General features: G+C 32.0%; 2 protein-coding genes and 1 long non-coding RNA gene across 28 annotated transcripts; 2 read left to right on the top strand and 1 right to left on the bottom strand.

The window, feature by feature from the left end:
- The first annotated feature begins 15,723 nt into the window (after positions 1-15,723).
- Positions 15,724-19,972, top strand: LOC112706300 (receptor protein-tyrosine kinase CEPR1). The gene is made up of 3 exons (XM_025757536.3): positions 15,724-17,214; positions 17,285-18,847; positions 19,283-19,972. The coding sequence occupies exons 1-3, from the start codon at positions 16,317-16,319 to the stop codon at positions 19,651-19,653; spliced, it is 2,832 nt and encodes a 943-aa protein (XP_025613321.1). The 5' UTR covers positions 15,724-16,316; the 3' UTR covers positions 19,654-19,972.
- A 7,606-nt stretch (positions 19,973-27,578) lies between these two features.
- On the bottom strand, positions 27,579-39,768 carry LOC112706301 (nuclear intron maturase 4, mitochondrial). Of its 26 annotated transcripts, none has more exons than XR_011864583.1 (9): positions 39,189-39,768; positions 39,012-39,109; positions 38,812-38,922; positions 33,136-33,255; positions 32,354-32,618; positions 29,550-31,959; positions 28,336-28,639; positions 28,109-28,223; positions 27,579-27,898 (listed from the first exon to the last, which is right to left on the bottom strand). XR_011864583.1 is itself a non-coding variant. In XM_072200775.1 (7 exons), the coding sequence occupies exons 6-7, from the start codon at positions 32,454-32,456 to the stop codon at positions 29,642-29,644; spliced, it is 2,421 nt and encodes an 806-aa protein (XP_072056876.1). In that variant the 5' UTR covers positions 32,457-32,643; positions 33,136-33,255; positions 34,578-34,873; positions 38,812-38,922; positions 39,012-39,109; positions 39,189-39,768; the 3' UTR covers positions 27,579-29,641. The 26 variants fall into 26 exon arrangements, 3 of the variants coding, with proteins under 3 accessions (XP_072056876.1, XP_072056874.1, XP_072056875.1); XR_011864582.1 differs by having other exon boundaries at positions 29,507-31,959; XR_011864577.1 differs by having other exon boundaries at positions 29,502-31,959.
- A 3,898-nt stretch (positions 39,769-43,666) lies between these two features.
- LOC112706302 (uncharacterized) lies at positions 43,667-46,193 on the top strand. The gene is made up of 2 exons (XR_003155722.3): positions 43,667-44,478; positions 45,680-46,193. It is a non-coding gene; the product is annotated as an uncharacterized lncRNA (long non-coding RNA).
- Positions 46,194-72,089: the final 25,896 nt, after the last annotated feature.

The raw sequence follows: 72,089 nt of genomic DNA on the forward strand, positions 1-72,089 counted from the left end.
ATTGGAAAAATATGTAAATTAATATGTATAAATACATACAAATACTTATTTAGTGACTATTTTTAAGAAGATTTTGAGAAAAAAAATTTTGATTTTACCATTTTTTCGATATAAAAGTCTTAAATTCAATCATGTTGAAGGTGTTAACAAATAATCCTACTATTTTTATTATATTACCATTATATATCACAGTTTTAGCATAAATTCTGTTTATATATGCTATAGCTTGATTTATTTTTACAGAGTATCTACCGTTTACAAATAGTATCTAATTCCTTCGTGACTCAAACTTGTAGTTAAGAGTTATATCAACTAGCTACACAAGTTTGTAAAAATGAAAATTCAACTCCTAATATTTGATTAAGGTTTAATTGCTCTGTTGGTTCCTATAGTTTTATAAAATTTTTAATTAGGTTTCTATATTTTTTTTAATTAGGTTCTTGCACCAATTTTTTTTAATTAGGTTCCTTTTAAGACTTAATTGTATAGGGACCCAAATAAAAAAAAATTAGTTTAGGGACTTAAAATAAAAAAAAATGTAAAGACTCAATTAAAAAAAATCAGTACAAAAATTCAATTAAAAAAAATATAAAGACCTAATTAAAATTTTCACAAAATTATAAGAGCCAACAGAGTAATTAAACGTTTGATTAACTGTTTTTGATGAAGCACTTTAATTTCTTTTCAGAATATTTTGGCATAATAATGTGTTGGGACGCGGCCATCCGCAGCATGAAAACATAGCTGTTGATGATGAGAATGTGTGTGGTATATAAACATCGTTAACATTTTTGCACATAAAATCTTTTGAAATTGTCTTAAAAACATTCCGCAGTATTTAATTGAAGGAATATATAGATAGAGAAGAATTATCCATCACCATTGCTTGTCTATTCAAATTCCTCACAAAGAGCATTACCAATTATTTTTTTTCCTTTTAAGAGGGTAAAATATAAAATAAAACTAAAATTAGAACCTCCAAAATAAGTTGTCGGTCCATAGGTGCAATTGCAAAGCAATAAATTAAAAGCAACTTATAAGGAATTGGCAAGTCAGCAATTGAGCAAGTATCTTTTTATTTTCTTTGGGAAATCAAGACACTACTTTTTGGGGAGTGGGCATCTTTGGTTGCTACTAGTACTAGTTGCTTTGCACTCTCCATCATTGAGCAATGAGCACTCATTATATGTATTGTACAGACTACAGAGATTCCCACTCATGGCTACATGGCCTCAACAACCCCTTTTGGGCTTTCAGTCATGGGCCACTAGATTGTTACTAATTATTATGACCCAACAGTCAACACGCTGCAAAACCCATTAAAGATGACTTCGGATTAACTTTTGAAAAAATTATTTATTTTTTTAATTTTTTTTAAAAAGATATTTTCTAATAGGCAAAAGTTATTTTACATCTGGATAAGTTTTTCAAAAAAAATTTTCAAGTATTAAAAATGTCTTTTACTTTTAGTTTTTTAAAAATAAGGTATCATTAATTTTTTTTAAAAAAATATTTTTTTAATTCAAAAAGGCCAATCTAAATCAACACTAAAAATAATTTTTGTTGAGTTTAGATTTCATATGATTAAGGTTTAACTGAGCCTATATCATAATTTTTAAAAATTTTGAATATTTTTTTTAGAGTAATATTAGAAAATCAACATTGTAGTAGTCAATTTCGGCTAATCCTGTGATAAGTTGTCAAACAAACTATTCATATCCTGACCCAATACATAAAAGACAAGCCCAAGAAAATAAAAAGGTCCACTAATAAAGTGGCCCTCCACGATAAGCCCGACCTCTATCTTAAAGAGGTCGGACAAAGATACAAAGTCCAATTTTACTTGACTAAACAAGTAACTGCCTCCTTAAATCTCTTCTACTACTTCTACCTTATCTAGAAGGTAAATTCCAACAAACTCCTAAAATAAAGGGAGCGCTTATCTATCAGAAAAGATAGAACTACTTCAACAAAGATGGTCATCAAACTCTACTATAAATACACTAGCACCCCCCAGGTATAATTCACGTTCTAATTTACTAAAAATCGTCCTAAAGCCCATGCTAACTTAAACATCGGAGTTTCTTGCAAGTACCACCCCCAACCTCCTTACGAAAAAACTCGAACAGGCGGCACCTCGGCATCAAAGAGGTCGGACGCTGCCACTCAAAGGGATTTGGACCTCACATCCAGGCCCAAATCAACGTTTCAGGTAACCCTCGAAACATTGGCGCCGTTGTCAGGGACCTGCAATTCACCCTTTGACCAATGGCGGACCATGAGCTTAGAGACGGATACATGGCATCTGAGTCCGAGCCAGAAGATCAACTAGAAGATCAAGCTCTCTAGCTTCCGCTTTCGCCACCACACCATGGCCCCCACGGGGAAGGGACCTCAGGAAACCCCCAAACAAGGAGGATCCAGTCTGAGGTTCATCATCCTGAGGCTGAGGATCCACCTCATGCGACCGAGATCCTGGATCTCGTCCATGGCCAAGGAGATCAGCTACAATAGCTCGAACACGAAGTTGAACGACAATAGAAAGTTGAACGAGAGTTGCGAAAAGAGGTGAGACGGTGGAAAGAGTTGGAAGATAAACTACGGAAACTAGAAGCTGATGTACAGAGGAGCAATAATCGGACAGAGCGTGAAGAAAGTCCCTTAGAGGGACGAGATCTGTTCACAGAAGAAATCATGAGGGCTAGAGTTCATAGGAACTTCAAATCGCCCAACATGGATCTCTATTATGGAATTTCTAACCCGACCCACCATCTCAACAATTTTAGAAGCATAATGTATTTGGCCGATGCCTCTGACGCCTCTCATTGCAAAGCCTTTCCGACTATTTTAACCAAGGATGCAATGAAATAGTTTGATAACCTGTCTCCCAAGTCGGTTACTAGCTTCAACAACCTGTCCAAAAAGTTTTTGACCAGATTCTCCACCCAAAAAGACAAAACGAAGCACGTCCCGAGCCTGCTAGGAGTAAAGCAAGAGGTAGGGAAAACCCTACGTGACTACATGGAGATGTTCAACAAATCTTGGTTGGAAATTCAAAGTTTACCAACCAAAGCTATAACTATGGGTCTGGTCAATGGCCTCAGAGAAGGACCATTTTCTCAGTCAATATCAAAGACATATCCAATCTCTTTAAATGAAATTCAACAAAGGGTAGAAAAATACATCAACATGGACAAAAACTCCCGACTTAGGGAACCACCTTTGCAATCTAACTTGCCCCAATATCAAGCTCGGGACAAAGAAAGCGAGCCCAGGAAGAAAGAGGAGCCGAACCTAGAAAAGCCTTGAAAGTATCATAACTACACGCCTCTAAAGGTCTCTCTAGTTGATGTTTACAAAGACATATGCCACACGAAGAAGCTCCCACCACCTCATCCGATTAAGCACAAGAAAACTGGAAGCCAGACAGAATATTGTGAGTACCACAAGCTGTACGGGCACTCCACTAATGAATGTTACGACTTGAAGAATGTCATCAAAAAATTGCCCAAAGAAGATCGACTTGATAGATATCTAGCGGATAGGTCAGACGACCCGAGAAAGAGAAGAAGGGATAAAGAAGGAGGACGAATAGAACGCCCTGCTCACACCCCCGAGTGACATATACACATGATTAACGGAGGATTTGCAGGAGGAGGAATATCAAAATTCTCACAAAAAAGGCACCTAAAAGAAGTATATCAAGTCGGGAAGATGGTCAATCATCCAAATTACCCATTATTTCCTTCACTAAGGAAGATGCTCAAGGAATAATGCCAGGGAACAGCGACCCAGTGGTGATAACTATAATCCTAGCAAACGCTAACCTCCCTCGAACCTTGGTAGATCATGGTAGCTTGGCGGATATCCTGTTTAAGCCCGCCTTTGACAAACTCGGGTTAGAGAAAAAGGATCTAAGGGCATACCCAGATAGCCTTTCGAACTGGGAGATACCCCGATCTGACCTCTGGGTTACATCTCGTTGTACATCACCTTCGGAAAAGGAGCCAGGACGAGGACACTAAGTGTCGACTTCATTGTAGTAAACGAAAATTTAGCCTACAATGCCCTAATTGGTCGGACAACTCTGAACTGACTTACAGCCATCGTTTCCACCCCATATCTTTGCATGAAGTTTTCCACAGCTGAAGGTATTGCCACCATTAAAAGAGATCAAAGGCTAGCAAGACAATGCTACAATGAGAGCCTCAGTTTGAAAGGTAGCTCGGAAGGCAAAGAAGTCAACACAATCAAGATAGGGGGAGTCCGAACTCGAGAAGAACTATGACCCCAACCAGAAGGCAAGACAGAACAGATACAAATCGGAGACCATCCCGACAAAACAACGAGTATAGAGGCGAACTTGGAGGAAAGCCTAAAGAAACAACTCGTTGAATTGTTACGAGAAAACTCCAATCTCTTTGCCTAGAAAACCTTTGACATGCCCAGTATAAATCCCGACTTGATGTGCCACAGGCTCGCAGTATATTCAGGTTCCCGATTAGTCCAGCAAAAGTGCAAGCCTTACTGGAGACAGGGTTCATAAGGGAGGTAAAATATCCACTGTGGTTTGCCAACGTTGTGTTGGTGAGAAAACAAAATGGAAAGTGAAGAATGTGTGTCGATTATACCGACCTCAACAAAACCTGTCCCAAGGACCCTTATCCACTCCCTAGCATAGACGCTTTGGTTAATTCAGCGTCAGGCTACATATACTTATCTTTTATGGATTCTTACTCGGGATACAATCAAATCCTAATGTATAAGCTGGACTAGGAAAAAATCTCATTCATAACTCCAAAGGCTAACTACTGCTATGTAGTGATTCCCTTTGGGTTAAAAAATGCAGGCTCTACCTATCAACATTGATGAATAAGGTGTTTTCCTCACATATAGGGAAACTCATGGAGGTATACGTGGATGACATGCTCGTTAAGACTAAAGAAGACGGAACGCTATTGTCCGACCTCTCAGAAGTATTCTCCATTATAAGAAAGCATGAAATGAGGCTAAACCCCTCAAAATGCACCTTTGCAGTAAAAGCTGGAAAATTCTTAGGGTTCATGCTGACTCAGAGGGGTATAGAAGCAAACCCCGAAAAATGCTAAGCTATACTCAATATGAAAAGTCCGACCTATGTTAAAGAGGTCTAACAATTAAATGGAAGGTTGGCCGCTCTATCCAGATTCATTGTGGGATTAGCCCTGAAGTCCCTTCCCCTCTACTCAATTCTAAGAAAAAAGAAAGCAATTTGAGTGGACCCCAGAATGCGAACAAACTTTCCAAGACTTCAAAATTTTTCTGGGGCAACCACCCATACTTGCCAAACCTTCACAGGTCATGATGATGGAGCCACTACCCAATCTTGATTTTACTTTTGCCTTGCTTACACAGCAAGAAAGGCAACTTGGCTTTCATGGAGAAGAATCTCGGATACTTCTCAACATTGCACAATCCAAATCTCAACAAGGAACCACCTCCAACAAAGGATCAGATTCTACTAAGATTGATATTGCTACTGCTAATTGACAAGGTAGAGGAAAGAGCAGAACATATGGAGGCAAATGATCGGATAGAGAAAAAATTGTCTGCACATATTGTGGGAAGCTTGGCCACACAATAGATGTTTACTATAGGAAACATGGTCTGCCACCACATCTGAAGGAGAGATATAATAGTGGTAGTGCTACAACATTCAATTATGCAGCCATTGATGATAATGTTGATGAAGCCAGTGCAGATCAGAAGCAGCAAATGAGTGACGAGCAATGCTTGAAATTCACTCAAGATCAGAAGATCGCTTTACTAGCCCTTCTTCAGCGCAATAAGTTACAACCCATCCACAGCACCAACCAAATAGTTGGCCAAACTCCAGCAATGAGAGGTAACTGAGTGATTTAATTATTACATTTTAAGTCACATGTTTTGGCTGAGAGAAATGGCGATGAAACAGAAAAGTCAAAGTCTTGGATCATTGATACAGGGGCCACTGACCATGTATCATATTATCTTAAAGACTTTGACACTTACCATCATATTCCCACAATTATAGTTAAGCTTCCAAATGGCTCCTACACCATAGGAACAGTTAGATTTTCTAATTCACTCTATCTTACCAACACATTATACATACCTAGCTTTAACTATTTCTGTTTCATCACTTACATCAAATTTAAAATACAAATTGAAAATAACTGACATAATGTGTGAGATACAGGATTCATCAAAGACGAGGATTGGAGTAGCTAGAGCAGCAGATAGACTTTATGCATTGGATATCTCAACACAACATGCATTTTCATCTTCATCTTCAACGAATTATGTTATTAGCTTCAATAGCACAGCTTTTACACACATTTGACATACTAGATTATGTCATATACCAGAGGATAGGCTTCCTGTAATGAAACAGAAATACAATTTTACAGATTGTGGTTTAAATTTTAATAAAATTCCTTGTGATGCTTGTCATTTTGCAAACAAAAGAAGCTTCCATTTCCTTTAAGTTCTAGTAAGGCAGCTAATTGTTTTGATTTGCTTCATATGGATATTTGGGGGCCTTTGGGAACTCCATCTACTAATAGCCATAAATATTTTTTAACGGTTGTTGATGATAAAAGTAGATTCACATGAATTTTTCTAATGAAACATAAGGCTGAAACATCAAATTTGATTAAATATTTTGTTCAACTGGTTAAAACCCAATTTGAAAAATCTATTAAGGCTATCAAATCAGATAATTGACCAGAATTTAAGATGCTTTTTCTTTTACAATTCTAATGGAATTAAACATCAAACCTCTTGTGTTGAGACACTTCAACAAAATAGAATTGTAGAACAAAAACATCAACACATATTACAAATTAGCCGCAACATTATGTTTCATTCAAACATTCTAAAGTGTTTTTAGAGCTATGTTGTTAAGCATGCAGTACACCTCATCAACCGTCTTCCTAGTGTTATTCTCAAAAATGCTTCTCCATATGAAGTTCTTCATTCAAAATTACCTGATATTTCACATCTGAAAACCTTTGGTTGTCTTGTCTATGCAAGTACTCTAACTTCAAAATGAACTAAGCTAGATACTAGAGTTTCGAAATGCTGTTTTTTGGGTTATCAAGCAGGAACTAAGGGCTATCTTTTATTAGAATTGCCATCGAAAAAAATATTTCTTTCAAGAAATGTTATTTTCTATGAAAATCATTTCCCTTTCATTGACAAGAACTCAAATCACACAAACATTTCTCATAGATCTGGAGATTTGTTTAATTACAGCCATCATTCATCACCAAATTATCAACATATCACTCATATATATGCACCTCCTGTTGAGAATTATACACATTTTGAAACTGATAGCATAGATTCACCTGAGAATCCTCCACAATTAGGACTTGAAATAAATTATTCTGACTTTAGCATTTCATCTCATGATGTCAATCATGCATCTCCATCTGCATCTTCCCCAAACAGTTAAATAATAATAATCATCATACATTTTCATCTGCATCTTCCTCAAACACTCAAGATAATGCTAATATCACAGTAAAAATTTCTAACCCAATCCATAGAAGATCTACTTGAACCAGGCATGCACCTGCATATTTAGCAGATTATCATTACATAAACTCAGTTGTTGCTCTAGCTACTCATCTCAAATATCCATTACATGTGCCTCTTTTCAATTTGAGTGATAGTTTCAAACACCTTTCTCTAGCCATCACAATACACCTGATCCAAAACACTATAGGGATGCTATAACTCAACAGTGCTGGAGAAGTGCTATTAAAGCTGAGCTAGATGCTCTTGAGCAGAACTAGACTTAGGAACTCACTTATTTGCCAGCAGAAAAGTTTCCAATTGGTTGCAATGGGTGTTCCACAACAAATTTCATTCTGATGGCACAATTGGAAGGCACAAGGCTAGACTTGTTGCCAAAGGATTCACCCAAGTTATTGGAGTATATTATCTTGACACATTTAGTCCAGTTGTCAAGATGACTACATTAAGGGTAGTTCTATCATTTGCTGTTGCAAAAAACTGATTTCTCAAACAACTTGATGTAAACACAGTCTTCTTGCATAGAGATTTGGGTGAAGAAATGTACATGACATTACCCCACTGTCTTGAGATAAATGATAATGGCTTGGTTTGCAAATTAAAAAAAAAATATTGTATGGCTTAAAAAAACTAGTCAGCAATGGCATACCAAACTGAGTTCAGTTCTTCATGAGGCAGGTTTCACTCAATCAAGACGTGATCATTTTGTAAGAACCCGCGTTTTCACGTAAAACCATTTTAAAAATAATAATTTTAGTGCCCGAAATAGATTCAAAATTTAGAAGTTTTAATTTAAAAATATAAATGAGAAATTTGGTTTCAATGAATTTTTCTGAGTTGGAAAATGTATTTCTTTCGAAGAGTTTTTGGAAAAATGCGTACTGGCGCTTAAGCTGACAGTACCGGCTCTAGTCTGTCCAGTATTGCGTATTTTAGGAAAATAAGATTTTGAAAATTGATTTATTATTTTGAGAAGATAAAAATAATTTAGAATTGAAAACCAGATACTAATCTTAAACGTTTTTGCCCAAAGTGGGCCAAACGGACCTAAAGCGCTAACGGGTTGGACCGGGCCCAATGTGTGTGTGTGTGTGTGTGTGTTTAATGAGTTTTAAACTCATTTTGTTGGGAGAAGAGAGAGAGAGAGCCGCGGTTTTAGAGAAGAGAGGAGAAGGGGTTGGTGTTACTATTCACCTCCACCTTTCAGGAGCCATAACTTTTGATCCGGAGCTCCGATTGACGAGCCGTTTACGGCCACACGAAGTTCTTGTCAATCTCTACATTTCTATCCAAAGAAATCTGGTAAGATCACATGTCTCCATCCCCAGTTTTCTGCCCTAAGTTTCTGCACATTTTTAGGTTGGGGTTTTGAGCAAGTTTTGTAGTTTTGCTTGTTTAGGTGATCTTTAGTAGCGGGTAATTGTTGGATTTTACCCCTACTTACATTGAATAAGGTAAGGTTCCACTAAACCCTTGTATTTAGTTATTTTGTGTATCTTAGGTTTTGATTTAGTATATGTATGTGATGTTAGATTGAGTTGTGGTATTTGTTGGAGTTGGTTGAGGCTTTGGATTGAGCTTGATGGCTTTGTTTTGATGTTTGGGATGTTTTGGAAATCGGCCAAGGTATGATTTTAGTTTTCTTTATGTAATATGTAATGTTCATGGACACTTAGACTAGTTAACCCTAAGATAGGATTGGATATGGTTAGTGTATGAATAATTATATGTGGTTTGATGTTAATTGTTGATGGTTGTTGGTATTAAAAAATGTGATGATAAATAATTAATTTTTGTGGGTGAGAGTGATTGTGGAGAAGTTTTGGTGTTAATAATGAATTATGATGTTGATTGATGTGGGTGGGTGTGTACGTTGATATTGGTAATATGAATGTTGATTCTTGACAACTATTATTTGAAGATGTGGATTTTATGAGATTAATATGAGGAATTGTAGTGGTTGATGTTGTTGATTGATAATGATTATGAAAGTTGATGAGGAATGTGTGATTTATGTGTTGATGAAGGATTGATGATTATTGAGTGTTATGGTTGTTGAGAGTGGTTGGTATAGTTGGTGGTTCATTGATGATAGTGATAGATTGATGATTGTGAATGTATTGGTGGAGGATTAAATTTAATGTTAGATGTATTTGATGATGGTGATTGAGGATAGTGAAATGTGAATTAGGTTGGATTTTGAGTTGTTAAATAGTTTAGAAGGTTGTGTGTTTGAAGAAATGGTTGAAGTAGTATTTGGTATGAATTTTGGGTTGTTTTGGTATGGTTGAGATGTGATTATATTGGTTTTGGATTGAGATTTGGTTAAAAGTTGAGTTTTTGAGAATTTGGGTAAAAGTGGATTTTTGGTGAATTTTGTCTGATCATAACTTTTGCCTCGGTTTTCAAAGTTAGTTGAAACTTATTTAGAATTAAAGATTATTGAAAACCCTTTAAATCGATATAAAGTTTGAAAAATTTAAAATTTTGTAGAGGAAGTTATGATCAATTAAAGTTGGTGTTAAAAATATAAAATTCTGCAAAGTTGCAGAATTTCAAGATTTCTGATATGTGTGCACGCACAAACCTGCAAAAACCTCATTCTGTGCGGATGCACAGACTTGTGCGTACGCACAAGCAGGAAAAGGGCTTACTGCTTGCAGCATTAGCACAACTTGTGCGTGCGCACATCAATGAAGAATTACGACCTGTGCGCACGCACAAGTCGGAAAGGGTCGTCTGTTGGGGGCGCTCGCACAGCTTGTGCGAGTGAACAGACTTTATAATTTTTTGTACCCCTGCGTGCGCACGCATACCCCTGTACGGACGCACACGCCCTGTTTCATAAATTTAAACTTTGTTTTCAACTATTCCACCTTCTCAACAAGGTTGTAAGCTTCTATAACACCATTTTAAGGCTTTTGGGCTTAGATTTGAGTATGGAAATAAGGAAAATAAGTTAAGGGTTTTAGTTGATGTTTGTTTTTGAAAAGTTAGCGGACGAAGGCTTAGGTTTCTGGTGTTTTGGGGATGAGATTGGTAGAGTGTGAAGAAAGGATGATATACGAATTGAGAAGTTGATGAACTGATGAGTTCAGAATGGAAAATTATGAGTTAATGATGGTTGTTATGAGTTGAGAACTTGGAAAGGAATACGAGGAAATGATCAGGTCATGAGAGAGTGTGCGCGACCTATATCTCCGGCGGGGCAGATGTTTCTGTCGCATGACTTGTTGAATGCTGAGAGTATGCGGGACCTATATCCCCGGCGTAGCAGATTTCTCTGCTGCATGATTAGTGTTGTTGAGAGTGCACAGCGCCTATACCTCCAGCGTGGCAGATTGTTCTGCTACATGAGTAGTTGTGGTTATTTCTTCTCTGCTGTAGGAAGTTTGCGGGGTCTATATCCTTGACGTAGTAGACTCTCTACTGCAAGAGTGCGCAGGGCACTATATCTCTGTCGTGGCAAAAAAGGCTACATCCGGGAGGATGTGTCGGGTTGGCATTTACAGACCGACAAGTGATATCACTAACCAATAGGATAGACATTCATCATGTGCATCTTTTATATGCTAGCTTGCTTTGTTTACTTGAATTTGCCTAATTGTATAACATGCCTACTTGCTTCTTGAACTACTTGCTATATATGAATATTACTTGTGTATTACTTGCTTGCATTATTTGTGTTTGTCTGGTGCCGAAGAGGTTAGGTAGGCGGTGGTATTGGGATCGCACGGAGGTTAGGTTGGCGAGGACTGTGGGATATAGCGGTGTGATTAGTATTAGTTAGACCCCTCTATGTTTAGATAACCCTGGTTAATGGTTTAAGTTCTTTATGTATTTATTTATTTTCATTCTAAGCTTGAATTTCAGTATGTGATGTGAAGTTCTAAGATTGCCTTCGGCGTCCCGGGGCCTTACATTTTACATCATTGGGCACTGTTACCATACTGAGAACCTCTGGTTCTCATTCTATACTTTATTGTTGTTTTTCAGATGCAGGTCGTAATCTACTTCGGTGAGGTTGCGGATATAGTGACAGAGCGGAGTATGGTTCTTTCTTTGTATGCTTCTGTTTTACTTTTGTCGTAGCATACTCTCATCTTTTGTATTGGCCTTAGAAGCTTATTTGAGAGATAGGTTGTATAAGCTGTTTTAATTCTAAAACTCTGTATCTGTCTATTTGTAACTAGTCGCCTTAAACTCCGCAAGTTACGGCTAGTTCTTTATGATTATTATATTCTTATATTTGTATATGTATTACTCTCTTATACCTATACCTTGTATCTTGTGCGCTAGCTTCGTGTGAACGCTTCACGCTTGTGTAATTCTGTCTTTGAACTTAATCCTTTATCAGGCTTCTAGAATATATTATTTCCTTCTATATAAATATGTATAAGCCCTAAAACTGTCGTAACCTCTAATTAACATTTGCTTTACGGCTAGAGGAAAAGTTTAGGGTAATTGGGGTGTTACACATTCTCTATTTACAAAGCATGACAATGATGGTATTTCCATAATCTTGGTGTATATAGATGATCTAGTCTTGACAGGGGACAACTTAACAGAAATCAACAAGATCAAGCACATTTTTTACAGCAAATTCAAAATCAAGGATTTAGGGGATTTAAAGTATTTCCTTGGCATGGAGGTAGCTAGATCTTCCAAAGTGATTGCTATTTACCAAAAGAAATATGTGTTAGACATGTTGAAGGATCACGAAGTGCTGATTATAAACCAAGCTCAACTCCTATGGACTTGACGAGAGAATTTTTGCCAGTAAAGAATTTCACAAAAATAATCACGTTGTAAGTATAGTTTCTAAACCAATAGAGAATCCTTTCGTACAAAAGTTTTGGTTGTCACAAGTAACAAAACCCAATAAAATTTATAACCGAAGTATTTAAACCTCGGGTTATCTCTCAAGGAATTGCAGGGATGTGTGTTTATTATTGGTTATGGAAAAAGTATATTTTTGGGGTTTTTGAAATAAGGAACAAGTAATGTAAAATAACAAGGAATTAAAATAATAACTAATAAAGCTATTGGCAGGTTTTAAGAACTGAAAATCCTGTCCTAGTTATCCTTATCACTGGTAATGAGAATTGTTCACTGCTCCCACTTAGTTAACCCTTACTAAATAAAGGAAAGTCAAGTAGACTAATCAATTTGATTCCTCAAGTCCTAGTCAACTCCTAAGAAAAGACTAGCTTTAGAGGGATCCAAACAAATCAGCAAATTCCAATTATCAATCACAAAGAAGTTTAATAACTCAAATGTCACCAATTACTCAACTGAAACCAAGAGGAGAAAAATCCAAATTATTTATATCATAAATAAAAGAAAGCAATCATAAATCTGAAATACCTCAATGTGTATTAAATAAGAAAATCAAATTCAACATAGAGTTCATAAACCATATTGAGAAAATAAACAACTAAAGTAATATAATAAATAAAAGTAGAAGAGAACATAAATTAAATGAACATTGAACCTGGAATGAAGAAACAATCCTAAAACTAAGAGAAATCCTAATCCTAAAACCTAAGAGAGAGGAGAGAGCTTCTCCCTCTAGAAAACTACATCTAAAACCTAACATTATGTGAATATTGAATGTTGTATGATGAATTGATGCATTTTCCCACTTTATAGCCTCAAATATATATTTTCTGAGCCAAAAACTGGGTCAAAAACAGCCCAAAAATCGCCCCCAGCAATTTCTGATACGTCCAGCACGTGGCACTGTCACACGTATGCGTCGTAGACGAGGCGTACGCGTGGATTGAATTTTCTCCAGGTCACGCGTGCGTGTCGCCTATCTTCGGAGCAGTTATGGCAAATTATATATCGTTGTGAAGCCCCGGATATTAGCTTTCCAACGCAATTGGAACCGCCTCATTTGGACCTCTGTAGCTCAAGTTATGATCGTTTGAGTGCGAAGAGGTCAGGCTGGATAGCTTTAGCAGTTCCTTCAGTTTCTTGTATTCTTTCCACTTTTGAATGCTTCCTTTCCATCCTCTAAGCTATTCCTATCATGTAAACCCTGAAATCACTTAACGCACATATCACGACATCGAATGGTAATAAGAGGGGATTAAACATAGCAAATTTAAGGCCAAAGAAGCATGTTTTCAATCATAGCACAAAATCAGGAAGGAAAACATAAAACACACGATTTCTATGAATAAGTGTGAGAATAATGGATAAAATCTACTAGATTAAGTACAGGATAAACCCTAAAAATGGGGTTTATCAGGACTATACTACCAAACTGTGCAAAGACAATGGTGATGATTTAGCTGATTCTGTTGAATATAGAAAATTGATGGGAAGGCTTTTATACCTAACCAACAAAAGATCAAATATTTATTTTGCTGTGAAAAAATTAAATCAGTACCTTGATCAGGCCAGGAAGAATCATATGAGTGCTGCCATCAGAATTTTGAAGTATCTCAAGGGCTATCCAACAACTGGCCTCCTATTTTCTTCTCATTCAAACAACAATGTAGTTGGATTCATCGACTTTGATTGGGCATCTTGCAGTGATTCCAGAAGATCAGTCTCTAGATATTGTTTTTTCTATGGATCAGCACTCATCTCATGGAAGAGTAAGAAACAAGCAACGATAACAAAATCGCCCACTGAACCTGAATATAGAGCTCTTGCTTCTATAACTTGTGAGACTCAATGGTTATTTAATTTATTCACTGAATTGAAATTGTCTTTTACAAAATCTATAAACCTCTACTGTGATAATCAATTTGTTCTTCACTTGGCTATATCCTATCTTTTATGAAAGGATTAAGCACATTGAAGTTGATTGCCATATTATACGGGAGAAAGCTCAAATGGGACTGATTAAATTGTTGCCCACTAAGAGTGAAGAACAACTTGCAGATATTCTCACTAAACCATTGTTCCCAGGACCTTTTTTTAAATTCTATCTCAAGCTGAGACTAATAGATATTCATGACATTTTCAGCTTGCAGGAGGATATCACATAACTAATTCTATTATAGATATTCATGGCATTTCCAGCTTGCAGGAGGATATCACATAACTAATTCTACTATTAATTGTACATTCATAGTTAATTCTGATTGTAACAAACTTAATATTGTTAGAGAATAAATTTGTAATTATAGGATCACAACTGTAATTGGTTCTTTGTGATAGAATTTGTTAGAAGTGAGACAAAAATTGTACATTGTATAAATAAGTACAGTAGCTTATAAATTTTTTGAGATTGATTCATTCAATAAAAAATCACCTTTACCAAATTTCTTTTTCTTCTCTCGTTCATCTCTCTCAGCTCTATGATACACACGAAGAAACATCTCTCTTAGCTCACTTTTAACAGAAAAATTTAAAAAAATAATAATGAAAGAAACAAAAATAACGAGAAGGATGAATTTGGCATCCAGAATGAACATGCATGGTTCCCCATCTCTCTCTATATCTTGATCAGATATATAGAATATAGCCCCATGCTTTTCATGCAAACCATTCTAAAAACACAATCCAACCAATCAGGATTTAAATTTCTCTAGCAATGCAAAGTTGGAAGAAAAAGAAAAAGAAAAAAAGAAAACGAATATTTCATGAAAAGATAAAATAAAATAGATAGAAAGACAATAATGAGAGAAATTGTCCTTACGTGTCACGCCATTTGAAGGAGAAGCCCCCATATTATTGGCATACAATTTATTTATTGTTATTTTTTAACATGCAATACATTATGATGTGGTAAAGGAATCAATTGTCATAAAATAAAGTAAAATAAAATAAATTCTTATAATGTGGGGAATATCTTCACCTATTATATGCATATGTATTTAAAACTAAGTGGAGTTTACTGCACACAAATTAGAGATATTGAAGGATATATGAAATAATCAAGTGGAATTCACTATGCAAGACATTATCAACTACTTTTTTTGACGAATAACTGGTTTAATTTGTATATTATTTTGGAAATTCTAATATTTAAGTCTGTAATAGTTTAAAATGTATAAAAATTAAAGATATATAGATATTTAGATATGTGCAAATCCTTTTATTTATAGCATTTAAACGTCTTTAAAAAAAAATATTTTGAGTGTTTTTATCGAAGTGCTCTCCTCTAACTATAGCTATATGTTCGCAGATATTTGAATCTAAAATGGGTGTGAACTAGTTAGTTATTACTAGCACAGTAGCACTTGTCTTGAACATACAGTGATAGACTTTGGTTTAATTTGTTTAGAGAAATTTTGAAAATAAAAAATATAAAAGATGGTTCATGAGCAGGAGCACTTTTAACTTTTTAAGTGCATTTGTTCCTCTATATCTTTCTTTATTATTGAAGTCAGATACGCCATACATATATTTGCATTTCGGCTATAGGTTGAGAATCCCTGTGAAAGAGATAGATCATGGCACCAGGTAGAAGCCCAAACCCAAAAGATAAATTTAATAACTATTTTTCTTCTAGAAAAGAAAGTGGTCAGTACGTATAACATGTACAGTATCAGATGCAGTTCTACTCTACAAAGTTGCATTCATAATTTCATATGAAAAGATAATAATAATTAGTGGAGTATAATAAACAGATAAAGCATCTTTACCCAATGATATCTATGTAAGTTCTGTTCACTTCACCCTCTTCCAGTAGCACAAGAACCTCCTCATTTTATATACTCTTAACCTCATCATCCTTCTCCTTACAACACCAATAACAAACCCTTCAATTCAAAAAAAAAAAGAAAAAAAAGAAAATGGATCGTCCATTCATTCTCTTTGTTATTGGAGTCATGTTTGTGTTTTCATCATCAGAAGGTGCTACAACCACAAACCAGTCTGAATTTTTCAGCCTCATGAAGGCTTCTCTCTCAGGAAACTGGAATACTTACAACAACAACAACCAAGGTGTCTGCAAGTTAAGAGGAGTGACATGCAACGAAGAAGGTGACGTCACCATTCTCGACCTCACAAGCTGGTCATCACTCTCCGGAAACTTCCCATCGGGTCTATGCAATTACCTTCCTAACTTACAAGTCCTTCGCATGGGTTATACTAAGTTCAAGTTCCCCACAGAATCCATAACCAACTGCTCCAACTTGCAAGAACTCAACATGAACCACATGTTCCTATCAGCAGAACTCCCTGACTTTTCGCCATTGAAGAACCTCAGAGTCCTCGACTTGTCCTATAACCTCTTCAAAGGAGACTTCCCCATGTCCGTCTTCAACCTCTCCAACCTCGAGATCCTCAACTTCAACGAGAACCCAGGCTTCAACTTCTGGAAGCTTCCGGAAACCTTTAACTTCAAGAAGCTCAACTCCATGGTTTTAACAACTTGCTCTTTGCATGGCCAGATCCCTGCCGCGTTAGGGAACTTAACGACGCTCGTTGATCTTGAACTCAGTGGAAACCTCTTCACCGGACAAATTCCCAGGGAGCTTGGCCTTCTGAAGAATCTTCAGGAGCTTGAGCTTTACTATAACTACCACCTCGTCGGAAACATACCTGAGGAGCTCGGGAATCTAACGGAGCTAACAGATTTGGACATGTCCGTCAACAAGCTAACCGGAAAAATCCCTGCTTCCATTTGTAAGCTTCCAAAGCTTCAAGTTCTTCAGCTCTACAACAACAGCCTCGTCGGAGAGATACCAGGTGATGATTGATGCCTTCATTTTTTTACGTACTCAATGCTTATATATATCTGATTCATATCCATTTGTAGGTGAGTTAGAGAACTCAACTGCGTTGAGGCTCTTGTCGCTTTACGACAACTTCTTGAACGGAACGGTGCCGGAAAAGCTAGGACAATTCTCCCGCATGGAGGTTCTGGATTTGTCGGAGAACAGCCTCTCCGGTCCGTTGCCGACGGAAGTTTGCAAGGGAGGTAAGCTGTTATACTTTCTTGTACTGGATAACAACTTGTCTGGCGTGATACCTGACGGTTACGCTAACTGCATGATGCTGTTACGGTTCCGCGTGAGTAACAATCGGTTACAGGGCCCGATTCCCGAGGGCCTGCTGAGCTTGCCACACGTGTCAATCGTTGATTTGAGCAGCAACAACCTGAGCGGCGTGATTCCGGAGATTAACGGTAATTCAAGAAACCTCTCGGAGCTCTTCCTACAGAGGAACATGATATCCGGTGTGATACCCGCGTCCATTTCACGCGCTCCAAACCTCGTGAAGATTGATTTCAGTTGTAACCGTCTCTCTGGTCCCATTCCTTTCCAGATCGGAAACCTGAGGAAGCTGAATTTGCTTATGCTGCAAGGGAACAAGTTAACTGACTCCATTCCAAGTTCCCTTTCTTCTCTCTCATCGCTCAACCTTCTAGATCTTTCTAACAACCTTCTCACCGGTTCCATTCCGGAGAGCCTCTCTGTTTTGCTTCCCAACTCTATCAATTTCTCACACAATCTTCTTTCTGGTCCAATTCCTCCCAAACTCATCAAAGGAGGATTGGTCGAAAGCTTTTCCGGGAACCCTGGATTGTGTGTTCTTCCATCCTCTAACTCCTCTAATCAAAACTTTCCTCTCTGTAATTCGCACCAGTACAAGAGCAAGAGACTCAACACTGTTTGGGTGGCTGCGATTTCCGTGTTTTTGATCCTTGTTGGAGCCATGCTGTTCTTGAAACGCAGATGCAGCAAGGAAACAGCTGCAGTTGAACACGACGAGACGCTTTCTTCGTCGTTCTTCTCTTACGATGTGAAGAGCTTCCATAGGATTACTTTCGATCAAAGAGAGATAATTGAGTCGTTGGTGGACAAGAACATAATGGGGCATGGAGGGTCAGGGACGGTGTACAAAATCGAGCTAAAGAGCGGTGATGTTGTGGCAGTTAAGAGACTGTGGAGCACGAAATCTAAAGATCGGTTAGTTGTGGATAAAGCATTGAAGGCGGAGGTGGAGACATTAGGGAGCATAAGGCACAAGAACATAGTGAAACTCTATTGTTGCTTCTCTAGTATGGATTGCAGCTTGCTTGTTTATGAATACATGCCTAATGGCAACTTGTGGGACGCGCTTCACAAAGGTTGGATCCATTTGGATTGGCCTACACGCTACCAGATTGCGCTTGGGATCGCTCAGGGGCTCTCCTATCTTCACCATGATTTGGTTTTTCCGGTCATACATAGGGATATCAAGTCCACTAACATTCTCTTGGATGTTGATAACCATCCTAAGGTTGCAGATTTTGGAATTGCTAAGGTTTTGCAAGCTAGAGGAGCCAAGGATTCTACCACTACTGTTATTGCTGGAACTTATGGTTACTTAGCCCCAGGTATATTACTAATTTCATCCTTTTATTCTAAATTATCATGATTTTCTCTTTTGAGAAGTGCTAGGAACAGCAAGTTAATTATAGTTTTTTTTAATGCGAAATTAACAGTTAAATCTATCAATTTCACTTGAAGATAATTATAGGTGAATTTCTACTTTTGATAATATCTCTATTATCTTATCTTAGTATTTATGTGTTTTATTTTAAATTTTTGTTTTGTTATCAAAGTGTGATTATTATTTTTCTTGTTACTACTTTAGTATAAGCATGCGTTGATTGTTTATAGCAAAGAGGTTTTTGTGAAGGTAAAGTACTTGTTGAATAATATATACCTTTCTACCACATGAATATAAGTAGTAGAATACATAGGATTTGGTGAGATAGGTCATGTGGTAACTCCTCTACCATAACTTTAATTGTGCTCTTGTTTCACAGAATATGCATATTCACCAAGGGCCACAACAAAGTGTGATGTGTACAGTTTCGGTGTGATTCTAATGGAGCTTCTAACTGGGAGAAAGCCGGTGGAGGCTGAATTTGGAGAGAACAGGAACATAGTATTTTGGGTCTCAAACAAAGTTGAAGGCAAAGAAGGTGCAAGACCAAGTGAAGTTTTTGATCCAAGATTATCAAATTCATTCATAGATGACATGATTAAGGTTCTTAGGATTGCAATTAGGTGCACCTACAAAGCACCATCTAGTAGACCAACCATGAAGGAGGTTGTTGAGCTTCTCATTGAGGCAGAGCCATGCAAGTTGGCATCAAATAATGTCACCATAATAAAGAAACCATATGAAGTATAGTTTGATAAAGCAAGTTTAAAGGGGGTAAGATATTAAAGGAGCATGCATATGATTATGATATATAGTAGTTTAGATAAGCTAAGACTTTGTAGAGAAAAACATGTTACAATGATAATCCTTTTCCTAGACAGGTAGTTTTGTAGATTCTATCTTTTGACTTCACTTTCTGATATATATAATAATATTTTGAATTTTGACTGTTGTAAAAAACAAAAATGGAAGTGAGGTTGCTATCCATGATTTTATCGTAATGCAATAGTATCCATGTATTATAAAGGTCCACCCTTTAAATAATTCACCAACTTGTGCATTGTGCGAACTTTTGTTTTTTCTCTCTTTAATTTTTATCATTAGATTTTATTTTATTTTGGGTGATGCAAGATGGCTCCAATAAAAGGGGCATATATGTTGATGAGGACCAGAAGGATGTGATTCGCATGTTGTAGCTTTTTTTTTTTAATATATATATATATATATATTTGATGAAAATGGGTTTCTGATTCTGAATACAATATTAAGCCATGATTTGTGTTTTGGAGGGGCCCCTTAACAAAGCAATCCACTGGGGAAAAAAAAAGATGAATGGGGTTTTGGATGATTGATTTGATGAGAGCATCTTGTCTTCCATTTTAGCTGTGGAAAGGAGAAGAAATAAAGAAAGCAATATGATTTAAAAGCTTTTTTTCTTTTTCTCTCTTGTATGTGCTTCTTCTTTTATTCTAGTTGTGTTTGATTGTATTGTTAGAAATGAAGCCTAGTGATGGGGAGGCATCAACCATGTTTAACCGTAGGTAGTGAGCCACTCACAAGTTGAATAATGCTCCCTTCATTAATTTATTAAGAATATTAAGGGTGTCATTAGTTGAAATGAAATCATTACCTAATAATTTAAGTTCATCAAGCTAAGTGATAGGTAACTTTCCTCTTTTTTTTTTTTCCCAACAGTTTCGAGTTTGAATATTAAAGAAAAAAAAACTCATATTAAAAAGAATATAAATTTTCAAATCAAAATATTTTTTTTTTAATAAGACGTAGATAGGAAAAAAAAGGCCAAAAAAAGAAATCATGGCTCTAACACAAAAACTAATTAGACAGAGAATATTAAGTTAATGATGATATGACAATACATAGAATCCCAATAACACCAAAAGCCACTAGTATGAAAAAGAAGAGGAGAATCGAATCAAACTCCTAATTATTAATTATTTACTTCATATATATACAACTACATATACCTATATTGGTACATAACAAGATATTATATATATATATATATATATATATATATATATATATATATATATATATATATATATATATATGGTTACTGATAAGGCGAGAAAGATAAATAAGAACATAATGATTGAAATTAAATAAAAATTAATTTAAAATTAAAAAAGTTAAAAAATTAAATACAAAGAGAATTAGTATATTTTTATTTATTTTTTTGTGTAATAAAAAAAGGACTTAATTTAGGATAATTTATAAAATAAATAATTTGGGTTTTAATTTTATCAGAATATACACTTTACAAAACGGATATCAAAATACATTTTTTTTCACAAACTATATAAACCGCTTACAAATGAACGTAAACCGGGGTTTGGCTTTGTGTGTGAATTACAAACGTGCATAAATTATTATCCTTTTCGCATCTATATCTCTTCATCTTCTTACTCTGCATCACCATGCATCACTATGGCCTTGGCATTAGTCCCACTCTATTGCTTATTCTCCCATCATACTCTCAAATTCTCAGGTTATTCTGCTTTTTCTTTTTTTATATATTCTTTTTGTTAATTTTTTCAGTATTTTTTTATTATTTTATTTCAATTTTATAAAAAAGATCAATGTTTTTGACCTTGGGATGTTGCGTTTATTTATTTATTTTTATTTTTATTTTTGTGCGGATTATGCCTTCTCTAATTATTGGCTCATTTCATTGGTTAAATTTTCTGCCATTTGATCAAAAGAATCTCAATAATGCTCGTGTCTTCTTTCAAGTTTAAGAACAATTTATTTTTATATAATATCAAACATGAAATAAATTACAATCTTAAAATAATTAATTGCATTTATGTAAATCAACTATTAAAAAATAAGACTAGTAATATTCACCATAATTCTTTGAGTAAAGCTAGGAACCAAAAGCATATCAGCCAAAACCCAGCCAAATACTTTTGGATGAATTCAAAATTTTTACGAGTTAATATATATGGATGTTTCTTCTACTAAGTATTAGAATGTTTCTTTTTCATATTAAATGGATGTTTTTTTATATATTTTTCGAATTTGTGATTGTTAGAAGTGGATAGATTAATGTGAGAAAAAAGAGGAAGGTTTTTATAGGTTTATTTAATCAAATTAAAATTTTTTAAATTTTAAATTTAAAAAATTTAAAATTAATTAATTATTAATATAAATTAAAATAGTTTTGTTTAGTTTTGGCTGATAAGTTTTTGGTTTCTTATACTTTTCCTAATTCTTTTAATTCAGATTGTACGTACTCAGGACTAAATAAAAAAATTTAACAAATTGAAAATATTTTTATTATATACCAGCTAAACATATTTTTATTATTTTCAACATTTAGAAATACGCTATCTTTAAAAAAGATTAAATGTAAAAAATTGAAAATAAAAAACGAAATCTAAACTTGTTCGTAACAACCCCTTCTCTCTTTCCACGATGAGATGTCGGACATGGACAAAGCACTGAAGCTGGTGAAAACTATGCTTAGTTTGAAGGTCTAGGTTAGAAAAATGTTTAACTGGAACAAAAAATATATGTACACAGAAATCGCCAGACCCCTGCCGCGGTTTCTAGCCATTTTGCATATCAACATAAACTGCTGTAGCCTGTAGAGGTGTAGCGGTTTATGCATGTTTGTTTGCAATTCACACACAATACCCCTATGGCAGATTATGTGCAGTTTGGCTTCGAACGTAATCCGCGAAACCTATAGCGGTTTACATTCATTTATAAACCATGGGTCCTATCGCGGTTTATATAGTTTATGGAAAAAAATGCATTTTGGTATCCGTTTTGTAAGATGTATATTCTGATAAAATTGAAAGTAAAATTATTTATTTTGGTAAATTGTTCCTTAATTTAATTTTTCTTAGACTATAATAACAAAAAAAGAACTTATTCATTCTCATTTGTTCACGTTATAATTTCAATCACGAAACTAAAAATTTTTTTTTGACACCTCTAATCATTCTGTACTACAATAGTTTAAGAAATATTTATAATTTTATATTAAATTAAAATAAAAAATTTAAATTTATTAACATAAAATTTAATCTATTAATTAAATAAATAAAATTAAAATATATAAAATTAAATAACTTAATACTTAAAAATATAAATTAATAATTATTAAATAATTCTTAAACTCTATGCCGAAGCACGCATCAATAACTAAAACTCTAAATACAGAATAATAACAATAATCATAATAATATGACGAAGCTCTAAAAAAGACAAATTTAGTGTATATAGAGAAGAATACGAAACAAAAATAACAAAGAACAGTTGCACATGGTTGTTCCCTTGTATACAAAAATGTATGCATATTAAACAGTCACACGTGTATGTTCAAAAACATGTATATATGATGATGTGCATTATGAGTGGTAAGAAGAACGAGATTCACATAACCACAATAACAAGAACAACATTTTTTCTTTAGCATGGTGGAGAGTCCATAAGGAAAAGAAGAGAAAAAAAAAAAGCAAGAAGGTTCGATAAAGAAAGAATAGTTTACTTAAATGATAAGGCATTAAGGCACAAGGCATCAACTTGGAAAGCATGCAAATTTCAGGACAGGTATGTCCTCAACATAAGTACAATAATATGTATAATGACTAATGAGGACTAAAAAAAGGGAAAAGGACTTCTGAGATTTAAAAATAATAATAATAATTAAAAAAAAAACAATATGCATATTCTGTATTTAGATTTTATTGGCTCAGTGTGCTAAAAAAACAAATAAAAGGTAAGAAAAAGTCAGAAGTATATATGTCTTGATCTCTTCTTTCTTTTTTTTTCCCTCTCAAGTTTCATTGTCATAAGACCCGAACAGAGAGGACTTTCAGTGAATCAAGCAGTCACTCTAATAAAAAGTAATTGATTTTTGCAACTATATTACACACAAACAAAAAATTAATTATGGTGTGTGTATATATTTATATTCATAAAAAAATTATTTATATTTCTATAAAAATATTTTATTGATTGTTGTAACGATCAATTATACTATCCAAAAAAGAAAAGTATAAAGTATCATGTACATAAATAGTGTATTTTTTGTAAAGTTTAACTAACATATGTTCTTAGAGTACTTATTAATGGAAGGTTTAATTTTTTTTTAATAAATACAAAATAAATATATTAAATATTTATATTTTTATATTTTCAATAAAAGATTTTTATTTATAATTTTAACATGTAACTTTAAAACATAAGAGATAAAAATTGGTGTGTTTATAAAATATTTTTGTTGTTGTTTGTTAGAACAATACAAAATTGTCCCCCTACACATACAAGTCTTTTGGCTTACAAGTTATACAAGTTGCTCCAAGTCCAAGAAAAAAACACGCGCTCCTTCAATAACACGTTCACTCTTCATCTTCTTACTCAATCAAAACGCAAACCATCAAGAAAACAAACATGCGCCCCTTCCACAACACGTTCACTCTTCCTCTTCTTCCTCAATCAAAACGCAAACCATCAAGATTCAAGGGACATTCAAAACAAACTACTACGATTCTGTAGAAACGTTCCAACTCCTCGCGAAGAGTAGAAGAAATCAAGAAGAAAAGATACAAATCTCCATCAAAAATCACCAGAAAAAAGGAAGAAACATTATTCAATGTACTGTTTTACTGTTCTTCTAGGTTTTTCTTCTAGATTGTCTCTGCCATGTGCCTCATCCTTAACCAGCAAAATATTAAAAGATTTCAAGAAGAAATATACTGTCTCTCCCTGTTTTGGGTGTATTTCTTAAATCTTTTGGGTGTATTTCTGTAATCCTTTAGGTGTATTTCTGTAACCGTTTGGGTATATTTCTGTAATCCTTTCTGTAACCGTTTGGGTGTATTTCTGTAATCGTTTTGGTGTATTTATGTAATCGTTTGAGTGTATTCCTGAAGTTCCATTATCTTCAAAACAATTTCAAAACTTGATTTCAGAAATTATAAAAATCGAAAAAAACGAAGCAAAGAGAGAACGCATGAAGGAGATCCAACAAATTTGGCAAGAAATTCGAAAAAAGAAACGAAATCTTTTGAAAAATGGAAGTTATATATTTGTGCGTTAATTGATTTGAATTGATTTAAAATTCTGTTAAAAAGGCACGTAACAAGCAGCGCGTTTAATGGGTGGGTTCGTTAAGACTTGTAAAACTTGTAAACACTTGTATGTAGAGATTAATCCTTGTGAATAATGTCAACAATGGATTCTAGACTCGGCCCAATAAAATAAAAAAAACACTTCATTTTTAAATTATTCCATAAACTCTAACATTAGGCCTAATGAATTGAATATCCACCCATTATTAATTGTGCATGAATAAAACCATCCAATTAAAAATAATGAACATTATGCCTATTAAATAAAACATCTGATATATCCATTATTAACATCATTTAGTATTTTTATTGTCTACCTATACTTTTTCTTTAATTAATGGAATAATCGATCAGATATATTATATGTGTACTATTCAGCATTATTCAGAAACTGTGCATTATCAGACAAATAAAAATGTTGCACTATAAAAGACAATAATTGTCAAGTAGACCAGTAACACACAAAATATATTACTACTAATATGCTACATTCATTATGTCATTATCTTTTTCTATGGTACTACATATATATAATAAGTGTATCCCCAGTTCCCCACCAAGGTCTAGTATCAAGGTTAAGACAAATTTAATTTAACTTGGCCATTAATAATTTCAAGTTCCAATGACTAGTAATCAATGTGATATTTGTTGACATTATTGGGAACATTACCAATATTGAGCACTTTTGGAAAATCAAGATGCCAAGTGTGGTGCTCACTGCTCACATCTTGGAGAGGTATACATATATGACTTTATCTATCACACATGTTAAAGTTATAAAACAAGAAAATTTTTATTAAAATATTAAAAATTTAAATTTTTAATATATTTATTTTATATTTATTAAATAAAAATTTTAAAAATTTTTACCAGTTTATTATATGTCTTTAAGGCACATGTTAATTAAATTCTACGTATACAAAGTAAAATAAATTAATGGCGCACCCACGTGGAGATAAGAGTTAAGGTGGGAGTCTAAACTATACATAGGTCATTTTTTACATAGAGAGAGATAAATTATTAATTTTTAATTTATTTATTTAAGATGTTATATTAACATATTTTAAATATTTATTTAAGATGTTATATTAATATATTTTAAATCAGGAAAAATCAAGAAGGGAACAAGAAGCAAAATCCTTCAGATTTCTAGCTCCTTTGGTTTTGCACGAAAATTACAATTGCATGGTTAAAAATAGCTGGCTGAAGGAGGATGATTTTTTACATAATATAGCCAGCTTTGTTGAGAAAGCTAAGATTTTGAATAGAGAAGTTTTTGGGCATGTCTTTAAGAAGAAGCAACGCATCCTTCTTAGGCTGGAGGGCGTTAATAATAAACGCTCCTTCAATCATAACCCGTTCTTGAAGAAATTACAAAAAGATTTGTGGAAAGAGTATGAAGTTATTGCTGCCCAGGAGGAAACTTATTGGCAGCTAATGTTGAGATGTGATGTTATCAACTTTGGGGATAAAAATTCTAAGTACTTTCACTTGACGGCGAATGGGAGAAGGAAGAGAAATAAAATTACAGCTCTTAAGAATGAAGATGGAGAATGGGTGGACCATGTTGACATTCTCAAAGCTTGGGGTGTTAATTTCTTTAAAAATCTTTATTGCTCTAACTTGAATTATAATTCCTTTGCTATTTCTAATCTTTTTCCCAGGTTACAGGACTCGAATTACGAAACTTTATCTAGAGAAGTGTCAAATGAGGAGATCAAGGATGTTTTTTCGATGGGGAGTTGGAAGGCTCCTGGTAATGAATAATGATGGCCTTCCGGCCAAACTCTACCAACAAACTTGGGATGTGGTGGAGACATCTCTTATAGCCTGGGTGAAAGATGTTTTTAAAGAACCTGAGACGATTACGGACGTTAACAAGACTTTAATAGCCGTTATTCTAAAATTTCCTTCACCGGAAAATTTTGGACAGTTTAGGCCTATTAATCTTTGAAATATTTGCTATAAATTTATAAACTAAATCATTGCTTCTAGATTGAAAGTTTTTATGCCTATTCTGATCACTAACATCCAATCTAGTTTTGTACCTGGCAAAATCAGTTGGATAATATACTAGTGGCCCAAGAGATTGTTCATACCATGAGAAACAAGGAAGGGTCTTATGGCTATCAAAATAGACTGGAAAAGGCCTATGATAGAATTAACTGGGCCTATGTGATGGACATTCTCAGAGACACAGATATAGCAAAAAATATTATAAAAGTTGCTAACTACTACATCTCAACACCGATTATGAACCTTCTTTGGAATGGCTCTCCGTCAGAATCTTTCACTCCAACTAGGGGAATAAGACAGAGAGACCCCTATCCCTTTATCTTTTTGTTCTTTGTATTGAGCGTCTATCTCAATTAATAAATAAACTAGTTCAAAACAAAGATTGGGAGCCTATTACTCTCTCAGGGGGGGGGGGGGGGGGGGGGGCTTAAAATCCCTCACCTTTGTTTTGTAGATGATTTTTGTATGGATGTAGAGCATTATTGTTGGGTAAATATGCATAATGTCCAAAGTTCAAATATGGATGCACTAATATCATGCAAACTGTAAACAGACTTGAGCCACGGAAAACAAGAATCAAATTAGCACTCATATAGTTCGGATTTTTCTACAGAAAAAAGTATATACTTAGTGCCTACGAATAAGGATAGCATATAAAACAACTTAAGGAAATGCTTGTTAACATGTATACATCTAACTCATTTGAAACGGAGAAACTGCATTTTTTCTTTTATTTCAAGAAAAATGAATCTCTTCCATCGTCACAAGTCACTAACAGAGGCAGGCATGCATACGATTTCAGCTCCATAAAAGCAAAGAGCAGAGCACACACCACGGTTCCATTCTTCAAGTCCCACAAGAAAGCATAGTTGTATCTGCAAACCAATTGTCTATTTGATTAAGCATAAATTGGCATAACCTTTAATAACAATTACGGGGAAAAATTTGTTATAGAAAAAATAACAAGACTACATACTAAATTAGTTGAAAGGGACTAAATCTTACCAGACAATTCATGGATCATAAAAAAAGAAGAAAATACCATGGAAGAAACTAACAATCCAAACAAAGTTAGCACAAGTCACCTTGCAGAAGAAAAGAGCATGCATGCAGTCTGTAGAAGATGGGCAGTATTTATAGGTAAAAAATCAAGGGAATAAGCAAGATGTCCAATATTTATAGACATATTACCCTGAAGGCCTGATTCACATACCGAACATTAATGTCAACTAAGGTAATGCATAAGCATGACAGATAAATATTTCGAAGTAAATAAAATTTAAGGCAACTACTAAAATTATGACTATATTACCACACAATTCGGTGAAACCATTGTGGCATTGTCCTAGACCAAGTCACCCAGCATCCCATAAGACACTTTAAAAAGGCCGAAAGTCCCAAAACCAATGGTGCAAGCCTTATGATCAATGACAACTAACCACATAGACAAGCTTTGAAAGGAACAAATCATTCCAATCCTTGCTTGCTAATCACTGAATGTCTTCATTTAACGGGAAAAACAGCATGGCGTTATGTGGTAAGCACTGCTTGAAGGACATGTAAACCATGCTGCATTTGCCATTACCCAGCTAAACAAGGATGTATATGATGTATATCTATCATGGAAATAAAAACTAGAATAAGTTATATCACAGCAGTAAGTATATAGAACTCATGTTAGAAAATATCATTTCCAAAATCAAGTCACTGGCAGATGCCAACTTGTCATTGTTAAAGATTAACCATCAGAAAAACATGCAAAATACATCACTCATGGTGGAACAATAACTGAAAACTCACTCCATATCAAAGTAGATTTTGTTCTGCGACTTCAGAACAATGAAACAGTAATAATTCAGGAACTCTATAAATTATGGCTCAGCCAAGAATTAATCCTGATTACTAGGTCGAGCAAAGAAAAATGAACAAAAGTTTAACTAAAGGAGAAACTGAATATCAAGTTCTTTTGGTCCAGAATTACACTCCAAACCTAATCTTCCCGTAAAGGGTGTCCATGATTGGTTTTCACTACTAAATGGCAATGATATAAAAAAAATCAACTTATGCACAGCAAAAACTACACTAGAAAGAGGAAAAATTGGTCACAAGTTAAATGAGAAGCTTTCTCTTATTTATTTTGTTATATATGGTAAGTTTAATCCTCAGCCTGAACCTACAATTACTTGTGTCCATAATTTGAAATCTACACCAAGACCTTTTGAGTGAACATATAGGCAATTCTAAAAGATTACATGATAATTTAATGTACATTGGCACTTGGCAGGGCAATAAAATTTCCTTATAGCCGACACCAAAAATCCAGGTTGTGTTTTCATTTTCATTTTCTGATTCCTTCGTGTGTAAATATTGTCAAATTAATTAAAATAAACTTTATTAAACAAAAATTATATGATTGAATGACCTGGAATCTGTCTACCATAAATAAATAAAATAAAACAAAAAGAGAACAGGAATTACCTTACGTTTTAAAAGAATTGGATATAAGTATTCATCTTGATCTTATACCTGATCTCTACCCGTTCTTCACCATCAATAGACTGAAGTAATACATGACCAATACCCAATCCTGATAAAGATTCTGGTATAATTGTGGACACTCACTTCCATGCACCAAAGTCAATGGACTGAAGTGATATATATCCTAGATACAAATCCCTCAGATGCTGCTTACACAACCCTATTCGTCGTTTATTTAAGCTTGGATGAATGCAAGTCGAAAACCCAGTCTTCCAACTAGGAGATTTCTGCCTTTCCATAACATGAAGAGTATAGACCCTCGGTGCTGAAGAAGAGCACCCTATGACAAAACAATTACATGGTCTTGCCTCGGTCACAATTCTTGCAAGTGATAACATACACAAACCACTGTAAGTAATTCCATACATTAATGCCTCATCGTTTTCAAAAGCTTGAGTATCTGACATTTCATTAGTCATTTCCACCTCCATATCCTGTGTTGACGGAAGCCTGCTGAGTTCTACATCAAACCGCTTTTCTATATCAGTTTCATGCACGCGGTACTTCACCGCTAAAGTACGAATGCAAGATTTCCTAACTTGATCTGATATTAAGTTTTTTATCTCATTAAAGTTAGCACAGCTTTCATACCATTTTATCCAGCGGATGATGATCCCCGAAAACCAGTCAATAATTTCAGTTGTATCTTGCATGATAAGCAAATTAGTAGAACGGGGGAATCCATTAGAAGTGGTCAATCCATATCTTAAAAGACGCTTTTTTATTGCTTCTAGAGGAGCTATAATCTCAGTTTTTGTCATCATATTTCCCAATGAGCTGTTATTATTTGGCAAAAGCTCAACAACAGAGGCTACCTCTGAAGTTATATACTGCTCTGCCTGTTTTTTAAATTCATAAAAGGAATCTGTTAGCTCTAACGGAAGAGCTGGTTCGGCAACACACTTGGATAAAATAGTTTCTTCACTTGCATGTTTTGTTTGAACATCTTGTATCCATATCTTCATTAAGTGTTTATACCAATGGTCAGTTTCCATTCCAGACTTGCGGTAACAGGAAACCCTATTCAGTATAGAACTGCTATCAGCTAAATGCTTGATTTCTGATTCCTTAACTTTCTTCAAACCATGTCCTAGCCATTTCTTCCCAATTCTAATTGTCCCATAATTCCAAGCCTCTACCTTTTGCAATGTAAATAACTCTACTTTTTCTTTTAGCTTGTGAACAGCTTTTACACCAGGACTCTCTGTAACACTTCTTTTGACTAACGTTCCTAGAAAGCGTATCCCACGAGGTCCTTCACAAGGCAATAAATCAGTTTGAACAACATCCAATAACAAAGAATCCTTCAAATAACTTTGGATCTCGGACTTAAAATTAGCAGCAGAATCCTTGGAACCAGATATTGCCAAAAACATTTCATCCATAAAGCGACAAGAGTAAACCTTGACGCTGGAATTCTTCTCAACTATACACTCACTATTACCATCTAGCTGTCTCCTGAACCAACCACGCAACTTGGAGCAGGAGTTATCTTGATCATTATGCATTCCAACTCCATCATATATAGCTTCATATTTCATTGACAACCTGTGGAATTCGGTGTCAAACAGGTCAAGGTATACATTCATTAGAATAGGGGACAAGACCCCTTCTTGTGGAAGACCATGTCCCTTTGGGAAACCCCCAAACTCAAGATTCAGCACCTGAGAATCAAACATGCTCCGAATGAAATCAAATAAAGCAGGATCTTCTATCTTATCCTCCATTACCAAAATCAACTTAGCCAAGACAGCAGCATCCAACTTCTTGGTTACAAGCAACGTGAACCACCAGTCAGGGTTTAAAACCCCTTTGCGGATATACTTCAATGCTGTGGCACAACCCCTACCACTTCGGCAGCCATGTGAGATCTTCGAGAAATGTGGCTTGTAAACAACTTCCAAAGCTATTCTGATGGCCTCCTGGACTACCTTCAACCTCAAATTGGGAAGGACCAGAACTTGTTTGTCATTCGATCCTCTTGTTGAGACAAAGAAAGTATTTGCACTTGCATTAAAACTCCTATCTTGGAGCTGTTTTGCCAAGTCATCGAGAAAGCAACTGTCATATCTTGACTCTGCATCAACATTAGAGTTGATCCTGATGCAATTATAAGCATCACGTAGAGTTTCTCCATCAGAAATGCTCTGCATTAGACCACGAAATTTTCCATTCACAAACTGATTCTTCACCCTCTTCTTTATTCGGTTTTCAAGAAATCTCTTGAACTCCATCCTACTCCTGGGTTTACTCTCTAGAATTTTGGAGGATTCCTCAACGAGAGAAGCAAGGTCCATTGCTAACGTTGATTTTCCAAAGTCTTCGTCTTTCAAGAAACCACCATTGCCTGGTAATGCAGTTGAATAAGAAGCCCCTTGTGCTTTTCCAACATGTTTGCCTGATACAATAGACGTGTCCTTAGGGTTTACACGAGAAAAAAATACAATGAATTGAAGCATTTCTAAGTTCTTTAGATAATTCCATTATCAATAGCCTATATAATTTCATAATTTGAGAGCAGTGATGCAAGACAATTTTTTTCAGTTACTATGTTTTATTATTGGGAGAAGCAACCTAAATAAAATGAACTTAATTTTCATACACTTTCAGTAAATATATTTTACAAGAACATTCAATATATCATTACATTAGAGAAAATAACTAACTTTCACACTATTTAAAGATCGTCTAAATAAATGAATTGGATCAGTTGATCGTGTAAAACTTTTCACAATATTATTGCATGAAATTAAACTCGATAAAAGAAAAGAGTGAGAAAGAAATATTATTACCAAGAAGCATAAGCGAAAGACAAGAGGTGGGTGCAGCAAAGTTCAGGTTGTGGAGTAATATGGCACATTTACGAAACTTGGTTGCGCTGAAAATGAGGGTCATGCTTTCTGAAGGGTAGTCCAATAGCAACTCAACACAGAGAAGCAAAGCAAAGAAAGTATAGCAGTTTCTTTTGCAGAACCATCGGTATTACGTCATTAACCCAACAACATAATGTCCTCCAATATGTTATGTCTCGCTAAGAGATGAAATCTTCTAACCTACCTACATTCAAATACCCATTTTTTTTCTATAAAGGGGAGTCCGTTAAGCTGAGAAGGGAGAAAAGCAACATTTAACAGCACAAATTGTGTAATCTTTGTTAGAAGAGTGTGAGAGAAATCCAAACAGTTTTGTTGAATCTTTGCTTGACCATCAAGTAAGAAATCTGGTACTGAATCTTATAACTCATTGTTTGCATTTTTATTACCACCTATTCATCATCACCAATATCTCCTACAAACACTCCATTGTCACTCACATTCTGAACATGTATTAAGCATAGTAGAGCAATCTATTTTAGTGAGAAGAGCATAACAAATGACAAATCATTATGTTATGCAAATTCAAAGTGAAGAGGAATTTGGTTTTCCTAATTGGTTAACATCGATAAATCAACAAGATTGGATGATTATGCAATTTAAAATACCATTTGTGTTTTCCTCAAGCATATATAATGTAAGAGTTCACTAATCAGGTAGATTTCTAGCACAAACAACAAAAAGAAATTTTTTTCTCATACCTATAGTTTTTTTAGAGTGCAAAATTCTTAGCACTATATTTGTATTTCTGTAGCATCTCCCACGTTCTCCTCAGCATCACCATGCCCATTGATATCCATTTGATCAATTGCAATGGCAACCTAAAAATATATATGCCAAAATAAGGGAAAAAGTTAGAACTTATGGTGAATATTGCTTACTTTTTACTACAGGTTAAGCCAAAATGATTTATCCTTGTTGAGCCACCGTTGCTATCAATTTTTCTAACCAAGCCATAATTTCATAAGATAGCACCAACTCAGTAGTTCACAAACATAACCACCTCAATCTAAGGCAAACGAAGATCCAACTTTCAATCTCTATTTGCAACAAATTCAGCAAAAATTCCAGATATCAACTCAGGAACGAAAAAAATAAAACAAAAAAAATTAAAAATGATTCCACTATTTCAATCATTTATTTGAAAGGGAAACCTAACCGAGGGGAGTAAAGAGACAGATCAAGTAGCATATGCTAAAATCAACTTGGAGTACATACAAGATCAGAAATTTCAACTCACATTAATTCCATGTTCCCTAATGAAAAATCAGAGTACTACTCACAACATTAAAATCTTGCTTCTATAGTTAATTAGCTTTGGATCCAAGCAAATTTCAGCTTTCTACTGATTAGTTCCATGGTGTTTGTGATTATAGGTTGAATGTTTGCTGATGAATATCCAAGGGGATTTGGTTTTATTGAGAATAACAAATTCATAGGTGGGAAAGCAGCTGTTATTGGCTTCCTTTTGTTGTTGAATTTTCAGCTGTCAACAGGTAGGAGACATTTTGAAAGGAACATGCTACTTGAACTTTTATTCAGGATCTAATGCTCATAACTAGACATCACCATCATCACTATCTGTTCCCTTTTTATCATTTAGCAACATGGTACATATATAAATATATCTTTTAGTCATCACAATTTGTTTTTGGATGCCCTTTATCTGATCATGTATATCTCAACCTTTCTTTCTTCCTTTTTCTTTCTTAACTCATTTTCTTCCTCAAATTCACTTGATTGTAAACTATTATTTTGTAATCCAAAATGGGACCAGAGTGATTCCAGAGATTGTGTTTCTTCTTCTCAACTTTTCAATAATGAACAATAATATTCAGTGTGTTCTAATATATATTGCAATTAATAAAATTAACATAGACAATAATAGAAGACACGAATATGGTTGGTTTAACAAGCAGTCATAAATAGCATAGCCATAAAGGAGTCAAGTTACATGAACAAAAGATAAATCAGGAACGCCAAACAATCATATGAAAGACACTTATTACATTGTGTTTAATGAAGATGGATTAGTGAACCTAAATGGCAAGCAAAACAGAAGCAAACTAAGGCATTTATCCTTCCATTTGTGTTTAATTAAATTCAAATGACAAGCAAATTAAGGCTCCAGAATGTCAATTACTTCATTCTGTCATTAAGCAGCAAGGTTTAATCATACACAAGCAAATAAAGGCTCTATTTGGGCAGAACAAATCACTAGGGATGTACATGGGCCGGGCCACACCGGGTTTGCCCTAACCCAGACCCAGCCCTAGCATAGGCCCAGTATATATTTCGGGTCGGATCTAGGTTAGGGCAAACCCAGTGTGTCCTAGCCCATGTACACCCCTATCGGTCAATATCAAGAACTATCAGAAGGCAGCCCCATAGTGGCAGCAACAGCGGCGGCTGGCGAGGATGGGGGTAGAACAATAGACGCTGGAAAAGGAAAGGAGCAATTTTAGAAAGTGAATAATGATCAGGATTAACAAAATAGGAAGGATCAGATAATCGTGCAAAATAAAATCCTAGCATCGAAGTATCAAAGAATATTCCTCAAAAAGGAAAGAAATTTGTCTTAATTGATGGGATCGCTACTGATGGAGCAGAGAATATGTTAGTTAAGAAAAACCAGAGAAGTGATAAGCAGATAACAGGGGACATTCCAAAAGAAAAAAAGAGGAGGTTATACGTCTAGATTTCAAGTTTTGGCAACAGAAAATTAGGAGAAAGAGGGTCAGAGGGCCCATAATGAACCTAAAATCATTCAACAATCTGTGGAAAAGGAAAGAAAATACACACAGATCCCTCTCAAGCAAAATAACCATTCTAATATGGTGAAAGATGTACAAAAACAGAAACAAGCCTTTGTCATTACTAAGGAAAATGATGCTGATATAAGCAAGAAAAAGCAAAACAAACAACTAGAATAAACAAGCCAAAGAGAAACCAAAAGCTGCCCGGAGCTGAAGCAAAATAATTTAGAACCTCAGGTTGAGCAGCAAAAGGCCTCTAGAGAGAAGGAAGTCAAACACCAAGACTATTAGAGACAATTTTTCAAACTGAATAAAGAAATTGCCAAGAGTAAATAGGAGTCCTATATGCATATCACTGACCTCTCTGACTCTCACTTGACTGCACTTATATCCAAGTTCATGGGTGGGGGAGAGTATGGGCAGCAAAGTACAGAAGGACCGCAGTCCGCAGGAGCCACCAGATTCAGGTGATCAAAACCTGGACAAAAATATGATGGACATCTAAAACCAAGGCAAACTCAATTCAACTCTAGAAGCTGAGAGGAGCTTGTCTCCACCGAACATAAGCCTATATGGAGGCTTAATTTTCTGGGTCTTATCAAGAGGATTTTCTTATCGCTATTTTTAGTTATCATGAATATTATTTTTTGGAATTCTAGAGGAACTACCTCTAAAGGTTCTCTTATTATTAAAGATCTTGTCTATAGATTCCATACTAACTTAATTTTCCTTCTTGAAACCCACATTTCAGGGACTAAATCCAAAGCAACTATCAAAAAGCTAGGCTTAGATTCCTGGTGTATTAGTGAAGCGGATGGTTTTGCAGGAGGCATTTGGTGCCTTTAGAATAAGTCTTTTTGGAATATCGAACCTGTCCTAATTGAGAAACAACTTGTGCACATGAGAGTAAACTACGACCAAGGGGAACCAGGGTGGCTTACCGCGACTTATGGCAGTCCTCAAGTGGGGAATAGGAGCTAGCTATGGAGCAAACTAGAGGAATTAGTGTCATGAAACAACTCCTCCCAAAAGGTTAAGCTAATAGGAGGAGGCAACATGAATGATTATATCTCTAACACTCCGCCTCAAACAAGTGTTTTATTTGGCTTTGCTTGATTTTTTTTCATAGGCCTTCTTTCTACTTTTATTTTTCTTATGTTATTTTTTACTTTTGGGGTTCACCAAGGATCAATTCTAGACCTTTATAACGTAGAGATTTGATACCATGTCATGAAACCACTCATTCTCAAATTTTATTCTCTTTTCGTTCAGCACCACTTTCTTTTCTCAAAACATTTAGCACCAAATCTGAATTTCAAAACCTGCCACCACTTGTAGCCATCACTATGTGTGAATTACCGCCGAACAACCACTTCAACCACGTTACAAATGTGTGTATTGCCCAAATGTCAGTTACCCGGGTAAAAAGTCTCTCGCACAACACGCATTGAATTGGCATCTCAAATTCAAACACATTTACGAAAAATATGGTCGGTTAATTTATTTTATTTTAAATTTTGTTCTTCTTTTGCGCGATTTAAAGCCGAATTTTTCTCCTGGTTTTATCTTTTGATATTTCTTTGAGAAAATCTTTTGGTGAAATTTTAAAACTCTTTCTTACAAAAGAAGAATTGAAAGCATATCAGAATAATGCTAGTGATCCAATGATTCTTGATGCTATCAATATTGATCTATCAACTAAAGTAGTTGGTCCACGAGGTGGAGCATACATGGAAATATTCATAAATGGGTTTTTTCCACCTTCAACAAGTGTTGCCCCAATGTTTTCCTGTTATGAAAATACATTAGAGTGGGATAATTTCAGTTGATTCCTAATGTATTAGTGAAGCGGATTGTTTTGTAAGAGGCATTTGGTGCCTTTGGAATAAGTTTTTTTGGAATATCGAACCTGTCCTAATTAAAAAATAACTTGTGCACATGAGAGTAAGCTATGAACAAGGGGAACCATAGTGGCATATTGCAATTTATGGCAGTCCTTAAGTGGGAAATAAGAGCTGGCTATGGAGTAAACTAGAGGAGTTAGTGTCATGAAATCACTCCTCCCAAAAACTTAAGCTGATAGGAGGAAGATAAGATGAATAGTTATATCTCTAACTCTCTTCTTAAAGCAAGAGCCTTATTTGGGTTCACTTAAATGATTATATCTCTAACACTCTTCCTAAAGCAAAAGAAGAAGAATTGAAAGCATATTAGAATATTGCTAGTGATCCAATGATTCTTGATGCTAGCAATGTTGATCTATAACCTAAAGTAGTTGGTCTACGTCTCTACGAGGTGGAGCATACACAAACATATTTATGGATGTTTTTTTTTTTCACCTTCAACAAGTGTTGCCCCAATGTTTTCCTGTTATGAAAATACATCAACGTGAGATAATTTTGGTTCCATCATAAATCCAAATAATTACGTTATAAAGGATGAAGACATCGATCAGGGACCAATGCATGTAAGTGATACAAATGGAAAACTAGATGAAGGTGCTACAAGTTTGATACTTGTTACAAAGCCATCAAAAGTCGTATCGGATGAAAGTACAGTTCAAGTCAGATGTTCATTAGTATTGGACTTTCAAACACCGGTCAGATGGAAGATCCATTAAAATTATTCTTTCCCATGTGAGTTAGCTACGGAAATAAATGGTCATTGGTGCCTAAGTAGAGATTTTAACTCAGTCGTCACTTTGGAAGATACCGGGGGAAATTCTAATCTTTCACAAGACACCAATAAATTTATTAGCTGTACGAAAAACTGTAACCTGAATTTCTTGGGTTTCTCAGGGCCACCATACACTTGGCAGAGGGGAAATGTCAAGAGAAGGCTGGACAAATTTATTTATAACATCGATTTCTGTAGCTTATTTTCGGCTGTAGATATAAGACCCATAACTTTTGAAAAGTTTTATTATGAACTAATTTCAAATTATATATTTGTTTACAGTTTTAATTTCAGATATTATTTCATTGAAGATAATCAGAGGCAACTTTGATTAATTGGATTTGATATAAATTAAAGTTTCATCCAAACTCTACAATTATGGATTATTTTCCTATTTTACAATTTAAAGTTTCAAAAATTCAAAAATAATGATATTTGGCTATTTAAATTAGGATTTTATCCAATTTTACAATTATTGAGTTATTTTCTGTAGTTGAATTATAAAGTTAGTAGTTATGAAATAATAAGGGTTTTTATATGATTTAATCAACTAATTGATATTTTTATGATTTAATACTTTCAAAGTTTTAGAATTTTAGAAAATTCGACAGCACTTCCCCTAAAACTTAGACTTTGCCACCCTTTTCGAGTCTCAACCAAACCAATCCTCAACCCTTTCCGGAGGGGGTTCAAGACCAACTCAGTTTCCAATAAAACAAAATTCAGACTTTCAAACTATCAAAATCATTTCAAATCAAACCAACTCAGAAATCTCCAATTTAACAAAATCAGTCAATAATGCAATCAAACAGACAACCATATTCATCCAAGATAAACCAGACAATTCATAAGACTTACATAATCACCATAAATGCATTTGGCACATCATATCAGTTTATAACAATTCCAATTTAAAATAAATTAGTTTTTAGAAAAAGCTCCTACCTCTTTCGCGATTCAACCACACAATAAAGCTCCGTTTTCTCTCGGCCCGCAACGGCGGCAGCCGCATCCTCGGCAACTCTAATCACGGCACGCAAGAACCAAAACATAATCCTAAAGCATAACGTTGCAAAGACCTTAGAAACATATAACAGATTAGCAACTATAGAGGTTCCGGACGAGGAACAACATACTGTACTTACAAATAAACCAGAGAACAGAACAGTGGCAGCTCCGGTATCGACGCAGCAGCTTGATGTCGCACGCAACAGTCATAGAACTCAGCATGCAAGACCCGATCCTATGACACCAAAACCTCAGATCCTTAAACAACTTAAAACAGAACTACCGATTCAAAAGTTCCGGAACGAAACGCTTACCCAGACAAGGAAGAACGGCTGAACTGAAACAGCGGTAACTCCGATGGTGGTTCCGGTGATCACAGCCACGTTCCCAGTGACCCGAACGGCGGTGGAGGAGCTCAACGGCGACGGCGACGATTCTCCCCGGCGGCTCCCTCTCGCGCTTCCCCTCTTCTTCGTCAGCGACGTCGGTGGCTTCCCCACGGCTCTGCTCGACGATGACGGACCCAGAGGTGGCGGCGATGACACGCGCAGCAGCAGCCCGCGATGATGACGACGGCGCCGGCTCTACACAGTGACGACGGAGGCTTCGAGGACGGTGACCCGCGGCCTCCTCTCCTTCGCGTCTTACTCCCTCTCCGCGGCTCTGCCCCGACAGCGGCTCCAATGGCGACGGCGACGAGGCTTGTCGACGGTGACGCGATGGTGGCGGCGCGGACTTCCCCCCTCCACCGGTACCCTCTCCTTCTCGAATCTCCCTCTTCCCCCTTTCCCTGATTCCGTTTCCCCTTCTTTCTTCTTTCTTTTTCAGCAGCTGCTGCTGTGTTGTGCGCGTGTGTTTTGTTTGTGTGTGGGTTGTTGATGAATGTGGGTGCCTAGGGTTTTACTTAGGCAAAGGGGGAAAATGTATTTTAATTAGAGTTAGGGTTTTAATTTGGATTTGAATCTTTTAAAATTTGAATTTTACTTTAGAGAGTAAAGTGTGATCTCTCACCGTTGATTTTACAGATAGGATCAAAAATAAATATAAAAAAAAAACTATTCAAGGATAGAAGATCACACTTTACTCTCTAAAATGAAATTCAAACCTTTTAATTTGGGATTTTTGGTTTAGTTTGAAATCTAATTAAATTTTTAAAATTATTTTAAAATATTATTTATTGTATTAAAATATTATTTGGTTTGGAATTAAATACTCTAATTGAAATTATAAAATAATAAAATTAATTTTTTTCTTAAAACTTAAAAATATTAAATCATAAATATATTAGTTGAATTAAATCATATAAAAATCCTTATTATTTCATAATTACTAACTTTATAATTTAAATACATAAAATAACTCAATAATTATAAAATTAGATAAAATTCTAATTTAAATAATCAAATCTCATTATTTTTGAATTTCTAAAACTTTAAATTGTAAAATAGAAAAATAATCTATAATTGTAGAGTTTGGATAAAAAACTTATTTATATCAAATCTAATTAATTAAAGTTGTCTCTCATTATCTTCAATGAAATAATTTCGAAAATTAAAATTGTAAATAAATATATAATTTAAAATTAGTTTATAATAAGACTTTTTAAAATTTTTGGGTATTACACTCCACCTACCTTATAAAATTTTCGTCCTCAAAAATTAAAATAATATACAAGGTAACACATAATCTTGGCATTCTGCTTTTTAAATATCTTTTAGAAAAGAAAAAAAATCTTGACATATACATATATATATATATATATATATATATATGTGTGTGTGTGGGTGTGTTCAAATGCCGAATAATTAGGGCAAAACACTAAAATAAGCCAAGGGAAAGAAATTTTTACGCAAATCCGCCAAACCAAAATTTATTTCATGAATCAACCAATGCATATTTATATGTAGTTCGAATCAACTAGATTCGAACTCAATCTACACATAATTCGAATCATATTGCTTCGAATTATACACAAAACTCACACACACTAATTCGAATCAACTTGATTCGAATTACACACATACAATAATTCGAATCAAGTTGATTCGAATTACACCCTGATTTATTAAAAAAATTAATAATTTATTAAAAAATTATTAAAAAATAATAATTTAAAATTAAAAAAATATATATTTTATTTCATGCATTAAAAAAAATCTAACAAAATATTTAATTACGAGACTTTTTTAAATATTAATGAGCTATCAATTCAAATTCCATACAATACTCTTTTGTCCATTTTTAATAGCTCGTGAATATTTTTTAATAAATTTTTTTAAATTATATGGTGAGATATTACATGATTCGAATTACGCATGGAAAGTTCAATCACTCTGATTCGAATTATATGGTGAGCAATTCGAATTTTATACAATACTCTTCTGTCCATTCTTGATAGCTCATGAATACTTTTTAATAAATTTATTTTAATTATACCACAAAAAAATATTTTATTCTATGCAAAATAATTTTAAAATGGCTTAAAAGATGTTAGGAGTACTATAAAAATTTGTAATGACTTAGGACATTAATAATTTAGAAATTAAAGAAAATATATTTTTATCATGTATTTACCTAAATCACTAGAATATTACAAACTTTTATAGTACTCGTAACATTTTTAAGCCATTTTTTTAAATTATTTTGTATAAAATAAAATATATTTTTTAATTATTTTGGATGGAATAAAATATTTTCTTTAATTTTTAAATTATTATTGACTATCTAGAGTATTTTATTTAAAATTTGTGTACATGCATGTATTTACCTAAATCATTAGAACATTACAAATTTTTATAGTATTCCTAATATTTTTTAAGTCATTTTTTAAATTATTTTGCATTATTTTTTTGTGGTTTATATAATTAAAATAAATTTATTAAAAAATATTCATGAGCTATCAAGAATGGGCAGAAGAGTATTGTATAGAATTCGAATTGCTCACCGTATAATTCGAATAAGAGTGATTGAACTTCCCATGCGTAATTCGAATCATGTAATATCTCACTATATAATTTAAAAAAATTTATTAAAAAATATTCATGAGCTATTAAAAATGGACAAAAGAGTATTTTATGAAATTTGAATTGATAGCTCATTAATATTTAAAAAAAGTCTCGTAATTAAATATTTTGTTAGATTTTTCTAATGCATGAAATAAAATATATATTTTTTTAATTTTAAATTATTATTTTTTAATAAATTTTTTAATAAATTATTAATTTTTTTAATAAATCAGGGTGTAATTCGAATCAACTTGATTCGAATTATTTTATGTGTGTAATTCGAATCAAGTTGATTCGAATTAGTGTGTGTGTGAGTTTTGTGTATAATTCGAAGCAATATGATTCGAATTATGTGTAGATTGAGTTCGAATCTAATTGATTCGAACTACATATAAACATGCATTGGTTGATTCATGAACTAAATTTTGGTTTGGCGGATTTACGGAAAAATTTCTTCCCCTTGGCTTATTTTAGTGTTTTGCCCGAATAACTATAAGTTTTAAGTTTTAAAAAAGATTATATAGTTTCACGGATTTACAAAAACTTTAAAGAATAAAATAGGGTGCAAGTCAAGATAGGCATTTACAAAGCAAAGCGGTAGTTAGTGAGGCAAAAAAGCTATAAAACAGGCTGGTATTTAAACAACGGATATCGCTCACAGATCTCGTACTCACACTACAAGAAAATGAAATATTTGTAACAAAAATTTTGTATTCAATTTAAAATTATTACAAAAAAAATAATATTTTTTAATAATAATTGGTAATTATTACAAAAGAATAATGTTTTGTAACAACCTGATTTTTTTTGCTTGAAATTACGTTAGTTTTTGTAACTTAACGGTGTTTTGTTACAAAATATTATAATATTTTTGTAACAAAAAAAAGAAGTTGCAAAAATTCGAAATATTTTATAAAATATTTTTTGTTTCAAAAATTTCAATTGTTTTATAACAAAATATCTTTTTTGTTTCAAAAAGTCCAATTATTTTGTAACAAAAAAGTTAATTTGTCACAAAATTCAATATTATTTATAACAAGTTAATTGTTTGTCACAAAATATAAATATATTTTATAACAAATTTTTTTTTCAAAATGTTAAATACTTTAAGAATAAAAAAATTATGTATATATTTTTTTCAAAATAATTTTATTTTGTTTCAAAAAATAAAATTTTTTACATAGTGTTTGTATTCATTAATTTTTAAAAATGGTAAATATTATTTTATATTTTTTTAAAAAATAATATATATTTTTTATTAATAATCAGATTTTTAAGATTAACAAAATGAAGTTGAATTTTCTAAATTTTGAATTTTATTTTAGACATTATTTATTTCATAAATAGAAATAAAAGAGAATATATTAAAAAAGTTATTTAAAAATGAGAGATCACACTTTTATAAATACTTTAAATTTAAGATAATTAATAGTTATGTATAATTTTTATTATAATTAATTATTTTATACAAATTAAAATTAAAGTTTTGATAATAGAAAAATAATAAAATGTCATATAATTTAATTTAGGCAATAAATATTTTAGGTTTAACCTGTATTTTATAAAATGACTAAAATATTCATTTTATGATTTAAATTAGAAATAATTATTTAAACTCATTGATAAATTAATAAAATTATGTGTTTCGAAATTAATATTTACAGTATTATATTTGAATCCTAAATTGTCATTCTATTTCAAATATTTTATACAATTATTATTATATTACCTCTATATATTTTACCTTAACTCTATAATTGCCAAATAAAATCATAATTTTACTAAATTCCTAAATCTATTACCCTAAATCCTTAAAGCTATGTTTAGAAAGGGAAAAGAAAGGAAACGGGAAACAGGGAGAAGACAGAAGGGAAAAGGGGAGAATCGGAGAAGAAGAGGAAGGAGAAGAGAAGGAGGGGATGGCGCCGGAAAGGGTGCCACTGTCGCCGCTGCTGCCGTCGTGTGGGTGAGAGGAAGAGCTCGTGAACGGGGTTGCTGCCCAAAGCTATCGTCACCATTGGAGCTGCATGAAGCCATCTCCATCGTCGTCGCCTAGGGTTGTCGCCGTCGTGCTTCATCGTTGCCGTCACTAGGGCTCGTCACCATCGTCGTAGCCATCGCCGTCGCACGCAGAGGGGAGAGAGAAGGGAAGATCCACGACTGGCCAAGAGAGAGGGGGAGTCGAAGAACGCGTTGGTGGGTGTTCTCCTCGCCGCCGCCGTGAGAGCTCGCCACCACTGTGAAGATGAATCGAGGCAAGCATTCTTGCTCTTGGTTTTTGTTCTATTTTGCTTTTGGTTTTTGTTCTGTTCTTGCTTCTAGTTTTCGTTCTGATTATTAGGGTTTGCGATTTCGTCCCCTTTGAAGCTACTGTCGTTGTCGATTGCCACTAGAGAATGTGCCGCCGACCTTCTACTGCCGAGAGCCAATGCTGGAGCTGTCGTGATGAGTCTGAGACTGCTGCTTTGATTCTGGGATGTGATTGCTCTTAATTTCCATCTAATTTGAATCCTCTGTTTTGCGTGGGAGTCGCCACTACTGCCATGAAACTAAAAGGGAAGGGAGTTGTTATGTTAAATTATGCGCTTGTGACATCGAGGTAAGGGCTTTAACTTAAATTATTTTAATTTTCGAATGCTCAAAAGTTTATTGAATAACTGCAAATAGGTTTAATTATCATGAGTAATTAATTGGTTATATGGATGTTGAATTATGACTGTGAAATGTGATTGAAATTGTTGATTCATTGTTATTGATTGATTATGTGGATTGTGAATTGTTTGACAAATAATTGTTGTAAATGCTAGATTTGATGGATTATATTGGTTGATTACTGTTGAGTTGGTTATTAAATATATTGTAATGGTGGTGGAATTGGTTGGTGATTTTTTTGAGATTTAATTTTGAGAGGTACTGAAAGTTGAATCTTGAAATGCTAAACTTTTTGTTGAAAATCTAGTTTTTGAGATAAACGGCAATTTTGAAAAGCAGATCAGCAATTCGATAGTGATCGAAATAATATGAGATTAAACGTTAAGTGAATTACAATGAGTATGGTTGCTAAGATTCATATTTAAAAGATTTCGTATTAACTAGAGAATCAGTTATGATTTTTTAAAGTTAAATTATGAAATCTGATTTTCTTCATTTCTTTTAAACGAAGTCTGAAACTTTGAAAAGTTATAACTAATTCTATGATGATCGGAATTGTGTGGGACCAAGTCTGGATTAAACTTGGGAATATAGGGAACTGGACTGAAAATTTTGAAGCATTTTTGTTAAATGTACAATTTATGGCGAATTTTTAAATTTAGGTCAATAAATCTGTCCTGGAAGAAAGTTCAAATAGGGCAGCAACTTGTTTGTCTTCTTGCGACTCCTCCGAACTGAGTTTTAGAGCGAAACCATTTTTTTTAAATTCGATTAATTTGGTTTATTGCTCTAAAATTTCATAATTTTAGTACTTAAAGATGGAGAGTTGTGACTTTTTGAAAATTGGTGATCAAAGTTAGAAAGAATCAGTTTTCAACAAAGTTTGCATCAACTTTCAAAGCTTGCAACTCTTGGAATTGAATAGCGGAACCAAGACACACTTGTTACTAAATAAGTTAGGAGTCTCCAAACTAAAATTTAGTTTAATTGAAGTTTTGTAATAAAAGTTATGTAAATTGAAAGATACTAAGCTTATTGATTTCTAAAACAGATTTTGATGTGCTTTTCTTTCTGTAATTGTGTATTAAATGATGTAGATATTTTATTATTTCATTTCTTTAATGTTATCTCTGTGAGTTTTATTGTAGATTGCATAACATAATGGCCTCACGAAGGTTGACAAGGGCTACCGCATCTAGTTCTACAACACCAGCCCCTGCTCTAGCCCCAGCTGCCCCAGCTCCAGTCCCTGCCCTAGCCCGGCATCCCCTAGTTCGAGTGAAAGCTCAATTGGAAGCTCAACAAGCCGTTGTGAACTCTTTCATAACGTGCTTTGACAACGAAAGAAGCTAGACAATTAAAGATACTCCTGAAATTGCTTAAGGCTTTAATACATATTCCTAGATGATTCATATATTATTAGTATAGTTTAATTTGTATATGGATCTATTTATCATATTTTACTTGTGTTATGGTTGAGAAATGACAAATGTCTTATTATTTGGTTTGATAAATTTGGTTGTGCATTGGCGGAGATTTAAGTAGTGAATTGGTTGTTTTTGTTGGAACCATAAACGGTGGAAAATCAAAGTTTTAGGGGTTGGCAAAATTTTTCTAAATATTTTGGATAAAAGTTAATGGAAAAAATTTAAATTAGTGTTATATCTTGTTTCTAATTTTTTGTTTTGGTCTTTCTTATTTACAGGAGTGTTAAACTGTTGACAACATGCTATCTTGAGGGTTCAAGAATATTTTTATTCATAGAGATACTAATCTATGTTAGACTTTTAACTTTTGGTTGAACTTGTGCAAGAAATATAACTTGTAGAACTAATCAATGTACTCACTAATGTTATTTTGTTTTAAAACAATTTTAGTTAAATGAAACATATTTGAATTAGGTATGTTTTTACATATTATATGAATGTTGACTTGCTCGGTAAAATAGTTAATATATCAGTTAATTAAAAAATTAATTTGGTGAATTATGCATGCAATTTGTATTAAAAAAATTATTACAAAATAATTATTTTGCTTTTGTAACAAAATTTTATGATAGAAAAAAATATATTGTCACAAAAAATATTTTGAACATCAAAATTTGTTATCACTTTTGTAACAACTTTTGGTTTTTTTAATCAGAAAAATGTTAAAAAATATTACTTTGACTTACAACAGTTTCATTTTTTATAACGGGACATACAGCAACGACCCCTTTTTTTGTTACAAAATCCTTTTGTTTCAAAATTTTAATTTTTTGTAACAATTTTTTTTGTTACAAATATTACTTTTTCTTGTAGTGCCACTTCAGAACTTCAAGTTTCCAACTCCATAACTGGTCACAAGCCTAACATCCGCAAGCCCATTTCGCGCGAAACAAAACTCCACAACTTCTCATAACATTGAACACTTACCGCTTCACCTTCTATATCCACAAACTACGTTTTAAAGAACTAACGCATCGCATTACTATACCTAAAGGTTGCACATGACATAAAGACAATTCTCGAGTTTACTCAAAAGGATACAAGACCTTAGAAAAGGACAAGCGATAAGGACAATATCCGCAAGAACATGAAAAGATTATTGGGATCACAAGTAATCAAGGATGTACAAGGAATGAATAGTGTCGGAAGAAAAATCACTTGGCAACCTCAAAAATGGTCCCTGAATCAAAGAAGTCTGATAGGAACAATAAAAGGAAAAGCAGTATAGTAGTTTGAACAAAATCAAGAGGAGTCAAAGAGGTGTGAGGTTTATAGAAGAAGAGTGTCAAAAACCAAAGACAATGCTTACATAACTCAAGAGTAGGATTAAGAATACTTTCGAATGCATTGCTCATAAACTATGAAAAACTTTTCAAAAACTATTTCACGTTTTCAAAAAAAAAAGGTGTGCAACAAATACTTTGCAAAAGAATAACAAAAGTATAAAAGTGGCATTACTTTAATACAATTTCATGTTGAAATAGATTAAGTAGAGTTTCTAAAACAAAATGAACACTAGTTTGGCCAAAAGTAAAATATTTCCTCAAATAATTAGAAAGATAGTTAGGTGCACAACTTAACCAAAAACATGCTTAAAACTCGAAAGAATATCAAATGTTTGTTCGAAAATTCTCAAAGTTCATATCCAAACAAACGTGTATAAAAAGTTATGGTAAGGATAAAAGAAGAAGTCAAATTAAATTTAAAAAAGAAAATTTGAGGTAAAAATTTTTGTAAACACACTTTCAGCAAAAAAAAAAAGTTCCGCATACGCGAACACCCTTTTGCGTACGCATGGGTGTTAAAATGCCCATCTCGCGTACGCATGTCACCTCCGCATATGCGAGTGCTCGAAATAGAAAGGCTGGTCCGCATCGCGTGCCAATTGCCACGTACGCGAGTGGCTGAAGAAGTTCATCTTCGCGTACGCGCACCAATGATGCGTACGCATGACAAGGTTTTTTGAGTTTCGTATAAAGAAGTGCATGAAAAATTCAAAACAACTTTATCAAAATCTAAGAAATGGTTTCGATTGCAATCAAGTAACAAAAAAATTTAATTTGAAATTTTTTCAAAGAGAATTCTAAACTTTTTTTAAAGTTCAAAGCAAAACTCAGAGAGTATACCTGAAATTACCACCTCATAAGAACATTCAAGAAGATTAGAATGCGCTAAAAGGAATTCAACTCATCAATAGCAAATTATCAAAAAAGAATATTTGATTAAAGAACTCTGGTAAAAATAATGAGAGATTAAATGATGCACAAAATTTGAAACAAATTCAAGTTGACTCAGATAAGAATGAGATTCACAAAAGAAGGAAACTGAGATTAATGGTAACGCTCACAAGATATAAAAGAATAATTAAAAACAGAATCAAGTATAACATCCATAGAAATAAAAGCTTAAGGAATTAGCCCAATATTTTCAAAAGGACAACAAATGCATAAATAATGTGTTATGCATAAAATAATTTAGGTGAAGTTTGTTAAACGAAGATCAATGGGGATAAAAGCGAAAATTCTTTCTTTCAAGAATTTTGAAAAGTACCTAAGCACCTAATCGAGTAAAGATATGCATAAAATCTGTAGTCAAGTTGTTAGAAAAATAAGGTTATATTTAAAGTAAGTATATTTTTGTAAACCAGTAAAAGAAGAGGCAAGGTATTAAAAATAAATAGTTTTTAAACTGTATAAGGAATTTTCAAAGTTTTGTATAGAGAAGTGTCTATCGAATTAAAAGTGATTTTATAAAAATTTGAAAAAAGGTTGTAAATATAGTCAAATAAGAGAAAAACTGAATTAACAATTTCATTGAAAATGGATTCGGAATAAGAACTTAAAAAGGCACACTGCATCAAGACAAATTCAAAGTCATTCAAAAGAATACATGAATCAAAAAGAAGAATATAAACAGAAAAAGGTAGATACACTAAGAATTTCAAGCAGACATATGCAATTAGGATCAAACAAGAATGCATATGAATAGAGGAATAGGGTTGGAAAAATCAAACTACTTTTCAAAAGGAATAGCAAACAAGAACTTCAAGACACTTAACTGAGTAACCTCGAGAAACAGTTTCTAATGTTCCCAAAAATCCACAATTCGTGTTACCTATAACTTGTATATCGTCTATGACAACCCCTTAGTACTTCCATTTATATAATTCACTAGTTTAATTTAAAGCCGGCCAAACTTAATACCAGGAAGTATGCAATAAAAGGCTAACGGCATTAATCAATAGACCGTCATGTATGTGCATAAAACTCTAATTCTCGTTATCCGAACAAGACCTACTACATGACAGACGCTCAGAGTATACAATTGAAGCTTAGTCAGTCCATTCCTCGGACTCTACAGGAAAGACTGCTCTGATACCACAAATATAACACTTTCGCTATCAGAATGTCCTGCTTCCGACTGCGTCACTCTGATAGCTTAGGTATTATGACGACTCTAAATATATTTAGTTTAATAATAGGAGCCTGTTTAAAATTTAAAATACGCATAACCTTTCGAAATACTCGTTCGTTGATACCATATATACACATATATACTTACAAAGAATACATATATACACATGATACCAATATAAAAACTTTACATATCATAAATCCTATCCCTCTTACAAAATTGGTAAAGATAATGGTGAGAAAAAATATAACGTCTAAAACAATACAAAAATATCGTATAACAAAACTATAAATATAAAGTCTTCATAACTTCTTTGCCCATATCCTGAAAAAGAGAAAACATGTAGGGGGAGTGAGAACATCGACCTCGCTGGTTCTCACTATAGGGTTATAGAATTGTTATAATAAAATACATAAAATAAAACTATTTTTAAAGTACAATGATCATTACTCGTCTTACGTGCCTTTTTGAAAACCAAAGAGTTAACATCCAAAAATCCGTTTCCAAATGGAAAATCAACTAATTATCCAAAATTTGGAAAACTTTTTCCTCTGTTATAAAAATCCTAAAATATTTTCTAAACAGTATGAATGACCAACCTGTCCCAAGCATAGGTTCATTAAGTCTATGCTAAACCAGTTTGATTTTTTATACTTTACTAAAATATAAACATAAAAGAAGTTACCTAAGCTGTATAAATGATCATCATGTTTCAAGCATAGGTTCATTAAGTCTATGCTGAACCAGATAGATATTTTATACATATCTAGACCTCAAACATACCAACCACCGCCTCAAGTCCAAACAACTCAATCAGCATCCAAACAACCACAATCCAAATAATTTCAGTCACAAACACAAGTAAAGAGGTTCAAACACAATCAAAGCAGTTACATCAAGTATGACAATTAGCAGTTAAACATAAGTATTCACATAGGCAAACCAATTACAATATACACACCCAAACAATGTCACATAGATGCATATGAAGAATGTCTGTCCTACTGGCTATGATATCACATTGTCGGTTCAACTGGCAATCCGACACATTCTCATGGGAATGTCACCTTTCAGTCACAAATATTTAAATGGAACCCTCCACGGATATAGTGTCGGGCACACTCTTGTGACCCGAAAGGATGCGAGTGGGATACTCTGCTTCCGACATCACATCTACACGTAAGCAGGATTAACCAACCGTCCTTACGCCGGCGCCGTAACCTCGACAAGCGGGATTAACCAACCATCCTTGCCAGGCGCAAGCGACTTATCAACAATCTCAGTAATATCCACAATCAATCAGACTCAATATCTTATTTCAAAAATCATTCTTGGTCCATTTACTTTCAAATAACAAACGTATTCAGTTCACATCTCACCAAGGACCACTTTTCTCAAATAAATTTTCTTTTCAAAACAGAGCCACTTTCTGCAACATCTTTTCAAAACTCCCAAATGACTTCAAAACCATGCCAAATTTAAAATCTCTTCTGAAAGACTCAAAATCAATCATTTTCAAACCATTTGCTCGATTACTTTAAAGTCAAAAGCTATTAGTTTAAAATCCACGGCAACGTCTTCAAACTTTAGGGGAAAACAACCTACCTCCTAACCTTAAATTTAGTAAAGATTCTTAAAAATCATTGTTTTCTTAATTTGAGTTATTCAATGAAAGTTTCTAAACCAAATCAAAACCAAATCAAATACATCGGAATTTTCGAACAAATTTCAAATCCAAAACCAATCTCAATCTCATTCTTGAAACCAATTGTTTCAACTTTTTCCAAAGTATCACAAAATGACATCATTCAATCAAAGTTCAATTTCTTATAAATTCATCAAAGCTCCTCTGAACGAAATCCTTAAGTCCAACTCAAAACATAAGCCCTATCTATATATATGAAATCGATCTTAGAACATAATACATTTCTTAAGTGATTTAAAATCGTAATGAAATTCTTTTCTGAATAGATCGAACTCAAGACATAGGTTTTTCTCAAATAAATTAAACTTGAAAACATAACTATTTCTTTAATAGCTCAAATAATACGATTTCTCAAATAAATTAAAACTCGAAAACATAACTATTTATGAGTTGGTTTGATTTGAAATGATTTTGATAGTTTGAAAGTCTAAATTTTGTTTTATTGGAAACTGATTTAGTCTTGAACCCGTAAAAAAGAGTTGAGGATTGGTTTGGTTGGGACCCAAAAAGGGTGGCAAAGTCAAAGTTTTAGGGAAGGTGCTGCCAAATTTTCAAAAAATTCTAAAACTTTGAAAAGTTTAATTTATTTGAGAAATCGTATTATTTGAGTTATTAAAGAAATAGTTACGTTTTCGAGTTTAATTTATTTGAGAAAAACCTATATCTTGAGTTCGATCTATTCAAAAAAGAATTTTATTATGATTTTAAATCACTTAAGAAATGTATTATGTTCTAAGATCGATTTTATATATATAAAAAGGGCTTATGTTTTGAGTTGGACTTAAGGATTTCGTTCAGAAGAGTTTTAATGAATTTATAAGAAATTGGACTTTGATTGACTGATGTCATTTTGTGATACTTTAGAAAAAGTTGAAAGATTTGGTTTCAAGAATGAGATTGAGATTGGTTTTGGATTTGAAATTTGTTCGAAACTTCTTATTTATATGATTTGGTTTAAAAACTTTCTTTGAATAATTCAAGTTAAGAAAGCAATGATTTTTAAGAATATTTACTAAATTTAAGGATAGGAGGTAGGTTGTTTTCCCCTAAAGTCTTTAGACATTGCCGTGGATTTTAAATTAATAACTTTTGATTTTAAAGTGATCGAGCGAATGGTTTGAAAATGAATGATTTTGAGTCTTTCAGAAGAGATATTGAATTTGGCATGGTTTTGAAGTCATTTGGGAGTTTTGGAAAGATGTTGCAGAAAGTGTTTATGTTTTGAAAAGAAAAATTATTTGAGAAAAGTGGTCCTTGGCGAGATGTGAACTGAATACGTTTGTTATTTGAAAATAAATGGATCAAGAATGATTTTTGAAATAAGATGTTGAGCTTGACTGATTGTGGATATTACTGAGATTGTTGATAAGTCGCTCGCGCCTGGCAAGGATGGTTGGTTAATCCTGCTTGTCGAGGTTGCGGTGCCGACGTAAGGACGGTTGGTTAATCCCGTTTATGTGTAGATGTGAGGTGGGAGGCAAAGTATCCCATTCACATCCCTTCGGGTCACAAGAGTGGGCACGGTACTATATCCGTGGGGGGTTCCCGTTTATATATTCGTGACCGAAAGGCGACATTCCCATGGGAATGTGTCAGATTGGCAGCTGAACCGACAATGTGATATCACAGCCAATAGAACAGACATTCATCATATGCATCTTTGTGATATTGTTTGGGTGTGCATATTGTAATTGGTTTGCCTATGTGAATAATTATGTTTAACTACTAATTGCCATACATGATGTAACTATTTTGATTGTGTTTGAACCTCTTTACTTGTGTTTGTGACTGAAATTGTTTGGATTGTGGTGATTTGGATACTGATTGAGTTGTTTGGGCTTGAGGACGTGGTTGGTATGTTTGAGGTCTAGATCTGTATAAAATATCTAATTGGTTCAGCATAGACTTAATGAACCTATGTTTGGAACAGGATGATCATTTATACAGCTTAGGTAACTTCTTTTATGTTTATGTTTTAGTAAAGTATGAAAAATCAAATTGGTTCATCATATACTTAATGAACTTATGCTTGGGACAAGTTGGTCATTCTTACTGTCTAGGAAAGATTTTAAGATTTTTATAAAAGAGGAAAAAGTTTTCCAAATTCTGGATAATTAGCTAATATTCCTTTTGGAAACGGATTTTTGGATATTAACTCTTTGGCTTTCAAAAACGCACGTAAAACGAGTAATGATCACTGTACTTTAAAAATAGTTTTATTTTACGTATCTTATTATAGCAATTCTATAACCCTATAGTGAGAACCAACGAGGACGATGTTCTCACTCCCCTACATGTTTTCTCTCTTTCAAGACATGAGCGAAGAAGTTATGAAGACTTTATTTCTAGTTTTGTTATACGATATTTTTGTATTGTTTTAGATGTTATATTTTCCCTCGCCTTTATCTTTACCAATTTTGTAAGAGGGATAGGACTTATGATATGTAAAGTTTGTATATTGGTATTATGTGTATATATGTATTCATATATATATATATATATATATATATATATATATATATGTGTGTGTGTGTGTGTGTGTGTGTGTGTGTGTGTTTTCAACGAAAAAGTCCTTCGAAAGGTTATGCATATTTTAAGTTTTAAACAGGCTCCTATTATTAAACTAAATACATTTAGAGTCATCATAATACCTAAGCTATCATAGTGGCGCAGCCAAAAGCGTGACATTCTGATAGTGAGAGTGTTACAGCAGAGGTGAGACACCTTTCGAAGCTTAAATCTGATGACCACTTGCCACTTCTCCTTTATTTCAACCTTGCCGATACACACGATGGAGATAAGCCTTTCCGATTGCTGGCTCGTTGGATCCTTCATGAGGATTATAATAATCTGGTAAAACAAAGCTGGGATAAGCAAGGGAACCTTCTGAAAAATATTTTAGCCTTTGTGGATAATGTCAAATCTTGGAATATTCACACTTTTGGCTATATCTTCCAGAAAAAGGCATATAACTCTAAACAGATTGGATGGTATTAATTGTCATCTTTTTTTTAACCTGAATTCTTTCTTAGAAAAGCTATAGAAAGATCTTTGAAAGGAGTATGAGGTTATCACTATTCAGGAGAAAATTTATTGGCAATATATGTTTAAGTGTAATGTGATAAATTTTGGAGATAAAAACTCAAAGTACTTCCACCAGAAAGCGAATGAAAGAAGATGGAGAAACAAGATCCTCACCCTAAACATTGATGAGGGAAGATGGATTGAAGATGTGGAGACTTTTAAAGCTATGGGAATATCTTTTTTCAAATCTTTATATTCACCTCATCATTATGATCCTTGCTTTCCTATGTTTCCTATTGCAGGTCGAGTCTCTTACTGTGGGGATAAAGATGATTTTTAGAGAGTTAGAGAAGAAAGCTCTTATTAAGCAAACTCTCATCCCTATCATCCCTAAGATTCCCTCTCCTGAGAACTTTACTCAATTTAGGCTTATTAGTCTCTGTAATGTTTGTTATAAAATTGTGACTAAGATGATTGCTGACAAATTGAAACCACCTTTGAATAATTTAGTTAATAACACTCAAGCTAATTTTGTTCCAGAAAGAGTTAGTGCGGATAAGAGATTGATTGCTTAGGAAGTTGTTCACACTATAAGGACCAGGAATGGTGGCACTCTACTCATGGCTATTAACATTGATTTGGAGAAGGCATATGATAGGCTCAACTGGGAGTTTATCATTGAAAATCTTAGGGATATTTGTATTTTTTAGTAGATTTTAAAGAACATATACTTTTGCATTTCATCTACCACTATGAGTCTTTTTTGGAATGGATTACCTTCCGAGGCTTTTACACCATTTAGAGGAATAAGACAGGGAGATCTCTTCTCACCCTATCTTTGTTCTTTGTATTGAACGGCTCTCACATCTAATACACTCTTTAATTGAAAGTAAAAAATATAAACCTATAAAATTGTCTAGGTATGGCCCTAATCTTTATCATCATTATTTTGCAGATGATCAAGTTCTTTTTGCGCAAGAAAATAAGGATCAAGTGGGAGTTGTCAAGGAGGCGCTAAATATCTTTTGTGATTCCTCAGGACAGAAAGTTATTATGACAAAGTCGTGTGTATTCTTCTCGAAAAATGTGAACCATAACATCAGACAAGAGCTTAGCAAGGAGATAGGGATACCTCTTACCAGCAATCAAGGAAAATACTTAGGAGTCCTATTCATTCATGAGAATTGCGATAAATAATACTTTCAACCTATCATTGACAAGATGTAAGCAAAACTCTCGAATTGGAACATGAAGACTCTATCCAAAGTTGGAGGAGCAATGCTGGTCCAATTCGTTATGTCATCTATTCTAAGCTATGTCATGCAAACCATGAAAGTTCCTAAGAAAGTTTTCAATAATATTGAAAAGATTTGTCATGATTTTTCTTGGGGATTGAGAGTCAAGATAAGAAAATTCATCTACTGAACTAGGATACCGTGTGTAAACCAAAGGATCAAGGTGGTTTAGGGCTTCGGAGAGCTCAAGATACAAACAATCTTTTTCTTATGAAGCTTGCTTGGGGCTTATGATGAAGTGTAATAGTCTAAAAGTTAAAGTTTTTAGAGCCAAGTAGTGTTGTGGCAATAACCCTATTTCCAAAGTCTTTCAAAAAGTCCAATTGCTATAATGCTTAGAAAGGGATTGTGAAAGTCTGTAATCAATTTATTGAGGTTTGGACAAGTCACTGAGTTTTGGAATTAGCAGCTTAAAGGATGTTGCTTTGTGTCCTATTGCTGAAGAGAAATTAACTGATAAGCTTTCAAGCTTCGTGAATCGGGATGGGGAGTGAAATTGGAAAATGTTAAACAGATACTTCCCAGATGATGTCATTCATATTATTCACTTCGAAATCACCTCACCATTCTCTTGGTATGGATTGTATTAGTTGGTTACCCTCTACATATAGGAAGCTTTTTATTAAATTAGCATACTCTACTTATTATGATGGTGAAGAAGAATTAGACATAAACTTCAAATTATGGTATAGTAGCCATGAAAAAGACTAAACTTTTTCTTGGCTACTGTACCACAGTGCACTACTTACTAATGCTAACAGAATGAGAAGAGGTCTTACAACAGTTGGAAGTTGTCCTAGATGCCATCAGGATCATGATGAAACTCTGCTCTACGTGCTGCATGATTTCCCCTATGTCCATAGTGTTTGGACTAGAAGATTAACTAGTGTTCTTCTTTGAGATTTCTTTAATCAATCCTTGCAAGATTGGCTTAAGGTAAATCTCTTTAAGACCACTTGAAAAATTAGTGGTACTCCTTACCACACCCTCTTTGTTACCATTTGCAACAACATTTTTATGGAAAGCATGAAATGAGTTAATCTTCAAAAATAAAAGAACTACTGGCCTCAATGTGTATAAGTTGTCCAGCAACTTGGCAGAGCAGTACAACAATCTGATGAACCTCACAAAGAGCAGTAAAAAATTAATCAACCCCACCAGAGCTTACGTAGTTGGTTGGGAACCTCTAAAGGATGGATGCATAAAGCTTAATATTGATGGATCAATCATCCTTCCTGCAATTTCCAGGAGTTGTAATGGCCTTCTTCAAAATGACGATGGAAACGTTGCGGCGAGCTTCATGATGAAGATTAGCAAGGTTGCTATTACAATTGTAGAAATTTTTACCATTTATACTAGTTGTAGAGCTAAGAGTCAATAAATTGCAAATCGAGACAGATTTCACTTGCGCTTTAAAGCTAATAGATGGGTCAGTCAGTAGTCATCGTCATACCTCTTCTCTAATTAGGGGCATTAATGAGCTCCAAGTAGAATGACCAGTGTTTCTCTCAAGTATGTATTTTATCAGGCCAACTTCTATGCAGATGTGTTGGTGAAGAAAGCGCAGCTCAATCCAATCGGGGTTCACTCTTTCTTTGCTCCTGTCCCTTTCTAGTGCCCCTCCTTGCTTATGACAAGAGTAGAAAGAAGACCGTGAGAGTAATGTCTATCTAGTTTTTTTTTGTTTTTTGGGCCTCTGGACTCTCTGTTAATAAAAAAAATGTATTGTTATTTTTTATTAAATTAAACTAAAATAATATGTTAAATTTGTGTTTTGATTATGTTTAATTTAATACTTTTAGTTGAATTATATTGAATTTTATCATGATTATATAAATTTTTTAAAAATTTAATATTCATGTATATCCGTAGATATCTGCCTTTTTATGGAAGAAAATAAATAGAGACCCATAATAAAATATATTTTATTAAATAAAAACAAAAAACTATGGTTCTGAAAACCGAACCGAATCGGTTGGTTCAACCGAAAAAACAAAAAATCGGTCACCTAGCCGGTCCGGGTAAGGTCAGAAACTGCCTGGCAAAAAATCGGTGAAAAAATCGGTCGAATCGGCAGTTAACCGATGAACCAGAAGAACCGTCTGGTTTTTTAGCGGTTTTTGGTTTGGATATTAAATTGCTAAACGACGTCGTTTTGAAGGTAAAAAAGCTAAACGCAACGAAGTGCGAACCCTGATCCTAATCTCAGTCTCACACTCTCACAAGACTCCAAGAGAAAGCACAGCAATCAGCATAGCCACCACGGGCAGAAGAGAAAGCACCCACGGGCCACGATCGAGCAGCCCCTCTTCGCCGTCGCAAAGCCACCACCATCGCCACTGCATCCCACATCCCACAGCCCCTCTTCGCCGTCCCACAGCCCCTCTTCGTTGTCGCCAAGCTCGCCTCCTCCATCATCGTCGCCGAGCTTGCCTCCTCCTTCATTGCCGTTACTCGCCGCCGGTAATCCTCTGTTCTTATTCGTTTTCATGATTTGTTATCTGTGGTTGATTTTATAATTTTTCTATTCATGATTGAATCTGTGTTCATGTTTTGTTATCTGGATTCATGATTTGGTATCTGTTCATGATTTGTTATCTAGATTCACGATGAGGTCATCAGAAAAATTCTGTTTGAGTTGTTGTTCATGATTTGGTATCTGTTCATGATTTGTTCATGATAAAATGAGTTGCTGCTTCATGATTTTGGTTGCTGAATTATTTATTTGTTCATGCTGGATTACATGATTTTGGTTGCTATTTCATGATTTTGGTTGCTGCTTCATGATTTCTTTTTTTAAAACAGGTGGTTGTAGAATCGGTTAAACCTTCCATCTCCAAAAAATGAAGTTAAAATAAAAAATCATGCCGTTGTCACCATTTTGCCTTCTTGTTCTGCATCGGTAATTTCCTGCTCCTCTGGTATTGAGATAAACAGATGACTAGAAGACCCAAATGTTCATTACATCATGGTACCATTGGCGGGTTCATGTGGCAAACATGTTTAATGTTTTATGTGCATAACATCCTTGACCAGCAGCTATTCATAGCCCCGAAAGCAATGACATTGTTTTGGAAATTTTTTCGTTTAGGCAGGGGCGAAGCTACATACATAAAAAGGGGGGCAATGGCCCCCCTAATTTTAATTTTTTACATGTAAATTATATGTAAATTTCAGTTTAGCCCCTCCTTAAAATTTTATTTTAGTCTTATTTTATTGTGTAAATATTTTTGGCCCCCTTCTAATATTTCACCTAGCTCCGCCCCTGCGTTTAGGTTGGTTTATGTTTCTAACATTCTTTGGTATGTTTCCACATGAAATTCATGGTTAAACTTAATGCTTAGTTGCAAAACCTCATTATTTGTGCTAAATTGTGGTCTGAGGGACAAGGTGGAATGTTGAATGCGTTCCATTATTAACAATCTATTATAACGAGTCACCTTTATTGTACTTTAGATTTGGATAATATAATCAAATTTCAGTTGAACAACAACGTGAATATTCTTAGTTGGAACACTTAATGATAATTATGATTTTTGATGAGTTGCACCTTTGATTAGTTAAAAACTTGCTAGTAATTGTTTCTTTTGAATGTAGAGCATTATGTGTTTGTCATTATGTGCTTTTTTTTGTTTAGTTATAAACTTTGATGTTTGAAGTTGTTTGTGAACCTCTAATATTAAGTAACGGATAATTTATTACGTGAAATTTTAAATTTTATTAAGTTAAAAATTATTGAATTTATATATTTAAAATTATTTTTAGATTTTTTAATAATTTTATTTAATATTTAATTAAACCGGTTAAACTCTGTCGAACTAATAAACCATTAAACCAGTAACTTTACTGATTGTTTGACCGGTCCGGTTCTCACAACCTTGCAACAAAAACTAAAAAGATCTTCCCCAAACGAAAACCCATTAACATCCCTAATTTGAACATGCTTTATAGGGACATAATTTATTACTTCTTGTTATCCTAATACAAACATGTTTCTTTATCCTCCTAACAAAAAGTGAGGGAAATTAGGAAATAATTAGAGACAAATTTTCTATTTCTTTTAGCTACCTACAAAACTTTAGTCAAATTTGAACCCAATAAATTTGATCTGGTTTGGTGGGGGTATATACAATCTTTTTTTTTTTGTGACTAGGGTATATACAATCTAAGTCCAATAAAGGTTAAATTGTAGATATTGGAGTTTTGTTTACGAATATTTTAAAGATAGTTATTATTAAGGTTATTTCTATTATAAGATTTTAATTAATTTTCTGTATTAAATACACAAAAAATACATTGAAGACTCCAAATTTTTAACTTTCTAAAATAAACTTATTACAGTAATATCTTTGATAAGTGTCCTTATTAATTCATTAATATTAAACTCATTAGGGGTTTGTTAGTAGTTAGTAGATAATTAGGGCATAATTCCATTGAAAAATAAAAGGTAAATCATGACTATAAATCTTTTGTCGTTGTTGTTTATTTGGGATATTGGTGAAAATAAAGTTTACACAAAATTTTATGTATAGTATCAAATTTTCTCACAAGTAGATTATTTTTAATGGTTTGTGTTATGATTATGATAGGGATATCTAAAGGGTTTTTTTTCGGAAATAAAACAATTTTCATAATTCCCCAAAAATTATTTTTGAACTTTAATTTTTTAAATACATTTTCTTTAGAGTAAGTTCACCTAATCGAACTCCCTTTAATTTTTTTTAATTCCGTATTTTTAATCAATTATCATCGTCTCTAAATAGTATATAGATCTACAAATAATATATAGGAGTACACAAAAATATATAGACAACAAGCATGACTTTTTCAAGAATTTTTTTAATTATAAATTAAAAAAATAAACCATATTTAACAATAGTAAATATTATCATCGTCTCCAAAAATACACGGATACACCAAAATAAATCATATTTAACAAGGATTTTTTAAATTATAAATCGTATTTTATTTAAAAAAATATTTATATTTAATAATAGCAACTATTATATTTTTTAAATTATAAGTGGAATAAAGTCTTATTGTTGTTGTAATATTTTTATTATGAAAATACAATGAAAAAAAGTTGTAATTGTGAGTGGTGGGGTTTGTGACTTGTAGCGTTGAAGGCACAGAACAGAACATAAAACAGAACAGCTTTTATGTTTCTGTCAAGCATAAATATTGGTTCGGGTGCGGTGCGGGCATTCCATTTATTGTTACCAACACATTTATTAGTTACTTAACAATTAATTAATTCATTACACTCATCTACCTTCTTTCATTTCTTTAAATGAGTAGTATCTTTTAGTTTTGAGGGGGGAAAATAAATAATGTCAAGCATAGCGAGATGGTTATATAAAGATAAAACATTATTTACTAATAATTTTATTATAATTATAAATAGGAAAAGTATAGGGTACCAACATATTATCTGCCAACTTTTACCAACTCTTATTTATATTTGTGTTTTATGGAAGTGTGTTTGTAGATGTGTCTAATAATTAATATATTTTAAATACATATAGAGAGAGACACATCCAGAAAATATATCTATAAAGACTTCTATTAAACACAGTTATAAAAAAGATATTTTTATTAGACACACCCATGAACACACTTCCATAAAACACAATTATAAATAAGAGTTGGCAGAAGTTGGCAGATATGCTGTTGGTAACGTAACGAAACCGTTATAAATATTATTCATCTGACCAGATTTTATGTCATTCAAGTTCATTTAATAAAGCAACATTATTTACTAATAATTTTATTGTTGACTTTTTTTTCCAATTAGAAAACTGATTATCAATATTAAAACTCAAAAGAAGATGTTGAGTTATGTAAATTTTAGCAACTAGTATGGTTATGTTATTGTGGTTACAGTAGTTATAATATTTTAAAAAATATTATTGAAAATGTTATTAAAAAATATTATTAAAATATAAATAAATATTATTTTAATTTTAACTACGCTTACATAATTATCATTTATAAACACACACTCTAAAATTCACCTTATAATTATTATGATGAACAAATAAATTGTGCATTTCTTTAAAATATATTATTTATACAAGCCAGGTACTCATCTAATATTTGTTTTACCAGTAGCGGGATTTTTATTTATATAAATATAAAATATTTTAATTCTCTAAATACGCATAATGTAAAAGTGGTGTCAAAATATGCAAATCAATTTATATAAAATTCTGCGAAATAAATTTTGTTACTATTCAAATGCAACGCTGCAAAATGGAGTTAGACACATCAAAACTATTTCTGATGCATCATTCGCAAAATGAAAGAGCCATTTCTATTTTGTTGCCCACAAAATAAAAAAGTGTAATTTTTGCTTCATCACTAGTGAAATATGTGAAAATAAAGGAGTAGAGTGAAAATAAAAAAAAAATAAAAAAGGAAGAATAAAGTAAAAGAGATTTTTTTTAATGACAAATATGTATAGCATGAATTTTAACTTAAAGAGAAAAAAAATTCATTTTAAAGAAGAAAGGAAGAATAAAATAGTGCTAAAGGAGATAAAGGGAGAAGAATAAAAATATGTTTTTTGCTTCACCTATTTTACGAGTGATAAAGTAGAAATTGTATTTTTTTATTTTGTAGGTGACAAAGTAAAAATGGGATTTTCCCATGACATGCTTAACTCTATTTTGCACTCTATCTAAAAGAATGATAAAATCTAGTTCGCAAAAATTTTATGTAAATTAGTCATGCGTACTTTGACAATATTTTTGCATTGTGCGTTTTTAGAAAATTAAAATATTTTTTTATATTTATATAAAACTCCAATATTGTGTATTAAATTAAATTATTTAGTATTTACAAAATCATAACTCAATATTTGGTTTTATAACTTTTCATGTACGAAATGTACTATAAAGTTTCACTGAATTACCTGAGGCTCAGAATTCACTACACAATACATTACTTATCACTGACTTTCAATTAGTATTTAACTGCAAATGCATGCCATGCAGAGGCAATAATAGATAAACATAATAAACATTCCATTCCGGTGATTTAACTCTATAATTAATAGTCATAACTAACTATTTATATAGGTAGGACATTAATGAATTTGATTATTATTCTGGAAACAAAACTCCAACTTTGCTCTTAAATCTTTGCATAAAATGATAATTTGATCTTTGAGAATTTCAACCTCAAAATATTTAATTTAAAAAAAATATCAATTAAATTTTTTATAATAATAAACAATAGACATGTATACTTTTTTTGTCAATCATGAATAATATGAAATAAAATAAAATTATTTTTGTATTTTATTATTTATATAGTAGTGTGTATTTTGTTGTTATTACATGAATATAAAAATGATATAATTTTAGAAAGTAAAATATTTATTATCTTTTATAAATAGACACGTCGTAGTAGTTGTTAGAATATATTATGATCAATTAGTATTTATTAAAATTATTTAGCATATCTGAATATTTATTATAAGATATTACGTCTTTATTATTTTGATTTTTTTAACACTTATAAATATTTTTTTATATTATATCATTCCACATCATTTGAATGCCCACAATCCTCTTTTTTCTATAAATTTCTCTTACTTTTTTAACCGTATTTAACAGTACATATAAACATTTGTTAAATTTTACGTGATAAATTGATAAAAAGACATAATGTGTTTATTGTTTATTATTGTCAAGAATCAAATTGGTATTTTTTTTTTCGAGAACTAACTAATCTAAAATCAAAATCATGAGAGATCTAATTATCACTTTATTTACTCTATTTTTTTTTAAATGTTCATGGAGCAAACTTTATAGCTGTACAAATTTGACGGTAACAATCATTTCTAAAAGAGTTGAGTAATAAATAGAGTTACCTTGTTGAGTTCTAGTAATTGGAAAAAATAAATAAATTTGGGGGAACAAATCTAATCATGTTTAAAAGGATATTAATATGATTTCTTAGCATAGAGAACTCCTGAAGGGTTTCCTTGGAAAAAATGAGTATATAAATATATAATTAAATTATTAGTTAGCCAATATTATTTTTAAAACAATATCACAAATACACTTAAGATATTTATTAAATATTTTTTTTCACATACCATAATCACAACTCACAAGAAGAAATTATTGGATATTTTTTTTGAGCATATTTAATATGTATTTTTGGGATATTTTACAATTATATATAGACTTGTATCTTTTTTATAACAACAAACTAGTAAATATTATCTCGTGTCAAATAAGAATGCAGGATAGTAAGAAAAAAAAAGTGCCATATAACCTCTTTTATTCAACAATTACTGATAAAAAATATAATATTATCCAACTTTCTAAAATAAATACAAATTTAAAACAAATATGAAACTATTAAAGATATTTTTTTATTAAAAGTGCAAAACAAACAACCTAATCAAATTTTCAACCATGCTATTTAATTGCATGAAACAATTAGCCATCAACCAACTTCTTGTATAAGAATACATATAGAAATGTGAAATGGTCATATATGCACATTAATTAAAATTACTAAAATAATATAATTAAATTAGATTTTTATTTAAAATAAAAATATAAAAGTAAAATTTTTTTTTAATATTTATTAAAAATATCATTATAATAACTCATTGTTAGTGTGCATATAAAATTTTTAGAATAAACTATTATTTGACGCAAACGATTCAATTTCTAACAAAATAATCTTAAAAAAAAATTAATTCTATAAAACCTATAAAAATTTCAACCTTTTTATTTAAGTTTATTTAAAAAAAATTATATCTATTTTATCTTTTAAAGAATAAATAACTATTTTTAATTATGAAAGATTTATATACTGACAAAATTGACTATAATAGATCTAAATACATTTAATAACTATCAAAATTTATTTTCATTAGACAAAACTAACAAAATATTAATTCTATTAAAATTATTCCGTAAATACTCCTCTCCTTTCTTATTTCTCCTTTATCTTTCTTCTATTAATTTGTTATACTACTTTTTTTTATCATTATTATCACCATTATTATCTCTAACATTTCATCCACATAATAGATTTGGATTCTCTAAAATTTAAAATTTATTTTAGAGAGTAAAATATGATCTCTTACCATTTATTTTATAAGTGAGACTAAAAAAAAATTTGAGAGAAAATTATTCAAGAATAAGATATCACACTTTATCCTCTAAAGTAAAAATTCAAAATTTAGAGGATCAAAATTCTCCACACAACCAACCCCATATCCCTTGCAACTTCTACTATCTCACCCAAATTCCTGATCCTATGTGGCTGTTGTCACCCAAATTCCTGATCCTATGTGGCTGTTGTCCTTTTTCACCTTCGCTGCTTTTTTTTTTAAACCTCGTTGCACAAATTCTCGTCCTCTCTTGTTCAAGACTCTTTTCCTTTTTTCTTTTTCGATTTCTCTGTAATTTAAGACGATTATACTTGCAAATCCTTTAATTGTTTCATTGCCAAAACTCTAACTTATGGCTCAATCCTTCTCCCGTATCATACAAATTCACATCCTACAAGACCGATCTCAATCTCCCAATCTCAGTTCTTTTAAATTGTGAAGTCCGTCAAATCAATGATTTGGCTGGACATCGACATCAGTGGTAGTACAGGTGAACGTACGTGTGCCGTATAGTAAGGCGGTGGTGTCACTTTACATGCCACAAACAACTGCAATTGCCTGTGTAGACCTTGTGCAGTGCGGCTGTGTTATGAATTGATGAATTCTAACGACGATAATAGAATTTTTATTGTTTGATATGGATAACATTATGGGAGATGTAGAGCATAGTATTTAAAATAATAACAAACAATATAGTTTAGTAGCAACAAGAGCATGTAGACACAACAAAAATTTATGTTCGAAACATATTTTTATCAATTTTAGAATTTTTTTCGAATAATTGTTGAACCGATTTTTAATGATTTTTACTGGTTCTTATTCTTAAACGATTCAAAAACTGAATCGCACCAAATAAAAGTCTGATTTACCAGTTTTTCTATCGAACTGACGGATCGAATCCAATTCTTACAATTATGGTGTAGAGTACTTGGACTTGACAAATTCTTCAGAAGGGTGAACCTTGAAAAGGTTTATGCACCATTTTTTAGAAAATTGAGTTGCAAGAAAGTGAAATGCCCCTTTAAAAGATGATGAAGTTAAAATTTATTTATTTATTTACTTTTTGATTTTTTGTTTTGATTCAATTTTAAGTTTTTTTGAATAGCACTTCTGGATATAATAACAGTTATAAAAATAGAAAATGTTACAAAATGAACGTAAAAAAAGAAAATAAAAGAATATTTACAAAATTATATTAATAGAGTTTATATTTTGTTAATTTTATCAGATTAAGATATACTATGATAATTGTTATTTAAATACATTTAAATCTTTTATAGTTAATTTTGTCAGTAATCAAAATTTTTATTATTAAAATAATTATTTACTCTTATTTAAATTTAATACTTTTACACCACAGAACTTGTTTTGTAATTTTTACGTGAATCAAAAAAATAAGTTGAAAAATTTTCTAAAAATATTATATATTTTTTTAAATATTTTTAAATATTCTATTAAAAATTAAATCAAATAAATAAGTAATTTCTTATTTATAATTAATAGTATATATTATTAAGTTGATATAATCTTTACAAAAAATTAAAATATTAAAAACATTATATCAGAAATTAAATATTTTAGTACAAAAATAATAATTGACCAAGTGAAGAATACGAGAAAAGTGAATGCTATGGTGTCTAAGACATGGTGCTTAATTTACTAATAAAAGTAAAAGAATAATATTTAATAAATTTTAAATATTTTACTTTTACTTTATACATTTTATTTTTACCTATAAAAAAAAGTTAGACAATTTAGACACAATAATAAAAGATACCATAAAATTCACCTATGAAAAAAGATACCGAAAGAAGAGAAGGTACATAATAAAATGGTTGGGACAGTGCAATAAAGTTGGGGGAGGGGGTCAAAAATTCCTGTGACACTGGTCTCAGATCTGATCTGATCTCATGTCATTTCTCATTTCAGAACTTCACAGTCAAAAACACCCACATACTCCATTCTCAACAAAACAATTGCGCCCCTCACCTTACGCCATTCCCCATTCTCTCTAACTTTTTTAAATAAATTAAATAATATATATTTATACATAAATATATAATACTTTTATTTTTAATATATTTTATATAAATTATTAATTTAAGAACCAATTTTTTTATTACATATAGTATAATTATTCGTGTATAAAAATATATTATTTTACACATTTTCAAAGATAATATATATTTTAATATATAATTTGTATATGTGATAAATTTTTAAGGTGCATACAATACAATTAGTAAAAAATGAGAATTATTCAAATAAAAAATAAATAAGATATTAATATTTAATTAATAGTTATGATGCACAGACGCGGAACACGCTGACATACAACTTTAAAATTTTACATGACACGAGAACACATATACATATAAAATATAAAGTACGTTTTAGATAAATTGTAATGATATTTTGATATTTTATTGATATTAAAATATAAATTAAAATTTTTAATTATTTTTAATGTCTTATTTTAATTATATCAAGTATTTAAAATATTTTTTCGTTTTAGTAAATAATAATATGTACTATATTTAAATTTATTTTAAAAATATATGTTAGAATAAAATTGGACACGTTGACACGTGATAATATTTAGGTGTGTCCAAGCATGTTGGGAGAAGAATTTTTTATTTTTTATTAAGACAAGGTTTCAGACGAATGTCGGTGAGTATCATGTCCGAAATGTGTCTGACATGCGAATAAGAAAACTCAGCGAATTGTCCGTGCTTCATAGGTTAATAGTAAAAATTTATGTGTAATTATTTTTATAAAAAATTAATAATTAAAAATTATTAAATAATAATTTAATTAAATATATTATATTATTTAATAATTTTTAATTATAAATTTTATATAAAAATAAATGAACATAAATGATTACTTTTAAAATATTGTTTTTTAATTATTAATTTATTGAAACAGACACCGATGCAAGTGACTGGGCACTAATGCACTAGTACTAGTGTTCGTAAAGAAAGAAAAAAAAATTCACAAGACAACACACAACGCACATAGCACAACAAAAACATATAAACAACATTTTTATCTTCATGTTTTAAGGAAAAAGAAAAAAGAAAAAAGAAAAAAGAAAATATATCTACCAGCGATACTAGAAATCAGCATAAATCTAACATTTTCTCAAACTATGATGTAACTAGCATCTTAATGTCAAGCCAAATTTTACTCCTTTTCTTTTTAGGAATTTTTTAGAAATTTTGCTTACTTATAATTGTAGTTATTTAAAAAATATACTATGTACACACAAAAAATAAATATTATGTATTTATTATAAATATATATATTATTTAAATATTTTTAATATATATTTATATATTGATTTAATGACAGATTTTTAATATACAAATAATATAATTTTAATTTTTTAACATAATAATGATGCTAACTATTTTTAGTATTTATATATATTTTCTTTATATATAAGATATATATAAATTATCATTGCATATAACATAACAAATCGTTGGACTTTTATTAATTATTATCTTTTTTTTTTAAATTAACTAATGAATGTGGATTAGTTTTAAATATAATACCGTCTCCAAAAAATTTAAATTACTACTTTCCATTGTTAATCAATGAAATTAAATTTTATATGACTATCCATGTAGAAAATTTGAAATTCATTATTTACACTTGCGAAAAATTATAGTGATTACTAGTAAAAAAAGAAATAATTAGAATAGTAATATTCAAACTCTTAACAACAAGACCTAATGTTGATAATTCACTAATAGACAAAAAAACAAAATAATACATATGAATAAATTATTTTTCAGAGTTCCAAATCTTCTTTCTTATTTATTTATTTTTCTTTCTCCCGAATAGTTTATGTTGTTTTTCCTTCTTTTTCCTTTTTTTTTCCTTTTGTTTTCAATTTTTTCTTTTATCTTTTTCTTTCTCTTAATGTGCTTCTTATTTTTTTTTTTACTAAAAATAAATAAAATAATTCTAAAAGGATAATACCAACATATAAACAAGTTTAGAATTTAAAACATAAAAAAAAATAATTTTCAAACTAACATTTTATTATTGGATCACCGGGAGGAGCTCTCAATCACTAAAAAAAATCAAGTAAGATAACATAAAATAAAAAAACACTACATTTAACTCAAAACTTTAAAATAATAAATTAATAAATCTCTCGTCTTTCAAAATCATTACTTTTCTTTACTTTTTTTCAATATAAAACTGATTTTATATACTTTACACTTACAACATTAGTACATCCCAATTAATTTTGATAACATTAGGAGGACTGCTCCCAATTGAATCTTGATGTCAGAGTCTTCAAAAGAAAAGATGAGGTAGATTAAAATTAATAGTCAATTTAGTTTCTAAAATTTTACGTGAGTCTCAATTAATTTTTAAAATTTTAATTATTTTTTTACTCTTTAAATTTTGTAAAGGTGGCTCACAATAATTGTTGAGATAATTTTTAGTACAAAAACGTTAATAAAATATTGATATAAACAATTAAATGTCATGCTAGAATTTGTAAAACGATATCATTTTAGTTTTTGCGCTCAAACAACCAAAAAACGATGTCAAATTACTTGTTTTAAGAAAGAAATTTTAATAAATATCACTTACAATATTCTTTTAGACTATTTGAATGTCAAAACAAATAATGTTATTTTACAAGTCGTCTAACATAGCATTCGACAATCTATATCAGCATGTCATTAACATTGTGTATCGAAAATTATCTCAAAAATTAATACGAATCAATTTACAAAATTTAAAAACTAAATAAAAATAATTAAAATTTAAAAAATTAAATTAAAATTCAGGTATAAATTGAAAAGCCAAATTAAATATTATCTCACTTAATCAATGGTAGGTAGATTCTTGATTGTTGTTGCACTTCTACTGTCAAAAAATCTCTGTGATGGAAGAGCCTCATGAAGAGAGAACTAGATATCCAAGAGAATTTTCTTTTCCCTAGCCAAAGATATCCAAGAGAAATTTATTTTTCTTCTATGTTATTTATACAATATTTATTTTAAAAAAATAAATAAATCTCTATACTGCTTTTCAGAGACTTAGTTGGTGGCTTACTTACAAGAATATTTGTTCATTTAGTATTTCTCTAAAACATAATATAAAAATATTCATTAGTACAAAAACCTTTATAAATATTAAATATATTTTCATATGGTAGCTGAATAGTATCTTTTTTTTTAAGTGTTCATTATAGATAAAAATAGGCTAAGTTAAATTAGATTTGATCATTAAAAGGTCAGACTTATATTATTATAGTTATTTAATCTGAGTTTAATTTATAGTCTATTAAAAGACTTATTTAAATGTTTAAATTTGACTTGTTGAAAAACTTGTCTTAACCTAAACCCTATTAATGGACATATTAAGTATTAACAAATTAAATAAAAAGTTTAAATTAGACTAAACTTTTAAATGAGTCTAAAATCTAATAAGAGACAAACAAAAAAAAATTCATATATATATGAAAAGAATTTGATAAATTATTGATAAATAATAAATTTTTTAAATTAAAGATTTAGAGTCCAAATCTTATATATAACACTTTTAGAAAATAGTATATATATACATAATAATATTAAATAGGTTCAGGTTAGTTAGACAGGTCTTACAAAATTTTTAATGAATTTAAATTTGATCTCTTAAGATGAATGACTGTATTATAAATCTAAAACTGAAATTTTTTTGTCAGGCCGATTGCAGGATAAGCATTAAGTCCTTAATAGGTTGCCTGATTCAATTTTATCCCTAAAATTTATGGTTTCATGGGTCGAGTCAAATTGGATTTAGAAAGGTCTAGACCTAACCATAAAATTTCAATAAATCTAATTTTTAGATAAAAATTCAATAAATTAATAAAATTTTATATTTAAAAATAAATTTAATATATATAATATTTATATCATAATAAATTACTTTAAAATAAAAATAACATTATAATATCATAATTATTAATTGATGTATAAAATTATACTATCTTATTAAAGAATATGCAATTTAATTACAAAATATAATTTTAAATTATATTGGGTCTATAAAAGTATATATAAACTAGACTTGGTTGGGCTAATTAGACCTGAACACCATTTAAATATTGTATCGAATCTATTTTAAAGAATCAAATTCGATCTTAAATTAACCTAAAATATAATTCAGATCAATTCAATACATAATTAATGTATACAATTTTATAAATTATAAATAACAAAATACTAAAATCTCACATTTAAAGATTGAATTTAATAAATATTATATAATATTTATTCAAAAAAATTATTTTAAATAAAAAACAATACTATATAACATAAAAATATTAATTATAAAACAAAATCTCAAGTTGGACTTGGGTCTACTCAAAACATGACCCAAACCAAAATTTGAAACCAAACTGATTATTGCACCGGTAGTTAAAAAACAAATTTAATTATTCTATTAGTTTTTATAATTTTATAAAATTTTTAATTAGGTATTTATATTTTTTTTTAACTAGAGTTCTGTATCAAATTTTTTTAATTAGATCTCTCTTAAAAATAATTGGTTTAATTATATAGGAACCCAACTAAAAAAATGATACAAAAATCTAAATAAAAAAAAGTATAGAAACCCAATTAAAAATAAAATTTGGTGCAAGGACTCAATTAAAAGAAAAAAAAAGTATAGAGACCTAATTAAAAATTTTGTGAAACTATATGGACCAACAGAGTAATTAAACTAAAAATTAATAGTTATATTTATGTGGGTTTTAAACAAATTAATTCTTAAAAAAGATATTAATAAGATTTTTTATTCTAATCGCAAAAATTAATTATAAATAATGTGTGACCTAAAAGATTTTATTGATTTTTTTTTCACAAATTAATATGTCTGGAGTCTGGAGTAGTATTAATTTGTAGATGTTTAAACCTTTATTTATGAGGTTGTTCAATTTTTTTCTAAAAGAAAGTGAGTGAAAATGTAGAAGAAGTTAAAGGGGATCCAAAAGGGAGAGGGAGAGAGAGAGAGACAAAACGGTGAGTATTAACAGAAAGAGAAGGAAGAATGAGAAAGTTGAAAATGGCCTTTCACCGGCCTTACTCAAAACCCCAAATGCCAATCCCCCCTTCTTCCCCCAACCAATCATCCTTCCCCTTTTTAATGGATCAACAACTACTCTCTTCTTCCTCTTCTTCCTCATGCAATGACCCTTATGCCCTTGCTCTTCCTCCTCCTCCTCCTTCTTCCCAACACCTACCTCACAAACTTCCCCTTTGTAAATCCAACCATTCACACTCACTCTCACATCACATGAGATCATGACCCTTTCTTTCGCATTCACACAATGTACCTCTCTCTCTCTCTCTCCTTTCTTTGCGTCCAAAAAGGCAGACAGGATGGAGCCAGGCAAAACAAAAAAATTATATATTTTTATTTACATATATCATATATCTACTATAAATTTTGTTTCTTTTTTTTTCTGGGGGGTTTATT

Source organism: Arachis hypogaea, chromosome 8 (assembly GCF_003086295.3).
Source record: "Arachis hypogaea cultivar Tifrunner chromosome 8, arahy.Tifrunner.gnm2.J5K5, whole genome shotgun sequence".
Lineage (NCBI taxonomy): Eukaryota > Viridiplantae > Streptophyta > Magnoliopsida > Fabales > Fabaceae > Arachis > Arachis hypogaea.

Coding starts and splice junctions, on each gene's coding strand:
- LOC112706301 (XM_072200773.1), bottom strand. CDS start 32,456: ATGACCCTCATTTTCAGCGCAACCAAGTTTCGTAAATGTGCCATATTA. Junction 31,960..32,353: donor TCTTTCGCTTATGCTTCTTG/GTAATAATATTT, acceptor CTATTGTATCAG/GCAAACATGTTGGAAAAGCA.
- LOC112706300 (XM_025757536.3), top strand. CDS start 16,317: ATGGATCGTCCATTCATTCTCTTTGTTATTGGAGTCATGTTTGTGTTT. Junction 17,215..17,284: donor CCTCGTCGGAGAGATACCAG/GTGATGATTGAT, acceptor ATCCATTTGTAG/GTGAGTTAGAGAACTCAACT. Junction 18,848..19,282: donor TTATGGTTACTTAGCCCCAG/GTATATTACTAA, acceptor CTTGTTTCACAG/AATATGCATATTCACCAAGG.